This window comes from Triticum urartu, chromosome 7A, assembly GCF_056163025.1.
Source record: "Triticum urartu cultivar PI428250 chromosome 7A, HENAU_Tu73, whole genome shotgun sequence".
Lineage (NCBI taxonomy): Eukaryota > Viridiplantae > Streptophyta > Magnoliopsida > Poales > Poaceae > Triticum > Triticum urartu.
In genome coordinates this window covers 444,847,248-444,919,336 of record NC_141879.1, presented here as the reverse complement: position 1 = coordinate 444,919,336, position 72,089 = coordinate 444,847,248, and the positions used below count along the sequence as shown (strand labels likewise).

The following is a 72,089-nucleotide window of genomic DNA, read 5'->3' as shown; positions in this document are numbered from 1 at the left end:
GAGACCCGGATACAATGTTCATGCTCAAAACTAGTACTAAATAACAATTATTGAGGTTTAAAACTAATCCCATAGGTAAATGTAGAGGTAGCGTGCCGACGGCAATCACATCGACCTTGTAACCATTCCCGACGCGCATCATCACCTCGTCCTTCGTCGGTCTCCGCTTATTCCGCAGCTCCTGTTTTGAGTTACAAATATGAGCAACTGCACCGGTATCAAATACCCAGGAGCTACTACGAGCGCTAGTTAGGTACACATCAATCACATGTATATCACATATACCTTTGGCATTGCCGACCTTCTTATCCGCAAGTACTTGGGGCAGTTCCTCTTTCAGTGACCATTTCCCTTGAAATAAAAGCACTCAGTCTCCGGCTTGGGTCCATTCTTTGGCTTCTTCCTGGTAGCTTGCTTACCGGACGCGGCAACTCCCTTGCCGTCCTTCTTGAAGTTCTTTTTACCCTTGCCTTTCTTGAACTTAGTGGTTTTATTCACCATCAACACTTGATGTTCCTTTTTGATTTCCACCTCCGCTGATTTCAGCATTGAATATACCTCAGGAATGGTCTTTTCCATCCCCTGCATATTGAAGTTCATCACAAAGCTCTTGTAGCTAGGCGGGAGCGACTGAAGGATTCGGTCAACGACCGCATCATCCGGAAGATTAACTCCCAGCTGAGACAAGCGGTTGTGCAACCCATACATTTTGAGTATGTGCTCGCTGACGGAACTATTCTCCTCCATCTTACAACTATAGAACTTGTCGGAGACTTCATATCTCTCGACCCGGGCATGAGCTTGGAAAACCATTTTTAGCTCTTGGAACATCTCATATGCTCTGTGTTGCTCAAAACGCTTTTGGAGCCCAGTTCTAAGCTGTAAAGCATGTCGCACTGAACCAGGGAGTAATCATCACTACGCGTCTGTCAGGCGTTCATAACGTCTTGATCTGCTGGGAAAACAGGTGCTTCACCTAGCGGTGCATCAAGGACATATGCTTTCTTGGCAGCTATGAGGATAATCCTCAGGTTACGGACCCAGTCCGTGTAGTTGCTGCCATCGTCTTTCAGCTTGGTTTTCTCTAGGAACACGTTGAAGTTGAGGGCAACATTAGCGTGAGCCATTTGATCTACAAGACATATTGCAAAGATTTTTAGACTATGTTCATGATAATTAAGTTCATCTAATCAAATTATTTAATGAACTCCCACTCAGATAGACATCCCTCTAGTCATCTAAGTGATACATGATCCGAGTCAACTAGGCCGTGTCTGATCATCACGTGAGACGGACTAGTCATCATCGGTGAACATCTTCATGTTGATCGTATCTTCTATACGACTCATGTTCGACCTTTTGGTCTTCCCTATTCCGAGGCCATGTCTGTACATGCTAGGCTTGTCAAGTCAACCTAAGTGTATTGCGTGTGTAACTCTGGCTTACACCCGTTGTATGCGAACGTTAGAACCTATCACACCCGATCATCACGTGGTGCTTCGGAACAACGGACCTTAGCAACAGTGCACAGTTAGGGGGAACACTTCCTTGAAATTATTGCGAGGGATCATCTGATTTATGCTACCGTCGTTCTAAGCAAATAAGATGTAAAACATGATAAACATCACATGCAATCAAATAGTGACATGATATGACCAATATCATTTTGCTCCTTTTGATCTCCATCTTCGAGGCGCCATGATCATCATTGTCACTGGCATGACACCATGACCTCCATCATCATGATCTCCATCATCGTGTCTTCATGAAGTTGTCTCGCGAACTATTACTTCTACTACTATGGCTAATGGTTAGCGATAAAGTAAAGTAATTACATGACGTTTATGTTGACATGCAGGTCATAAATAAATTAAGACAACTCCTATGGCTCCTGCCGGTTGTCATACTCATCGACATGCAAGTCATGATTCCTATTACAAGAACATGATCAATCTCATACATCACATACATCATTCATCACATCCTTTTGGCCATATCACATCACACAACATATGCTGCAAGAACAAGTTAGACGTCCTCTAATTGTTGTTGCAAGTTTTTTACGTGGCTGCTATAGGTTTCTAGCAAGAACGTTTCTTACCTACGCCAAAACCACAATGTGATATGCCAATTTCTATTTACCCTTCATAAGGACCCTTTTCATCGAATCCGATCCGGCTAAAGTGGGAGAGACAGACACCCGCTAGCCACCTTATGCAACTAGTGCATGTCAGTCGGTGGAACCAGTCTCACGTAAGCATACGTGTAAGGTCGATCCGGGCCGCTTCATCCCATGAAGCCACCGAATCAAGATAATACTAGTAACGGCAAGTAAATTGACAAAATCGACGCTCACAACAACTTGTGTTCTACTCGTGCATAGAAACTACGCATAGACCTAGCTCTGATACCACTGTTGGGGATCGTAGCAGAAATTTAAAATTTTCTATGCATCACCAAGATCAATCTATGGAGTCATCTAGCAACGAGAGAGAGAGGAGTGCATCTACATACCCTTGTAGATCGCAAGCGGAAGCGTTCAAGAGAACGGGGTTGATGGAGTCATACTCGTCGTGATCCAAATCACCGATGATCCTAGCGCCGAACGGACGGCACCTCTGCGTTCAACACACGTACAGAGCAGAGACGTCTCCTCCTTCTTGATCCAGCAAGGGGGGAGGAGAAGTTGATGGAGATCTAGCAGCACGACGACGTGGTGGTGAAAGCGGCGGGATTCCAGCAGGGCTTCGCCAAGCGCTACTGGAGGAGGAAGAGGTGTCACGGGAGAGAGAGGGAGGCGTCAGGGCTTAGGGTGCGGCTGCCCTCCCTCCCCTCCACTATATATAGGGGCTAGGGGGCGCATGCCCCCTTGGAGATCCCATCTAGAGGGGGGGCGGCGGCCCCCGGGGCGGCGGCCCCTCGGGGGGGTAACGGCCCCCTAGGGTTTCCAACCCTAGGCGCCTTGGGCCCTTGGGAGGGGCGCACCAGCCCACCAGGGGCTAGTTCCCATGCCACTTCATCCCATGGGGCCCTCCGGGATAGGTGGCCCCACCCGGTGGACCCCCGGGACCCTTCCGGTGGTCCCGGTACAATACCAGTGACCCCCGAAACTCTCCCGGTGGCCGAAACTGGACTTCCTATATATAAATTTTTACCTCCGGACCATTCCGAAACTCCTCGTGACATCCAGGATCTCATCCGGGACACCGAACAACTTTTGGTTAACCTCATACTAATATCTCTACAACTCTAGCATCACCGAACCTTAAGTGTGTAGACCCTACGGGTTCGGGAGACACGTAGACATGACCGAGACAACTCTCCGGTCAATAACCAACATCGGGATCTAGATACCCATGTTGGCTCCCACATGCTCCACGATATCTCATCGGATGAACCACGATGTCGAGGATTCAATCAATCCCATATACAATTCCCTTTGTCAATCGGTATGTTACTTGCCCGAGATTCGATCGTCGGTATCCCAATACCTCGTTCAATCTCGTTACCGGCAAGTCACTTTACTCGTTCCGTAACACATCATCCCGTGACCAACCCTTAGTCGCATTGAGCTCATTACGATGATGTCTTACCGAGTGGGCCCAGAGATACCTCTCCGTCATACGGAGTGACAAATCCTAGTCTCGATTCGTGCCAACCCAACAGACACTTTCGGAGATACCCGTAGTGAACCTTTATAGCCACCCAGTTACTAGTGACGTTTGGCACACCCAAATTATTACTACAGTATCCAGGAGTTGCACAATCTCATGGTCTAAGGAAAAGATACTTGACATTAGAAAAGCTTTAGCAGACGAACTACACGATCTTGCGCTATGCTTAGGATTGGGTCTTGTCCATCACATCATTCTCCTAATGATGTGGTCCCGTTATCAATGACATCCAATGTCCATGGTCAGGAAACTGTAACCATCTATTGATCAACGAGCTAGTCAACTAGAGGCTCACTAGGGACATGTTGTGGTCTATGTATTCACACATGTATTACGATTTCCGGATAACACAATTATAGCATGAACAATAGACAATTATCATGAACAAGGAAATATAATAATAATCATTTTATTATTGCCTCTAGGGCATATTTCCAACATGGACTTCGTTTGGTATTGATTTTCCGCGAAACAAAATAATAGGCAAAAGGAGGAACTAGCACTGAGTTAATAGGTTAGTTCCCGAAAGCGATATAAAATTGCATATAGAGTATCTAAGATTGATAATATAATAGCATGAAATAATCAAAAATTATAGATACGTTGGAGACGTATTAGTACCGTCAAGATTAAACTTTTTATGACGGTGCTTAGGTGACGGTGGGGGCCAGGGTATTCCATGACGAAAAATGGTTATACGTGACACAACTGAAAGGTGGCAAAATAGAGCACATTTTCTAGTGAAGGGCTCCAGATGGGCTCTCGTCGGAACAGAGGCTTGCCTCAGTGGAAGAATTGTTTCAGGACTCGCACCGAGGGTTTTAGAAATATGTGAATTTATAGGCTAGAGATTGATACGTCTCCAACGTATCTATAATTTTTGATTGTTCCATGCTATTATATTATCTGTTTTGGATGTTTAATGGGCTTTAATATACCTTTTTATATTATTTTTGGGACTAGCCTACTAACCAAAGGCCCAGTGCAAATTGCTGTTTTTTTGCCTATTTCAATGTTTCGCAGAAAAGGAATATCAAACAGAATCTAAACGAAATGAAACCTTCGGGAGAGTTATTTTTGGAACAAACGTGATCCAAGAGACTAGGAGTGGACGTCAAGAAAGAAGCAAGGAGGCCACGAGGCAGGTGGGCACGCCCAGGGGGGTAGGCGCGCCCCCCACCCTCGTGGGCCCCTCGCAGCTCCACCGACCTACTTCTTCCTCCTATATATACCCATATACCCTGAAAACATCTAGGAGCACCACGAAACCCTATTTCCACTGCCGCACCCTTCTGTACCCGTGAGATCCCATCTTGGGGCCTTTTCCGGTGCTCTGCCGGAGGGGGAATTGATCATGGAGGGCTCCTACATCAACACCATAGCCTCTCCGATGATGTGTGAGTAGTTTACCGCAGACCTTCGGGTCCATAGTTATTAGCTAGATGGCTTCCTCTCTCTTTTGGATCTCAATACAAAGTTCTCCTTGATTCTCTTGGAGATCTATTCGATGTAATTCTTTTTGCGGTGTGTTTGTCGAGATCCGATGAATTGTGGGTTTATGATCAAGATTATCTATGAACAATATTTGATTTTCTCTGAAATCTTTTATGCATGATTTAATATCTTTGCAAGTCTCTTTGAATTATCAGTTTGGTTTGGCCTTCTATATTGATCTTTCTTGCAATGGGAGAAGTGCTTAGCTTTGGGTTCAATCTTGCGGTGTCCTTTCCCAGTGACAGCTTTGGCAGCAAGGCACGTATTGTATTGCTTCCATCGAGGATAAAAAGATGGGGTTTATATCATATTGATTGAGTTTATCCCTCTATATCATGTCATCTTGCCTAATGCGTTACTCTGTTCTTATGAACTTAGTACTCTAGATGCATGCTGGATAGCGGTTGATGTGTGGAGTAATAGTAGTAGATGCAGAATCGTTTCGGTCTGCTTGTCGCGGGCGTGATGCCTATATACATGATCATGCCTAGATATTCTCATAACTATGCGCTTTTCTATCAATTTCTCGACAGTAATTTGTTCACCCACCGTAGAATTTGCTATCTTGAGAGAAGCCACCAGTGAAACCTATGTCCCCCGGGTCTATCTTACATTATATTATTCTTCCGTCAACAAGCCATTTATGTCGTCATTTATTTTGCAATATACACAACAAAAATACCAAAAATATTTATCTTATTATCTCTATCAGATCTCACTTTCGTAAGTGACCGTGAAGGGATTGACAACCCCTTTATCGCATTGGTTGTGAGGTTCTTGTTTGTTTGTGCAGGTACGAGGGACTTGCGTGTAATCTCCTACTGGATTGATACCTTGGTTCTCAAAAACTGAGGGAAATACTTACGCTACTTTGCTGCAACACCCTTTCCTCTTCAAGGGAAAACCAACGCATGCTCAAGAGGTAGCAAAAAGGATTTCTGGCACCGTTGCCGGGGAGATCTACGCACATGTAAAGACATACCAAGTACCCATCACAAACTCTTATCCCTCGCATTACATTATTTGCCATTTTCCTCTCGTTTTCCTCTCACCCACTTCACCCTTGCCGTTTTATTCGCCCTCTTTTCCGTTTGCCCTTTCCGTCCATATCTTTTCGCTTACTTCTTGTTTTCTTGTGTGTTGGATTTTTTGTCACGATGTCTCTTCCAAAAAGTATTGATATTCACCATAGAAGGTTGGAAGAAATCAAAAACAACGTTATAAGTTTTATGTCCTTGCAATTTGAGCATAATAATTTCTTCAGAAATGAGCTTAAATAGAAAAAAGGTTTTACGGAATACATGAATAAAGAGCTCGATGATATGTCTAAGGAATTTTATGGTTTGAAATCTGAGTTTGCTCATCTTGAAAAATTAATAGCCCAAATTTCGGATAAGCAGGCCACCTTAGTTAATAAGATGGCTGCCAAACCGGAAGAGATAGATGATAATAAGGATGAAGATCTAAAAGTGACCGATGTGTCTCCTATTAAATCTTTGTTTTGCAATATGAATCTTGATAATGATGGGACTGGAGATGAGTCAACCTTAGTTAAAAGGCGTCCCAATGATCCGGAGTTTTTAGATCTTGATGCAAAAATTGGTAAAAGTGGGATTGAAGAGGTCAAAACTTTACATAGAAATGAACCCACTATTTTGGATTTCAAGGAATTTAATTATTATAATTGCTCTTTGATAGATTGTATTTCCTTGTTGCAATCCGTGCTAAATTCTCCTCGTGCTTATGATCAAAATAAAGCTTTTACCAAACATATTGTTGATGCCTTAATGCAATCCTATGAAGAAAATCTTGAATTAGAAGTTTCTATCCCTAGAAAACTTTATGATGAGTGGGAAACTACTATTAAAATTAAAATTAGAGATCATGAATGCTATGCTTTATGTGATTTGGGTGCTAGTGTTTCCATGATTCCAAAAACTTTGTGTGATGTGTTAGGTTTCCGTGAATTTGATGATTGTTCTTTAAATTTGCATCTTGCAGATTCCACCATTAAAAAACCTATGGGAAGGATTAATGATGTTCTTATTGTTGAAAATAGGAATTATGTGCCCGTAGATTTCATTGTTCTTGATTTAGATTGCAATCCCACTTGTGTTATTATTCTGGTTAGACCTTTCCTTAGAACGATTTGTGCAATTATTGATATGAAAGAAGGAAGTATTAGATTCCAATTTCCGTTAAGGAAAGGCATGGAACACTTTCCTAGGAAGAAAATTAAATTACCTTATGAATCTATTATGAGAGCCACTTATGGATTGCATATCAAAGATGATACTACCTAGATCTATTCTTGTTTTTATGCCTAGCTAGGGGCGTTAAACGATAGCGCTTGTTGGGAGGCAACCCAATTTTATTTTTGTTTCTTGTTTTTTTCCTGTTTGGTAATAAATAATTCATCTAGCTTATGTTTATATGTGGTTTTATGTTTTTAATTAGTGTTTTTGCCAAGTAGAATCTTTGGGAAGACTTGGGGGAAGTCTTTGTGATCTTGCTGTAAAAAACAGAAACTTTAGCGCTCACGAGATTTGCTGCCATTTTTTACTGGAGAGTGAGATTAGGTTGATTCTTTCTGCAGATGATTAATAGACAAATTCCTCAGGTCCACCAATCTATTTAAGAATTTTTGGGGTTACAGAAGTATCCGAAACTTACAGATTACTACAGATTGTTCTGTTTTTGACAGATTCTGTTTTTCGTGTGTTGTTTGCTGATTTTGATGAATCTGTGGCTAGTATCGGAGGGTATGAACCATGGATAAGTTGTAATACAGTAGGTTTAATACCAATATAAATAAAGAATGAGTTCATTACAGTACCTTGAAGTGGTGGTTTGTTTTCTTATACTAACGGAGCTCATGAGATTTTCTGTTGAGTTTTGTGTTGTGAAGCTTTCAAGTTTTGGGGACACAATGGACACGACTTACCCACTGACTATCAGCAATAGGATAAATTATACCTGCCTCAAGGAGCTTTAGTATTTCATTTCTTACCACTTCTTTCATCTTAGGATTCAGCCGTCGTTGGTGATCACGAACTGGTTTGGCATCTTTTTCCAAATGTATTTTGTGTTGACATAGAGTGAGACTAATGCCCTTAAGATCATCAAGAGTATATCCAATAGCAGCACGGTGCTTCTTCAGGGTTTTCAATAATCTCTCTTCTTCATGCTCTGAAAGGTTAGCACTAATAATAACAGGATATATCTTTTTCTCATCAAGATAAGCATATTTAAGAGTATCAGGTAACGGTTTGAGTTCAAACACGGGATCACCCTTGGGTGGAGGAGGATCCCTTAGGATTTCGACAGGCAAATTGTGTTTCAGGATGGGTTCCTGTTTAAAGAATAGTTCATCTATTTCCCTTCTTTCATTCATAAACATATCATTTTCATGGTCTAGCAAATATTGTTCTAAAGGATCACTAGGAGGCACGACAATAGAAGCAAGACCAATAATTTCATCTTTACTAGGCAATTCCTCTTCACGGTGTTGTCTACGAAATTTAGAGAAATTAAATTCATGAGACATATCACCTAAACCAATAGTAATAACATCCTTTTCTCAATCTATCTTAGCATTAACTATGTTCAAGAAGGGTCTACCAAATATAATGGGACAAAAGCTATCTTGTGGGGAGCTGAGAACAAGAAAATCAGCAGGATATTTAGTTTTCCCACACAAGACTTCAACATCTCTAACAATCCCAATTGGTGAAATAGTATCTCTATTGGCAAGTTTAATTGTGACATCAATATCTTCTAACTCGGCAGGTGCAATACCATGCATAATTTCTTTGTATAAGTCAATAGGTATTGCACTAGCACTAGCACCCATATCACACAAGCCATGATAACAATGATCTCCTATTTTAACAGAAATAACAGGCATGCCTACCATAGGTCTATGTTTATCTTTAGCACAAGGTTTAGCAATTCTAGTAGTTTCATCATAGAAATAAATAACATGCCCATCAATATTATCAGCCAAGATATCCTTAACAATAGCAGTATTAGGTTCAACTTTAACTTGTTTAGGAGGTGTGTAGGTTCTAATATTGCTTTTATGAACCACAGTTGAAGCTTTAGCATGATCTTTTATCCTAACAGGAAAAGGTGGTTTCTCAACATAAGCAGTAGGAACAATAGGATCATTATAAGTGACAGTCTTTTCTTCAACTTTAATAGGTGTAGCTACTTTTACTTCTATGGGAGGATGATATTTAAACCACTTCTCTTTAGGGAGATCAATATGAGTAGCAAAAGATTCACAGAAAGAAGCTACTATTTCAGAGTCAAGTCCATATTTGGTGCTAAATTTACGGAAAACATCAATATCCATAAAAGATTTAACACAATCAAACTTAGTTGTCATACCTGACTTCTTACCTTCATCGAGGTCCCAATCTTCAGAGTTGCGTTTAATTCTTTCCAATAAATCCCATTTGAATTCAATAGTCTTCATCACAAAAGAGCCAGCACAAGAAGTATCGAGCATGGTGCGGTTGTTATTAGAAAGCCGAGCATAAAAATTTTGAATAATCATTTCTCTTGAGAGCTCATGATTGGGGCATGAATATCACATTGACTTAAGCCTCCCCCAAGCTTGAGCGATGCTTTCTCCTTCGCGAGGCCAAAATTTATATATATAATTACGATCACGATGAACAAGATGCATAGGATAAAACTTCTGATGAAATTCCAATTTCAATCGTTTGTAGTTCCATGATCCCATATCATCGCATAGGCTATACCATGTCAATGCGTCTCCCTCCAAGATAAAGGGAAGACCTTCTTCTTAATAACGTCATCGGGCACACCTGCAAGCTTAAATAATCCACAAACTTCATCCACATATATTAGGTGCTCATCGGGATGTAATGTTCCATCTCCTGCAAAAGGTTTAGCTAGCAGTTTTTCTATCATACCCGAAGGAATTTCAAAGTAGACATTTTCATTTTCAGTAGGTTCAGTAGGTTGAGGAGCAACTCTTTGCTCTACTGGTCGAGGTGAAGATACCCCGAACAAGCCCCTCAGAGGATTACTTTCCATAGTAACAAGTGACAGTAAATTTTAGCACACTATATAAATTTTTCCTTACCAAATTCCACCTACCAAAGGTGCTTCACTCCCCAGCAATGGCGCCAAAAAAGATTCTTGATGACCCAAAAGTATAGGGGATCTATTGTAGTCCTTTCGATAAGTAAGAGTGCGAACCCAACGAGGAGCAGAAGGAAATGATAAGCGGTTTTCAGCAAGGTATTCTCTGCAAGCACTGAAATTATAGGTGACAAATAGTTTTATGATAAGATAATTTGTAACGAGCAACAAGTAACAAAAGTAAATAAAGTGCTGCAAGGTGGCCCAATCCTTTTTGTAGCAAAGGACAAGCCTGGACAAATTCTTATATAGAGAAAAGCGCGCCTGAGGACACATGGGAATTATCGTCAAGCTAGTTTTCATCACGTTCATATGATTCGTGTTCGGTACTTTGATAATTTGGTATGTGGGTGGACCGGTGCTTGGGTACTGCCCTTACTTGGACAAGCATCCCACTTATGATTAACCTCTATTACAAGCATCCGCAACTACAACAAAAGTATTAAGGTAAACCTAACCATAGCATGAAACATATGGATCCAAATCAGCCCCTTACGAAGCAACGCATAAACTAGGGTTTAAGCTTTTGTCACTCTAGCAACCCATCATCTACTTATTACTTCCCAATGCCTTCCTCTAGGCCCAAATAATGGTGAAGTGTCATGTAGTCGACGTTCACACAACACCACTAGAGGAGAGACAACATACATCTCATCAAAATATCAAACGAATACCAAATTCACATGACTACTAATAGCAAGACTTCTCCCATGTCCTTAGGAACAAACGTAACTACTCACAAAGCATATTCATGTTCATAATCAGAGGAGTATTAATATGCATATAGGATCTGAACATATGATCTTCCACCAAATAAACCAACTAGTATCAACTACAAGGAGTAATCAACACTACTAGCAACCTACAGGTACCAATCCCTGGCTTAGAGGCAAGAATTGGATACAAGAGATGAACTAGGGTTTGAGAGAAGATGGTGCTGGTGAAGATGTTGATGGAGATTGACCCTCTCCCGATGAGAGGATCATTGACAATGACAATGGCGATGATTTCCCCCTCCCGGAGGGAAGTTTCCCCGGCAGAACAGCTCCGCCAGAACCCTAGATTGGTTCCGCCAAGGTTTCTCCTCGTGGCAGCGGAGTCTCATCCCGAAAGCTGGCTTATGATTTTTTCCTCATCGAAATACTCCATATAGCAAAAGATGGGCATCGGAGGGCCACCAGGGGGCCCACGAGGTAGGGGGTGCGCCTAGGGGGTAGGGCGCGCCCCCACCCTCGTGGGCAGGGTGTGTCCCCCCTCCAGAACTTCTTGCGCTCAGTATTTTTTATATATTCTGAAAATGACTTCTGAAGTTTCAGGACTTTTGGAGCTGTGCAGAATAGGTCTCTAATATTTGCTCCTTTTCCAGCCCAGAATCCCAGCTGCCGGCATTCTCCCTCTTTATGTAAACCTTGTAAAATAAGAGAGAATAGGCATAAGTATTGTGACATAATGTGTAATAACAGCCCATAATGTAATAAATATCGATATAAAAGCATGATGCAAAATGGACGTATCAAGTCATATGTTGTTCTAGTATCGAGTTGTAATTTTTGAGTTGTAAGTAAATAAAAGTGTGATGATCATCATTATTAGAGCATTGTCCCAAGTGAGGAAAGGATGATGGAGACTATGATTCCCCCATAAGTCGGGATGAGACTCCGGACGAAAAAATAAAAAAAAGAGAAAAAATAGGCCATAAAAAAGAGAAGGCCCAAATAAAAAAAGGAAAAAAAGAAAATATGAGAGAAAAAGAGAGAAGGGACAATGTTACTATCCTTTTACCACACTTGTGCTTCAAAGTAGCACCATGATCTTCATGATAGAGAGTGTCCTATGTTGTCACTTTCATATACTAGTGGGAATTTTACATTATAGAACTTGGCTTGTATATTCCAATGACGGGCTTCCTCAAAATGCCCTAGGTCTTCGTGAGCAAGCTAGTTGGATGCACACCCACTTAGTTTCTTTTGTTGAGCTTTCATACACGTATAGCTCTAGTGCATCCATTGCATGGCAATCCCTACTCACTCACATTGATATCTATTGATGGGCATCTCCATAGCCCGTTGATATGCCTAGTTGATGTGAGACTATCTTCTCCTTTTTTGTCTTCTCCACAACCACCATTCTATTCCACATATAGTGTTATGTCCATGGCTCACGCTCATATATTGCGTGAAGATTGAAAAAGTTTGAGAACATCAAAAGTATGAAACAATTGCTTGGCTTGTTATCGGGGTTGTGCATGATTAAATACTTTGTGTGATGAAGATAGAGCATATTCGGACTATATGATTTTGTACGGATAACTTTCTTTGGCCATGTTATTTTGAGAAGACATGATTGCTTTGTTAATATGCTTGAAGTATTATTATTTTTATGTCAATATTAAACTTTTATCTTGAGTCTTTCGGATATGAACATTCATGCCACAATAAAGAAAATTACATTGAGAATTATGCTAGGTAGCATTCCACATCAAAAATTCTGTTTTTATCATTTACCTACTCGAGGACGAGCAGGAATTAAGCTTGGGGATGCTTGATACGTCTCCAACGTATCTATAATTTTTGATTGTTCCATGCTATTATATTATCTGTTTTGGATGTTTAATGGGATTTAATATAACTTTTTATATTATTTTTGGGACTAACCTACTAACCAAAGGCCCAGTGCAAATTGTTGTTTTTTGCCTATTTCAGTGTTCCGCAGAAAAGCAATATCGAACGGAATCCAAATGGAACGAAACCTTCAGGGGAGTTATTTTTGGAACAAACGTGATCCAGGAGACTTGGAGTCGACGTCAAGAAAGAAGCGAGGAGGCCACGAGGCAGGAGGGCGCGCCCAAGGGGTAGGCATGCGCCCACCCTCGTGGGCCCCTCGCAGCTCCACCGACCTACTTCTTCCTCCTATATATAGCCATATACCCTGAAAACATCTAGGAGCACCACGAAACCCTATTTCCACTGCCGCAACCTTCTGTACCCGTGAGATCCCATCTTGGGGCCTTTTTCGGCGCTCCGCCAAAGGGGGAATCGATCACGGAGGGCTTCTACATCAACACCATAGCCTCTCCGATGATGTGTGAGTAGTTTACCGCAGACCTTCGGGTCCATAGTTATTAGCTAGATGGCTTTTTCTCTCTCTTTGGATCTCAATACAAAGTTCTCCTCGATTCTCTTGGAGATCTATTCGATGTAATTATTTTTGCGGTGTGTTTATCGAGATCCAATGAATTGTGGGTTTATGATCAAGATTATCTATGAACAATATTTGATTCTTCTCTTAAATCTTTTATGCATTATTTAATATCTTTGCAAGTCTCTTCAAATTGTCAGTTTGGTTTGGCCTACTAGATTGATCTTTCTTGCAATGGGAGAAATGCTTAGCTTTGGGTTCAATCTTGTGGTGTCCTTTCCCAGTGACAGCAGGGGCAGCAAGGCACATATTGTATTGTTGCCATCGAGGATAAAAAGATGGGATTTATATCATATTGCTTGAGTTTATCCCTCTACATCATGTCATCTTGCCTAATGTGTTACTCTGTTCTTATGAACTTAATACTCTAGATGCATGCTGGACAGCGGTCGATGTGTGGAGTAATAGTAGTAGATGCAGAATCGTTTCGGTATACTTGTCGCGGACATGATGCCTATATACATGATCATGCCTAGATATTCTCATAACTATGCGCTTTTCTATCAACTGCTCGACAGTAATTTGTTCACCCACCATAGAATTTGCTATCTTGAGAGAAGCCACTAGTGAAACCTATGGCCCGCGGGTCTATCTTCCATTATATTATTCTTCCGTCAACAAGCCATTTCTATCGCCGTTTATTTTGCAATCTTTATTTTCCAATCTACACAACAAAAATACCAAAAACATTTATCTTATTATCTCTATCAGATCTCACTTTCGTAAAGTGACCGTGAAGGGATCGACAACCCCTTTTATCGCGTTGGTTGCGAGGTTCTTGTTTGTTTGTGCAGGTACGAGGGACTTGCATGTAATCTCCTACTGGATTGATACCTTGGTTCTCAAAAACTGAGGGAAATACTTACGCTACTTTGCCGCATCACCCTTTCCTCTTCAAGGGAAAACCAACACATGCTCAAGAGGTAGCAGAGATTAGGGAAGACGGAGCAACAAGGTGCCCACAAGTCATGGGAGCGCGCCTACCCCTGGGCGCGCCAACCTAGCTTGCAGGCCCCTTGTGGGTCTTCTAGTCCTCCCTCGAGGCTTCTAGGGTCTGTTATGTCCTAGAAAAAGTCACAGAAAAGTTTCATCGTGTTTGTACTTCAGTGGGTATGGTTTTTCTATGAAACACAATACATACAAAAAACAGGAACTAGCACTGGGCACTAAGTTAATAGGTTAGTCTATAAAATAATATAAATGACATGTAAAGCATACAAAAGTGATAATATAATAGTATAGAATAATAAAAAAACTATAGATATTGGAGACGTATCATTGCCCGACGCTCATATTTTCTCGAAGCTCATATTTGCCTGATCTTCTTCTCTAGCCAACCAAACTTATTGATTTGCTAGCGATTGAGGGCGGAGACCTAGATCTACACTTCCAACAAAGGAAATTTACACCCCCATACTTTCTCTTGTGGATCTTGTTACTCTTGGGTGTTTGGGCACCCTAGAGGAAGAGGTCACCTCGGAGAAAAATTCCATTGTGGAGAAGCTCCATAGTGGTGTTGAGAGCCTCCAATTAAGTTGTGGAGAGAGCCCCAACCATGTTTGTAAAGGTCCCAGTTGTCGCCTTCAAGGGCACCACTAGTGGAATCGCAGCACCTTGCATTGTGCGAGTGCGTGAGGAGAATAGGGTGAGCCCTTGGGACGTTTGGGGAGCATTGTGCCCCCACACACCTCGCAAATGGACACATACCTCCCACAAAGGAGGAAACTTCAAAAACACATCCTCGTCTTCATCATCTACACATGTAGTTATTTTAGTTCTTTACTTTGTGAAAGTTCATATCTTGTGCTTACTCTTGCTTGCACTTTGTTACTTGCGTTGCCTGTCATATAGGTTGTCCATCTAGTTGCATATCTAGACAACCTACTTTATTTGTTGAGCCTAAATTTGTAAAAGAGATTAAACTTTTTTAGTCGCCTAATCACCCCCTCTAGTCGACCTTATCGATCCTTTCACCAAGCATCTAGAATCAATTCCAAAATTCGAGCAACACTCAACTTCTGCTAGTCAAGCTAAAGCAAATTATCAAGCTTTTGTACTTCGCCGGGCTGGTGATGGAGGCCCCCTTCAGGTTTCTATGGCAAAAGGAGGTCGTGTCAATCAGCTTCTCTGACCTAGAAGCGCATCTCCAGTTTACCTCACCAAGGATTGCTGAGTGAAAGAACTCGACCACCAGGGAGCGGGGCCGACAAGCATGGGATATGTTCAAGTCACATTATCCTGACATCAACTTAGATCCTATAGTTTCCCATGATCCCAAAGGTCCAACAGCAAAATGGTGAAGACGGAGTCCTCCTTCCAGGTCATCCTCCATGGCTTGGGCTTCCTTGTCTTGGACAACAAGACTTTCCAAAGTATTCCTTCTACAAGCCCATGGGCCGGCATGATGGCCTAGGGCAGAAACTAACCTTGTGGGCCTTGGGCCGGCAACTAGAGGGATCGGGAACCCTTGGGCCGTAACACCATCAGATTTTGAAGTGTTCAATCATGCTATGATCGCAAAATCATGATAGAGGTTGATTACGACGTCATAATTATTTTGTGCAAGTATTTTCATGATAATGATTTTACGTCAGCCAAGAATAGGCGAGGATCATCAAATAGTTGGGAGGCCATTCTACATGGTATAGAGGCACTAAAATTGGGGTTGGTTTCAAGGGTAGGAGATGGATCTTCTATTTGGCCTTGGTTGGTCCATGGATTCCTTCTAACCATGGGTACAAGCATGTTGTGAAGCTTCCAAGTGCAGCTGTCAACCGAGTGGAAGAACTGATATATGAAGACAATGGGGAATGGAACATTAATATGATTAACTTGCACTTTTGTTGAACCTGTTGTGAGTGTAATATGCAGAATCCTCCTCTGTTGTTCGCTGAGGACTTGTAGGCGTGGAATCTATAAATACATGGTAATTTCACGATAAGGTTTGTACATAGAGACTTGAGATCAAGCAAATGTTTACTCGAGCTCAGCATCAGCCAAGAAAATGCCCACAAGAAAAGGTGGAGACTTGAGGTCCCTCCTAACTTTTGGTGGAACATAATTCCTAACTTCATTCCTTGCCATGCAGTATTGAAACGAAAGCATATGGAGGTGATATATTTTTGTGAGAGTCATGGAAAGTATGAAACCACAATGCATGCAATTTAATTGTACTTGGGCTTGACCTTTTCAGGAAGAGATAAAAACTCTAACTAGGATTACAATTCCCAATCTCCACTTGTAGTCATGTTTCTTTGATTTAGTCGACGGAACTAAGGTCTTCTAGATGGATGCTTGCATTTGTCATTTTATGTGGTGCGTGGGCCATATGGACTGAGCGAAAGGCAAGAAGACATGGGGAGGCTAGGTGTACCATAGTACAAGCTCTCAAATGGGTTATTGATACGACGATGGACTTAGCCATGATAGGAAAAGAAAGTAAAATGAAGGCTCCGAAGAAAGCTAAATGGCCACCTCCTCATAATGGAATGATAAAGGTGAATGTCGATGCCTCACCCATGATAACACCAATCAGGGATGTACTGGGTTGATGATCCATGAAAAATTTGGTACTCTACTATGTGCACAAGCCCTTTGGTATGCATATGCAGCAAACCCTATGGCAATGGAAGGACAGACGATTCGGGATGGGATGGTGTGACCCTTGTGAGAGGCTTCCACGGAGTTGTTGTTGAGAGCAATGCACAAGTAATCATAAAGCTGTTGAAGACAAAAAAAATTGATTGTACCGAGATCGCTGGTCTCTTCATGAGATTAGAGAGCTAAGTGGACACTTTGAGAAAGTTAGGCTGATTTTCGTATGAAGAGGCACTAATGAGGCGGCTTAATTATTGCAAAGCAAGCAACAAGTTTTAGGAGGAACATTCATGGTTTAATTACATTCTTGTATTCCTCACTAACACGTTGCATCATGATGTATGCCCAATTAAGTAAGCAATAAAGCTCTTTTACTTGGAAAAAAGATCCATGTCCACGTCCACTCTCACCAGTGGTCAACGAATCCGGAATTAAATGAGGACGATTAGGCGATCTGTCAATTATCGAAGCATGTTCTTCTTTTGACCAGTAATCTTATGGATCGGTACTTGCTTGAACCATCTAAACGGAAATTTTTGTTTTTCTGTAAGAAAAGAAACTTGGCTGGTTTTCTCCTGATGTGAGGTGGTAGGAGACTGCTAAATAGATGGTGAGGGTGGGTCAATAAGTCAAAATAGACAACATAGGAGGCTCCAAACTACAAGCGAGCATGAAGAAGCATAGAGCATTAAGCTAAGCAAGGCTCTTTCATGATCACCAAACATTGGTACAGATTGATGATGGCAGCGTCACGGACAAATGCTACCTCGGATATGGTGAGCGGTGGAGTCTCATGCTTGAGCTTCCAGGAAGCAACCGCCTAAACTAAGGAAATGCACACAACTACACCCATACTACTCGCCTAATGATCTCATGGCCAATATGGCACATGGGCCAATGACCCCATCCTGCCACATCACCCTAGCATGTGACCTGTTCACGTTGTTAAGTTGTAAATTGAAACATTAATTAATGCTCCCAAACTTAGTAAATAAATTATGGAATAAAGCATATGACACTTATAGAAAGAGAATAACAAAATGATAATGACAAAGGAAAATTATATGTATGCATTGTATGATCATCTCGATAGCTTTATTATGACATCTTGACCATATAGGTTGTTAGAGCATCTACAACACAACGCCTAAAAAGGGGCGCTAGGAATCCTGGTCTCTCTTGTTGCGTCGACGCAAAAAGTTGAGTTGAGCGCCCCTTAGTTTTTTTGCCTTATGCAATGCAAAGGGAAGGTTGTAGTTAGCGTCTTCGTTATGACCTTTCTTTTTTTGGGGGAGGGGCAGAGGTAGCTCATTTCTAGTTTATTTGGATGTCTATCTTGTTTGCATGTTTCCTACTTAAGTGTTGAGCATTGTAAATCAGTGACGGAGTCAAGACACGGTCCCCTTGGGCACAACCCGAGCTGCGAAACCCTCGCACAAAGTATATTTTACATCATAGCGCATTGCAGATGACTGTAGCATTGAAGCGGACACATGGCCTAGTGCTATCCTCGCTCCTCCTCTATTGTAAATGTCGGTATGTGAGCAGTGTGCGACACGTTTGCTATGCTCTTAATTTTAGTAAGCCAAAAATTGTGATGGGTGACGTTTCTTCACTGTTCAATTCATCCATGGCAACTACTAAGTATAAAAAAAATGTTGTCCCATAACATGGGACAAAAGAGATTGCCTTATCCGCCGAACACCAGTATGTTCTTTTTTGTTCTCAACCATATGTAGAATTAAAGAAAAGGAAACCTTTTCTATCAATGAACGGTTGCCTCATATCTCAACAAAATTGGACGGTTCCTTTTGTATGAAACCTTCCTCCACTCATCATGACTCCAATAACATGTTGCCTTACCGCCCATAAAATATGAAAAACATGTGCGTCCATGTCCAAACTAAGACACATTATCTTTCGTGACAAGTGGTGCCTAGCAGCCACCTTGATTCACAAGGAGTCAATTAGAATCATCAATGCCATTTGGGTGTAACCTCATGGTCCTTGATTTGCATGATTTCCAAAACAATGTAATATCATGCCATTCTGAGTACTACATGTTTTAAAATTATGTTTCATTGATCGAAGAAAATCTGAACAAATATTTCCATAAGGGAGACGTCATAATATTTTGTATCAAATGTAAGGGGGGGGGGGGATCTACTACAAATAAAACAACCCATATATAGCCCTTTCACTGAGAAGTATCCTCAAACTTTATTATTTACATGGCTAAAACTTATTAATATTCACGTTCACGGAAACCATCAATCAATAGTCTGGTTAAATGGTGGTTATAGCTTAGGCATTTCACCTAATAAATGGGCCATCAATCTTGTACCCATTAATTTAAGGGGTTTTACTGTGCAAAGTAAATAGACAAATGCAAAAAGTCCATATAATATACTCCATATTAATATTATATTATGACATTTTGATTCCTATACAAATTAAAATTATATTTGATTGCTTAAAGAAAAAAAATACAATGTTCACAAAAGGGTAGAGTCGAATGTTGTGTACCTAATGTAGGGATAGAAAATGCTCCTACAAATAAACGCTCTAGCTCTCATCCTTTCAACGAGAAATCAACTCAAAATTTAAAATCTAGGTAGCTAATCTTATCAATATTCTGGTCAAGGAACCGATGAGTAGACTACCTAAATGATGGTAACTAAATAGGTGATCCGAGTTAATCTATACCTTTTAATATGAGAACAATGCCAACTTAGCATGCAATCTTGTATGAAAAATACCATCTCTTCTTTTTTTTTTGCGGGGGAAGAAAAAGACCATTTCAATATGCAACTATACATGGAAAAAATGCTAGTTTTATTCAAAAATATTTTACAACTATATAGTAATGTAATGCAGTATTTTATATGTATTTTTAGTTATGGTTCTCGTATCATTAATACAAATATCATGTTACCAAAGCAAGTTGAAATATATTGCAACCGATTCCCGCAGTGGAGTACTCCCTCCGTTCCTACATATATGTCTTTCTATAGATTTCAACAAGTGACTACATACGAAACAAAATGAGTGAATCTATACTCTAAAATATGTTTACATACATTCATATGTTGCAATCCATTTGAAATGTCTAAAAAGACTTATATTTAGGAACGGAGGGAATACATTCTAATTTTGCCTAATAAATGGACCACCAATCTCATATATACATTAGTGTAAGAGATCTTATTGTAGTAATAAAAGAAATCAACGGATACAAAGAATCCACATCATATACTCCATATCACTGGACTATTCAATCTTATACAGATACGCATCCATACCAGTAGTATTTATTTTGAAAATCATCCATATTAATATGAACAATCTGTATTTAACCACCAAATAAAATCCAGGCTGTACAATATCTTCTTTTTTTTAGGGGTAGGCTGTACAATATCTGGTGGCATGTCTTGACTGCGAAGGTGAAGACTTCCAGCAAAATCCAAATATCACCGCCAGCACATAAAAGGTTGTTTTTTTTTGTACAGATAAGGAAAATCCAGGAAAATTCCCAGCTCATCTCTCGCCGTATACTGCTTACACGCTTGCCTCTCCCTCGCGGACGATAAATACACGACGCACCACCAGAGGAGAAAAAGAAAAAGACGGATCAAATCAATCAACCAGATATAATAGATTAAAAAATAAAAATCCACATCCCTAGCCTGCCTGCCATGACGCGGGACGGCGTGCCACCGGCGGCGCCTGCCGGCGGCGGTGCGGGGGACGGGCCGAGGCGGTGCTCGCAGTGCGGGCACCACGGGCACAACTCCCGCACATGCACGGCGCGCCCCGTGAAGCTCTTCGGCGTGCGCATCGGCGACAAGCCAATCAGGAAGAGCGTCAGCATGGGCAACCTCGCGCAGCTCGCGGAGGGTAGCGGCGGTGCCAGGGCCGAGGGGTACGGCTCCGAGGGCGACGACGACAAACCCCACAGGAAGCGAGGTGGGCTTTTTATTTTCCTTCTCTCCCCTGTTTTAGCCTACGGGGAGATGAGATTCTTTGTTTTGTTGCATGTGTATGGAGGTTTAGTCTCTGTTCTGTAAAAAAAATGTGTTCTGATCACCCCTGTGATGTTCTTTACGTAGTTAAGATGATTGTTTGTTGTAGTGTGCAAATATGTGGTTTTGTTGTGAAGGTGCAGTTTTGCTGTTGGCTTTTAAGATGGCAAGTGAGAAAGTTTTGATTTTACTGTGCCGATCGAAGTAGTTTTCTGAAACTTTGCGGAAAGTACTGCTTTTAATCTGGTAGGTTCGGTGTTAGTTGGGATTTTTGTTCGGTTTACGATGCCTAGTGGTGTGCAAAATTAGCAAACTACTCCAACTTAATACTTGGTTGAGACCTGTTTTAGTGTTTAGTTCATCACTTTGTCCCATTACTGACAGATTTGGGGGTTTACTGGTGGTGAGCGGTCCTTGTGACTGCTTCTTGTCATCAGAATTTACTCCCTCCGTCCCACAATATAAGATCGTTTTTCAAGCTATGTTAGATGGAGGGGGTACTTTTTTTTTTGAAACGAATCTGAAGTTGTGCTTCTATTCCGCTGTTACCATTCAAGCTTGTGGCCTTGTCACTTAATTGGCTAAATGATTTTATTGCAACCCAGAAATAATATTCATTACAGTCACCAATATCATTAACTGGGTTACACTCACACTCCATATTTTGTACATGGTTTGCATTCTTTTAATGTGTAATGGTATACAGTACTGTTATAAATTTCCATGCAACTTCATGCTTGTTCTTTATTATGATTTAAAAATTTGAATGAATATGTCGAATTTGCATTGAAGAATGCCATTTATTTTGTTGGGTGACAGGTGAGTCATGGTCAGAAGAGGAGCACAAAAATTTTCTACTTGGATTGAACAAATTAGGAAAAGGTGATTGGCGTGGCATATCCCGTAATTATGTTGTCTCGAGGACACCTACTCAAGTTGCTAGCCATGCTCAGAAGTATTTCATTCGCCAAACAAATGTTAATAGGAGAAAGAGAAGATCAAGCCTCTTCGATATGGTTATTGAGGATGTGAGCATCTCTCCCTACCTTTCTATTTCTCTGCATGTAGTGTTGAGGTGCAACCAGGTTTAGCTGATTGCACTTAGGCAAACATGTCGCGATGCATTCTTAAGATTGGTGCTTATTCTTTTCCTCTTTGTTCCTGTTGCCTTAGTAAGTTCTCGTATACTCCGTTCCGAATTACTTGTCGCATGTATGGTTGTATCTAGATGTATTTTAGTTCTAGATACATCCATTTCTGCGACAAGTAATTTGGAACGGAGGGAGTAGCTGTTAGCATAGAATCACCCTGTTATATGAAGTGAATAAGACATCTCAAACATAATTGTTTTTTAAATATTTATTGCTTGTCCCCCTGTGTACCAATTGCTTATGATTGTTTTATGGTTTTTAATCAGCCTGGTGACCAGCCACTCTCCCGTTCATCGTCACAAGAGATGCCGCTCTCCCGTTCATCTTCACAAGATGTAGAAGAGTTCGTAGATGATCTACGGCCTGTTACTGCTCCTGTGACACCACCCGCTCCTATGCCCGTGATAACATCTGTTTCTGTCCCACCACCAGTGCCAGTAATGGCACCACCTGCTCCTGTGCCTATGCTAACATATGCATCAGCCCCATCGCCAGTTCTAGCAATGGCACATCAACCTCAGGGCAATGAATCGGCTGGTTCAAGTTCAATTGCTGGAGAAGCAGGGATGGTGATGCCACAAGTGATGCCCCCATATGGTTATCCTCCTCCAATGATGATTCCTGCACCTCACTATGTCCAAGCAGTTTTTCCGTATCCATACTATGGCTATGCTCCAATGTTCTATGGGCCACCAGTCTCTATGCAAGCATCATCACCAGTTACAGTACAAGCATCACATGAGCCTGTCAGGCCTGTTGCTGTCCACTCAGCTCCCCCGGTAAATGTTGAAGACCTGTACAACATGTCCAAACTCAACCTGAAGGGTGACTCAAGTACCAGCGGTGTTGCGCCTAACTTGGCGTTGCCTCCAAATCCAAACGGGAGACCAGAGAGGCAATCTGCTTTCCATGGAAAAGGGGCTGAGAATGGCTCATCGAACGGACTAATCCCGACAAAATGATTCTGTGGCTAGACCTTTAATGTGTATGTAACCCTTAGCTATTTATTATAGTAAAATCATGATATAGCTTTCTTGGTCATGTTCCGTGAGTAAATTTACTGTTAGTCTGTGCATTTGTGTTTTGCCCTATTGATTTTCCCAAATTCACATCGATTCTCATACAGGACAGAGTTGGATAGTTGCACTTACGTTTCTGCACATAATTTTTGCGCCTTCCTGAGTATAATAAATCTCACAGGTTACCTCTACAACAGAAGTAGTATCAGGACCACTCTTTCATGTGGTTGAGGTAGGATTGAGCTATCTTGATCAGAGAAAAGATCATGTTATGTATTGTTTCTTCAGAGTTCAGAGTGCATTCAGTACAACCTGTTAGAGTGTATGTATTTCCCTGTAATACAGCGTATGGAGCACGACCCATGGTCAGTGCACGCGCGTGAGTCAGTGGGCATGTAGCCAGCCCACGTCCCTGCATGTAGTGGCACACGATAATGCAAGCGTGTGTTGAATCCCATAGCAAACCTCTCCTCTTCATGGTATAGATACCGCCGACCGGATCAATCCCCTTGCTCCGGCCACCGATCCCGCTTCCGCTGCTATGGGCGACCCCGATTCCCCCCTATCTACTACCTCTGATGGCCCCGGCGCTTCTGACGTTGTTGGGCCGCCTCCACCACCTCCTGCTCTCCTTCCGGCCGCCCCTGTCTCCATTGTCGCGGCTGGCTCTGTTGCTGCCCGGCCTGCGGCCCTGCCGCCCGTGGTCACCGTTGCTTCGTGACCATTGACATTCGCCGTCATGTTGCTGTCACCCTTGACTTGCTCGCCGGCAACTATGCACAGTGGTGCCGCCACTTCGACACTGCAATCGGGATGTTCGGCCTCCGCGATCATGTGGACGCCGCTGCCGTCCCGCGCTTCGACGACCCTAACTGGGCGATGGCGGACCACGCCGTTGTCCATTGGCTCAACACCACTGCCGCGCCTGATCTATTGGACGCCGTGATGGCGTAGGAGGACACCGCCCTCACCGTCTGGACGGCCATCAGCGACATCTTCCGGGACAACCAACTTGCCCGGGCCGTCTACATCGACGCTGAGTACCACGCCGTGGTGCAAGGCGATCTGACGATCATGCAGTACTGCACCAAGTTGAAGGCGTACGCTGATCAGCTCCGCGATCTCGGCCAGCCGGTGTCGGAGTCGCGGCAGGTCTTCCACCTCCTGCGCGGGCTCAACCGCCAGTACCACGACGCCATCCCGCACATCACGTCGCAGTCGCCGCTGCCCTCGCTTCTCCGTACGCGCTCCTTTCTTCTTCTCTAAGAGCACCGGGCCGAGCAGACAGCGCGCCTCCAGGGCGCGCACGTGCTCTTCGTCGGGTGTGGCGCCACGCCGCCCTCTCCCTCACCACCTGCCGTGCCTGATGTCACCGGCGGCGGGCGTGCGCGCGGTGGGCGTGGACGTCGTCGCGGCCGCGGCAACGGTAGCGCACCACCACCGTCCGCCCCTCCCCGCATTCCTGGCCTGCCTGCTCCTGCGCCTGGCACCAACTCGTGGACCGGTCTTGTCCAGGCGTGGCCGATGCCATGGCGCGCTCCGGGCTCTGGTGTTCTTGGGCCTCGCCCTGGGACTCCGCCTCAACAGGTGATGTACGATGCTCCGTCTCCAGCTGCTCCTGGCGCGTACGGCTACGGCAACGTACCCCCGTACGGCTACGGGTCGCCACCAGCCTACGCCACCCCTCCCAGAGCGCCGCCGCATCAACAGCCCCTGGACATGACTTCCCTTCAGGCCGCGCTTCACAGCGCCATCGCAGGGCCGTCGTCCTCTGGGAGCGCTCCCGAGTGGTACATGGACTCCGGCGCGGCATCGCACATGACCAACTCCCCCGGTACTCTGCACACTCTTCTCCCGTCTACTCCCTCCTCTCACATTATAGTTTGTAGCGGCGAGCATCTTCCCATCACACACACAGGCACCGGCTTACTCATCTCCGGTACCTCGCCCATCCAACTATGCAACATACTTGTCTCTCCCTCCTTGATCAAAAATCTCCTTTCCATTCGTCAAATCTGTTGTGACAATCCCGTTTCGGTTGAATTTGACTTATTTGGCTTCTCTGCCAAATTTTCACAATTTAGGCATTGTACGCATATGATAAATCCAAATGAAAAGAAACCTTGCACATAGATTATTACCAAATAAGTCACATAGTTTTTACATCACAATAAATAAATATCTCATAGTTTACAATTAAATGTATTTAAAATTGTACTAACTAGGAGACCACATATAGTCAACCAAATTATTTTGAAGTTGAATGTGAGTCGTCCAATCACGCATTTCTTGATTAAATTGGGTAAACTGTGCAAACGTTGTCACTCCATGCCCAGGCTCAACATTTTCACGCTGAAAATTCCCACCCTTGGTCGAGGAGGCTGTCATCACGCGCATCCTCTACGATCATGTTGTACATGACAACCCAAGCAATCATCACCTTCCACATCTTCCGGGTGCTCCATGTTCTAGCAGGGTGTCGAACAATAGCCCATCAAGATTGGAGCACACCAAAAGCAGGCTCTCTTGTTCTTGGGCAAACCTAGCCCTCTTCTCTCCTACCGGCTCAGAAATTGTCTTCACAATAGTCGACCACTAAGGATAGATGACATCAGCTAGGTAGTATCCCTTGTTGTATTGGTGGCCATTGACCTCAAAGTTGACATCTGGGAAGTTCCCTTCAGAAAGCCTTGCGAACACCGAAGACCGCTGAAGCACGTCGATGTCATTGTGAGAGCCTGACATGCTTCAAGTATGACCGTGCAAGCTTTAACATGCCCCTTATATTGCCCTTGTCAAGCAAATGGACGGTTCTACCACTCCCAGTGCATACAGTCTATGCTACCAATCATTCACGGAAAGCTCCTCGATTCATTGACCGCCAACAAACTAGGCAGTATCTGTGACACCCCCGATTTGACCGTACACTAATCATACACGCAAATGTGTACGATCAAGATCAAGGTCTCACAGGAAGATATCACAACACAACTCTAGACACAAATTAAAATAATACAAGCTTTATATTACAAGCCAGGGGCCTCGAGGGCTCAAATACATAAGCTCGAAAACAAAAGAGTCAGCGGAAACAACATTATCTGAGTACAGACATGAGCTAAACAAGTTTGCCTTAAGAAGGCTAGCACAAAAGCAACAACGATCGAAAAGGCAAGGCCTCCTACCTTGGAGCCTCCTAACTATTCCACGTCGTCAGCGGCCTTCATGTAGTAGTTGGCACCCTCTGGGTAGTAGTAATCATCAGTGGTGTCGTCTGGCTCCTGGGATCCGTCATCTGGTCGCAACAATCGGGTATGGGGGAAAAAGAGGTAGCAAAGCAACCGTGAGTACTCATCCAAAGTACTCGCAAGACTTACATCAGATCTAAACTAAGTATGCATCTGTATCAAACGAATGGGTTGTATCTGTGGACTAAACTGCAGAATGCCAGAAGAGAAGGGGAAAGCCTAGCCTATCGAATAATAGCATCTTCAAGCATCTTGCATCATATAGAAGAGTACAGATCAACATAATGTAAAGTAGTAGTAGTGTTATCAACCTCGGCCAGAGATCCTTTCTCGACTCCCTGCGAGAAAGCAATCCCAGAGCCATACTATCCATTTCTCATAACCATTTCTCATCTCAAGTATCCAGTTCTAGTTGTATCGATCGGGATACAACTCCAAGTGTCCGTTACCGCAGGACAGGCTATTGATAGATGTTTTCTTCCCTGCAGGGGTGCACCAACTTACCCACCACGCTCGATTAACTCCGTCTGGACACACTTTCCTGGGTCATGCCCGGTGACGGTGTCCTGGACTAGGGGGTACTCAACACGTCATCTCCCGATCTGATAGATTGGGCCGAGGACCCCCGTGGCCGTATACTCATGGGCCAGTTCGGACAACTGTCGCATACAAGGAAGATTCCACAAGACTTGGCGATCAAGACAAGGACTTCTCCCCACCAGCGTATTCGGCTAGGACTCTTGTTAACCTAGGCCTCTGGTGCATTATATAAACCAGGGCCACGCTAGTCGATAGATCATATATACATACAATCATACCGTAGGCTAGCTTCTAGGGTTTAGCCTCCTTGATCTCGTGGTAGATCTACTCTTATACTACCCATATCATCAATATTAATCAAGCAGGACGTAGGGTTTTACCTCCCTCAAGAGGGCCCGAACCTGGGTAAAACTTCGTGTCCCCTGCCTCCTGTTACCATCGATCCAAGACGCACAGTTCGGGACCCCCTACCCGAGATCTGTCGGTTTTGACACCGACATTGGTACTTTCATTGAGAGTTCCACTGTGTGATCGACAAAAGGATCGATGGCTCGCCTGCAGATCAACTGCGACTTCGGCATCTTCGTCACCAGCTCGACTGGTCACCTTGGTTCGACCAAGAACTGCGCCCCGTGTTCAGATCACCATATCCAGACGGGGGCTTTCATCGAACATCAACTCTGATCTCTATCAAGATCATGGAGGAATCATCCATGGAGCTCGGGGGCTCAATGTCAACATTGCCCTCAAGTGACCGTGCTGTTTTTCTGGACAGCAAACTCGTATCTGCCGCCACCACCTCCTTGAGTATCACTTTGACGATTGCTTTGGTGGAATTGTGCGGAATTGAGTCTACAACAACCCTGGAAAATTTCATCGAGTTCCGATGGAGGAATCTCTGGCAATCCACGATATACCGGAGCCCTGTCAAATCTGGACGGGAATTTGGATGAGTTTAGAGCGTGGTGTCCAGCTTCTAGATCGGACGTCCTTTGGAAGATCCAACCGTTGATCGGCTGCAGAATTCCAATATCTACCACCTCTCAAAATTTCAGCTTGATCCGACCGTCCAAACTTCGGGAACCTTCCGATTAGTGCATCACTTTTCGGATCTGTTTTCTGTGCGAAAACGAATCCGACCCGAGTTCATCTTTTTTATGAACAGGATTTCAGACATCCCTTTTGAAGGAGGTTTTGTATGGGGTATTGTGTTTTATTGCCTAACACATCCCACTAACTTTAAGATCTTTTGAACATGATCTTCAACATCATGCTGGTGTCAAACTAGTCCGGCAATATTACTCCACGGCTGCCGATCTGCGCTAGACACGGCGTCACTTTGTTGAGCCGAGCTCAACTTCTTCGAATCATCATCTCGGCAAGCCGAACAAGAGTCCGGCATCGCGAAGGATAAATCATCACCAACATCGCCGTCCCACGGATTACATGGAGCGGGCATACCGGCATCTCCGCACGGTCGCTTCATCAAGCCGGCATCGACCACGTCACGACCTGCATCGACAGGGCCGCACTATTGCTTCTTCAAGCTGGTGTCCATCACACCGACCTACTTCGACATTTCGGCTGGACCGGGGGCTTCGCCATCTCTTTATCAACCTACTCCGGACGCTTCGGCGTCACTAGCCGACCAGCTCCGTCACATTAGCTGGGCCGAGGGCTTTGCTTCGGCGAGTCAACCTTTACCAGCATTGCCATGCCGTCGTTTTATCGCCCATCAGGCAATGGGTGTGCGGAGCGAGTCCCAATTTTGGGAATCATCTTCCTTCGGATTGCTACAACAAATAAACCAGGTGCTATTAATCCCAGTATTTTTTGCTTGTTTGGGTTCATTTTTCCCAAGGAATTATTACTCTGGTTTGTCCATGATATGTACACAGGTCTATCAAATAGTGACCGCATTAACGATGGTCGCGTGGTGGTTCGATCAATTTCCATACATAGTCCGGCGAACGCCGCATCCGGAGCTCGGACCGACCTGTGAATTTAGGCTTTGCCACGCCTTTACTACATCACGCCGACGCCCTGCATCGACATTGACTTCGGCGCCAGGCCATATTTCTTTTATTACTCACTTTGCATAAATTATTTATTATGCAACGTTTTTTAATTATCATTATTACTATTATCTCCGGTTGGCACTATTTTTTGTGCATAGGAAAATGATCCGGGGACTTCGGCGTCACTCTGCCGGTCTGCATTGACCGTGCTATGTCACCACTTCGGCGTGTCGAGCTCTCCACTCCGCCACCTCGGGACCAGCTTGGGGGATGGAACCTTGCCCCGCATCAAGCTCGGACCGCGTCATCAATACCGAACACATTAACCAGCTAAGTCGCTTTCATGCTCAAAGCTTTAATTTCTAACTTGTGCCCGGTTCGACCAAGCATTATACTTTTTTGGAAAAATGTTGCCTGTAAAAATTTTCCTTGTCCAAACTTTGTTTGTGACGCATAAATTCAAATACCCCGTTTACTTGGGGGCTTCCTTTATGAAGCTTTTCCTGTTGCATATGATTATACTTGTACGGCTTCGTTCCTTGTTCGTGTATTACGCCACAATATGCACCATATTGACTTAAGCGATTTGCAAGCTGGGTTGCCTCGCTCCTGTGTTTACCCCTACGTTCCCGATTGTTCGGCTAGGGAGTAAACGGAGCACCTCTGCGATTGTCACGATCGGGTCAACCGAGCCGGACCTTAGACTGGGTGAAGCCGAAAGCTAGCGCTCTTATAGTTTTCAATAATGGTCGGCACACAACGGAACTCATGAGTACAAAAAATCTATTGCACAAGTCTCATAATAACAATGAGCACCGAAGAAAGGTATCAGTGGGGGTACTATTTTCTTTGAAGATGCTTCTTACACTTTGCAGTAATATAGCATAAGTTCCCTGAGCGCGCTTTGTCTGTTACAGCCTTATGGCCTGATTGCCTGGTTATTGGAAACACCGTCGATATTCTTGACAGATGGAGTACATAACACTTTTCGGTCCTTGACCGAAGAGGGAGAAGCCGACGGTCGGTTAAGACGCGTTTAAAGTTCGGTTGAACATAGATATGATATAAGTACTTCTGTACATGGAATCATTCTTTTACCCAAGTCACTTGGGGGCTCTTAAATTTATATGAGCCGTTTTATGATAAGTGTTCTTCTTCTTAGTCGTTGCAAAGTTTTATTATTATTATTATTATTATTATTATTATTATTTATCACTCCTTTTTTCGACGCGAGTGTGCGGTCACTAGTCGGGGAGCCTAATTTCTCTCTCAAAGCCGCTAGAGTTTAGTTTGCTAAACTGGCCTGATGAGAAGTACTCCGCCCTCGGGATAAGAGGTTGAAGCCGTAGGCTGACCCGCTCGAAGTCTTGAGATAGGATGTATCATGTTAAAGCACGACAGAAGCACTTCTTTTTTCTAAGACCAACTTTCGGATTGGCACCGAACACTTGATATTGTTCGGACGTCATGTTTTTACTGACGTTTCTTGGTTTTCCAAGCTTTTTGGCACTTTTAAACTATTTGTGTTTTTCCAGCATTAGTATCGCAGTGCAACGCCGGACACCTTTAGGTTCGGCAAAAACATTCTCGGATATTGCTATATATGCATCGGTTTCGAATTGTGTCTTCGGTCAATAGTTGGGTTGCCCGGCTCTTGTGCTTTCCTCCTACGTTCCTCTTTGTTCGGCTAGGTGTGCAAAGGGAGAACCACTGCGATTGTGCTTCCAGCTCGCATGGTCAAGCACCTCAGTGGATAAAGCCGAAAACTGATTGTCACAATAAGCGTAAACTGGTCAGCGATCCGATGACTATGTTAAATGATGGGCCGTTCATAACATTGGCCGAAGTGTTTACGGCTTGACCTCGACTATCGCCGAACACTACCGGGGGCTATTAGCTGGCCTCCCAAACTAAATCCTCGATATTTTTCTCTTACATTCGAGCCGAGGTTTCATGGTCATGCTTAGCATGACAACCCAAAGAAAGGAACCGATAGCGGGACTATTTTCTTTGGAAGACATTTCTTCTGTTAAACAGTAATATAACATATCTCTCTGCGTACCTTTGTTCATAAAACCGTATGGCCAGATTGCCTTGTTTGTCGTAAATCTTGGCCCTCATAAAGGCTTTATAAAGTAGGACAAACACTCCTCGGCTACTAGCCGAGGAGGTGGAAGCTGATGGTCGGTCAACAAAGTTTTGTACAATGCGGATCCAAGCATTAATGACGTAAAGTACTTGGATACATAGAGTCATTACACATAATTTGTGATTTTACTATGGATATCGATCCTTAATTCGGCCACCCGTGCCCGCATTAAGGCTCAGGGGCTACTGGGCTTCGGCCTTATTATTTACAAATATTAAAGGGGCACATCGATCCCCTGATCTGGTGTTGCCACCCGACCAGTGTCTCGGGGGCTACTGCATTGCCTGTTCAATGCAGAAAATTTTAAGTGCAATACAGTTTCCGAGGAGATTTTGATCCTCAGTTTGGTCGGCCGCACCCAACCTGAGTCTCGAGGACTAAGCACGCCGCTTTTCGTGTCCCGAAGTATTCTGCCGAGCTAGGACTTGATCCTCAGGACGATTTTGCAAATCAACTTGAGTCTCAGCGGCTACTGGGATCAGCGGTATTACGTCATCCTTCAGGTGCATCTCGGGTTTTAGACCGATACACACCTTGAGGGCTACTGGATATATCTCGGCAGAGAATAAATTGCACCAATAAAAAATATTGACGAAAAATCGGCCCACAGTCGGGGTGGTGCACCACCTCGGAAGCAGTCCGGCATAAAGCTCGGGCGCTAGTGGCTGGCTCCATAGAGGGCATTTCCGGCATTGAGCTTGGCTAAACTCCTTCAACTTTTTTGAACCAAGGTGATATGACACCTCGGATATAGTCCGGCGTTGGAGCTCGGGTACAGTCCAGCGTTGGAGCTTGGACATAGTCCGGCGTTGGAGCTTGGATACATTCCGGCGTTGGAGCTCGGAAGTGGTCCGGCATTGGTGCTCGGCCGCAAAAGATACCTCGAATGCAGTCCGGCGTTAGAGCTCGGACGCAAGAGGACACTGCCTCCCGGGAACAACTTCAAACCCGAGGTGTGGCATAAAAACAACAAGGCATTGATAAAGGCCGGAAACTTAAAGGGGCTCCTCGGATACTCGACGTATAAACTTGTCGAATTCATTTCGGCGATCCTCAAGATCGAAGATGAGAAGATTTGTTGAACCAGTTTTCAAGACCGTCGACCGAAGATGAAGAACAGTTCGGAAGAATCGAGGAGCGTCCCTGAAAGTGCAACTATCCCTAGGTGGTTTTGATAATTCATAACAACATATAGCTCATTGAGCTAATGCTATTCCAAGATGATTATTTCAGGAAAGCTCAATGATTGGCATGGCATGGATGGTGAAAGTGGAACCCTCAAAATGCTAAGGACAAAGGATTGGCTCAAGCTCAAAAGCTCAAGACTCTTCATTTTATATTTTAGTGATCCAAGATCACATTGAGTCTTTAGGAAAAGCCAATACTATCAAGAATGGATGAGGTGTTGCTTAATGAGCCTCTTGCTTCATGTGCTTAGTGATATGCTCCAAAACCCTCAACTACTTTCCCATATCCACATATGACCTAAACCCTAAGCCAAACTCGGTCATACCGATTCTTTCTATTCGGCGCCACCGAGTTTCACTTGTCATAAGCCACTGCCAAACCCTAGCAATTCGGTTCTACCGATAGGGATCTAGGTCTCACCGAGATGGGATTGCAAACTCTCTGTTTCCCTTTCGTAACTTTTCGGTCTCACCGAAAGAGCGAATCGGTCCCACCGAGATTGCAATGTAAATTCAATGTTTCCTTTCTGTAACTTTTCGGTCTCACCGAAAGAGCGAATCGGTCCCACCGAGATTGCAATGTAAATTCAGTGTTTCCTTTTTGTAACTTTTCGGTCTCACCGAAAGAGCAAATCGGTCCCACCGAGTTTGCCTGACCAACTCTCTGGTTAGCTAATTACCAAATTCGGTCTCACCGAGTTTGTGTAATCGGTCTCACCGAGATTACGTGATGCCCAAACCCTAACCATATCGGTCCTACCGAGTTGCATGTCAGTCCCACCAAAAATCTCTAACGGTCACTAGGTTTACCTTTTTGGTCCGACCGAGTTTGTTGATTCGGTCCCACCGAGATTGGAAAACTGTGTGTAACGGTTGGATTTTGTGTGGAGGCTATATATACCCCTCCACCTCCTCTTTATTCGTGGAGAGAGCCATCAGAACACATACACAATTCCAACTCATATGTTCTGAGAGAGAACCACCTACTCATGTGTTGAGACCAAGATATTCCATTCCTACCATATGAATCTTGATCTCTAGCCTTCCCCAAGTTGCTTTCCACTCAAATCTTCTTTCCACAAAATCCAAATCCTATGAGAGAGAGTTGAGTGTTGGGGAGACTATCATTTGAAGCACAAGAGCAAGGAGTTCATTACCTACACACCACTTGTTACTTCTTGGAGAGTGGTGTCTCCTAGATTGGCTAGGTGTTACTTGGGAGCCTCCGACAAGATTGTGGAGTTGAACCAAGGAGTTTGTAAGGGCAAGGAGATCGCCTACTTCGTGAAGATCTACCGCTAGTGAGGCAAGTCCTTCGTGGGCGATGGCCATGGTGGGATAGACAAGGTTGCTTCTTCGTGGACCCTTTGTGGGTGGTTGCTTCTTCGTGGACCCTTCGTGGGTGGAGCCCTCCGTGGACTCGCGCAACCGTTACCCTTTGTGGGTGGAGCCCTCCGTGGACTCGCGCAACCGTTACCCTTCGTGGGTTGAAGTCTCCATCAACGTGGATGTAGGATAGCACCACTTATCGGAACCACGGGAAAAACATCCGTGTCTCCAATTGCGTTTGAATTCTCCAAACCCTTCCCTTTACATTCTTGCAAGTTGCATGCTTTACTTTCCGCTGCCAATATACTCTTTGCATGCTTGCTTGAATTGTGTGATGATTGCTTGACTTGTCCTACAATAGCTAAAATCTGCCAAGAACTAAAATTGGGAAAAGGTTAAGTTTTTATTTGGTCAAGTAGTCTAATCACCCCCCTCTAGACATACTTTCGATCCTACAGTACCTAACTTGAAGACCGGTTCAGGGGGCTACTGACGGTGTCCTGGACTAGGGGGTACTCAACACGTCATCTCCCGATCTGATAGATTGGGCCGAGGACCCCCGTGGCCATATACTCATGGGCCAGTTCGGACAACTACCGCATACAAGGAAGATTCCACAAGACTTGGCGATCAAGACAAGGACTTCTCCCCACCAGCGTATTCGGCTAGGACTCTTGTTAACCTAGGCCTCTGGTGCATTATATAAACCAGGGCCAGGCTAGTCGATAGATCATATATACATACAATCATACCATAGGCTAGCTTCTAGGGTTTAGCCTCCTTGATCTCGTGATAGATCTAGTCTTGTACTACCCATATCATCAATATTAATCAAGCAGGACGTAGGGTTTTACCTCCCTCAAGAGGGCCCGAACCTGGGTAAAACTTCGTGTCCCCTGCCTCCTGTTACCATCGATCCAAGACGCACAGTTCGGGACCCCCTACCCGAGATCCGCCGGTTTTGACACGACACCCGACCTCGGCCAAACAATACGCCGCAACCTGACCTAGGCTTAATAGAGAGGTCAGCACGCCGGACTAAACCTATGCCCCCAGAGGTCATGGTCCATCTCCTTGGGAACTCCTTCATGTTGCGTACGTGGCCGGTGAGCAGACCTAGCTACCTCCTTCAAAAAGGCAGGTGCTTACCAGTCCAACCCGGCGCGCGCCGCTCAGTCGCTGACGTCTATTAAGCTTCGGCTGATGCATACGACGCAGAACGCCCATACTATGCCCACATGATGGTTAGTGCTATCAGGCCAGAGGCCCCTCGGATCAAATATCCAAATCGTAGTGGATTAGGAGCACAAGGTAACGAGCAGAGACTCACGATCGATGTGACCCCGTCACCCCGTCTCGAGTACTTGCGGCAAGGGCTAAGAATGCCCGGCCACGCCTCATAAGTATCTCGCGGGCACCTTCCAGGTAAACCCGACTCCACATCACTCGCTATTAAGATCGCACGGGTACCCCTCAGGGCCGACCCATCTTTAGTAACATGGTTCAGTGTAAAGTCATAGTAACCATAGTAACTGTGTGTCTAACACCAAGGGGAAAACCCGAGGAATCACCCCCGGTGAATTCCACTCGATGTTATCATCAAGGTGAACGTAAGAGGATCCACCCTCGAGGTTCACACTTGAGGGGTTGCACGACAGAGCCGTAACGGAAGTGGTTAAGGAGGAAATCACCCTCGATGACCTCGACCATATAGCTACACTACAGAGATCTCATTAGGAGTGATATAAGAGGTTCCACCCTCGGCACTCAATGGTAACTCTGTAGAGTCGTACAACCAGGGGGTGATGTGCGGTGTCGGGGCCTGGACGTCGATCACGTTGATCGAGTCATCGAACATAAAGCGAGGCAACTGGGACAAGGTGGGGTCACTGATGGATCTCTAACCAACCTATACTAAGCAGTTTAGGATAAGCAGGTAAGGTATGAAAGCAGGTAACCAAAACAGGCTATGCATCAGAGTAGGATCATACATAAAGCAGTAGCAGTTCTAATGCAAGCATGAGAGGGAAAGAAATGGGCGATATCGGAATGCTCAAGGGGGGTTTGCTTGCTTGGAAGCTCTGCTGAAAAGGAAGAAGTGTCGTCGTCGACGTAGTCGATCACAGGGGCGACATCGGTCTCGGGGTCTACCGGAGAGAAGAGGGGGAAGAACAATAAATATAAAGCAAACACAGCATCACAAAGCATAACATGACAATATGATGTGCCGGGTGTGACCTAACGTATGGCTACACGATATAGGTGAAGGGGGAATTCAACCGGGAAGGTATTCCCGGTTCCGGACCTGTGTCAGACAGATGAACGGAGGGGGAATGTTCCATGTTCAGCATGCTAGGGGCATGTGACAGATGAACGGGCCGCATATTCGGATTCGTTGGATTTTTCTGAGCAACTTTCATGTATAAAACTTTTTCATCCGAGTTACGGATTATTTTATATGATTTTCAAAGTTTTAAACAATATTCTGGAATCATTAAAATTAACAAAAATGGAATATGACGTCAGCATGACATGTTGATGATGTCAGCGGTCAACAGAGCGGCTGACCAGGTCAAACCTGACCAGTGGGGCCACTTGGACCCACATGTCAGCCTCTGTTAGCTTAACGGTGGATTAAACTAATGTAGCAGGGTTAATTAGGGGTGTGGGCCCCGGGTGTCAGTGAGTGTTTAGGTTAATCTAATTACTTATATATATAAAACGTTTATTAGACTAATTAACAAAGGGGGGCACACTTCTCAGGGTCAACTGTGCACAGTCAGTGCCGGGGAACGTAGTAATTTCAAAATTTTCCTACGCACACGGAAGATCATGGTGATGCATAGCAACGAGAGGGGAGAGTGTTGTCCACGTACCCTCGTAGACCGAAAGTGGAAGCGTTAGCACAACACGGTTGATGTAGTCGTACGTCTTCATGGCCCGACCGATCAAGCACCAAAACTACGACACCTCCGAGTTCTAGCACACGTTCAGCTCGATGACGATCCCCGGACTCCGATCCAGCAGAATGTCGGGGAAGAGTTCCGTCAGCACGACGGCGTGGTGATGATCTTGATGTTATGTTCTACCATCGCAGGGCTTCGCCTAAGCACCGCTACAATATTATCGAAGATTATGGTGGAGGGGGGCACCGCACACGGCTAAGATATCAATGATCAATCGTTGTCTATGGGGTGCCCCCTGCCCCCGTATATAAAGGAGCAAGGGGGAGGAGGTGCGGCCAGGCAAGGGGCACGCCAGGAGGAGTCCTACTCCCACCAGGAGTAGGACTCCCCCTGTTTTCCATTTTGGACTAGGACTTGGGGGGGGGGAAGGAGAGAGAGGGGGGAAAGGAAAGGGGGGGCGCCCCCTCCTTGTCCAATTCAGACTTGGGAGGGGGGGGAGGGGCGTGCGGCTGCCCCTTGGCCTCCTCTCTACTTCCTCCACTAGGCCCATTAAGTCCCATTAGGTTACCGGGGGGTTCCGGTAACCTCCCGGTACTCCGGTAAAATGCCGATTTCACCCGGAACACTTCCGATGTCCAAACATAGGCTTCCAATATATCAATCTTCATGTATCGACCATTTCGAGACTCCTCGTCATGTCCTTGATCACATCCGGGACTCCGAACAACCTTTGGTACATCAAAACATATAAACTCATAATGAAACTGTCATCGTAACGTTAAGCGTGCGGACCCTACGGGTTCGAGAACAATGTAGAAATGACCGAGACACGTCTCCGGTCAATAACCAATAGCGGAAACTGGATGCTCGTATTAGCTCCTACATATTCTACGAAGATCTTTATCGGTCAGACCGCATAACAACATACGTTGTTCCCTTTGTCATCGGTATGTTACTTGCCCGAGATTCGATCGTCGGCATCTTAATACCTAGTTCAATCTCATTACCGGTAAGTCTCTTTACTCGTTTTGTAATACATCATCCCGCAACTAACTCATTAGCTGCAATGCTTGCAAGGCTTAAGTGATGTGCATTACCGAGAGGGCCCAGAGATACCTCTCCGACAATTAGAGTGACAAATCCTAATCTCGAAATACGCCAACCCAACATGTACCTTTGGAGATACCTATAGAGCACCTTTATAATCACCTAGTTACGTTGTGATGTTTGGTAGCACACAAAGTGTTCCTCTGGTAAACGGGAGTTGCATAATCTCATAGTCATAGGAACATGTATAAGTCATGAAGAAAGCAATAGCAACATACTAAACGATCATGTGCTAAGCTAACGGAATGGGTCAAGTCAATCACATCATTCTCCTAATGATGTGATCCCGTTAATCAAATGACAACTCATGTCTATGGCTAGGAAACATAACCATCTTTGATCAACGAGCTAGTCAAGTAAAGGCATACTAGTGACACTCTGTTTGTCTATGTATTCACACAAGTATTATGTTTCTGGTTAATACAATTCTAGCATGAATAATAAACATTTATCATGATATAAGGAAATAAACAATAACTTTATTATTGCCTCTAGGGCATATTTCCTTCAGTCTCCCATTTTCACTAGAGTCAATAATCTAGATTACACAGTAATGATTCTAACACCCATGGAGCCTTGGTGCTGATCATGTTTTGCTCGTGGAAGAGGTTTAGTCAGCGGGTCTGCAACATTCAGATCCGTATGTATCTTGCAAATTTCTATCTCTCCCACTTGGACTAAATCCTGAATGGAATTGAAGCGTCTCTTGATGTGCTTGGTTCTCTTGTGAAATCTGGATTCCTTTGCCAAGGCAATTGCACCAGTATTGTCACAAAAGATTTTCATTGGACCCGATGCACTAGGTATGACACCTAGATCGGATATGAACTCCTTCATCCAGACTCCTTCATTTGCTGCTTCTGAATCAGCTATGTACTCCGCTTCACATGTAGATCCCACCACGACGCTTTGTTTAGAACTGCACCAACTGACAGCTCCACCGTTTATTGTAAACACGTATCCGGTTTGCGATTTAGAATCGTCCGGATCAGTGTCAAAGCTTGCATCAATGTAACCATTTACTATGAGCTCTTTGTCACCTCCATATACGAGAAACATATCCTTAGTCCTTTTCAGGTACTTCAGGATGTTCTTGACCGCTGTCCAGTGATCCACTCCTGGATTACTTCGGTACCTCCCTGCTAGACTTATAGCAAGGCACACATCAGGTCTGGTACACAGCATTGCATACATGATAGAGCCTATGGCTGAAGCATAGGGAACATCTTTCATTTTCTCTCTATCTTCTGCGGTGGTCGGACATTGAGTCTTACTCAACTTCACACCTTGTAACACAGGCAAGAACCCTTTCTTTGCTTGATCCATTTTGAACTTCTTCAAAACTTTGTCAAGGTATGTGCTTTGTGAAAGTCCAATTAAGCGTCTTGATCTATCTCTATAGATCTTAATGCCCAATATGTAAGCAGCTTCACCGAGGTCTTTCATTGAAAAACTCTTATTCAAGTATCCCTTTATGCTATCCAGAAATTCTATATCATTTCCAATCAGTAATATGTCATCCACATATAATATCAGAAATGCTACAGAACTCCCACTCACTTTCTTGTAAATACAGGCTTCTCCAAAAATCTGTATAAAACCAAATGCTTTGATCACTGTCGGTGTCAAAACCGGCGGATCTCGGGTAGGGGGTCCCGAACTGTGCGTCTAGGCCGGATGGTAACAGGAGACAAGGGACACAATGTTTTACCCAGGTTCGGGCCCTCTTGATGGAGGTAAAACCCTACGTCCTGCTTGATTAATATTGATGATATGGGTAGTACAAGAGTAGATCTACCACGAGATCAAGGAGGCTAAACCCTAAAAGCTAGCCTATGGTATGGTTGTTGTATGATGAAGTTGGCCTACGGACTAAAACCCTCCGGTTTATATAGACACCGGAGAGGGTTAGGGTTACACAAAGTCGGTTACAATGGTAGGAGATCTTGAATATCCGCATCGCCAAGCTTGCCTTCCACGCCAAGGAAAGCTCCATCCGGACACGGGACGGAGTCTTCAATCTTGTATCTTCATAGTCCTGGAGTTCGGCTGAAGGTATAGTCCGGCTACCCGAACACCCCCTAATCCAGGACTCCCTCAGTAGCCCCAGAACCAGGCTTCAATGACGATGAGTCCGGCGCGCAAATTGTCTTCGGCATTGCAAGGCGGGTTCCTCCTCCAAATTCTTCATAAAAGTTTGTAAACACCAAGAGTAGTGTCCGGCTCTGCAAAATAAGCTTCCACGTATTGCCATAGAGAGAATAATATTAACACAAATCTAATCTACTGACGTATTCCGCATCGTGACATCACACTACGTCCAAGCCTTTATTCAAATCGTTTTCACTTTTCCACCTTAGCGTGTTTTGCGAGGCGGTTTCCTTGGCACGTCTTGTCAAAGCAGAGATCGTGTCCCCTTTATTTACGGGATTCTCATCAATACGGACGTGGGTAACCCAATCATGCCCGTTAGCATGTTTTCTCGATTAAAGGCGAGTCCCAAACGGTTACAGGGAGGGCTCCTAGTATTCAACCTATTATAAAGAGACCAAGGCCTTACTCCTTTTCTCCAATCTAAAAACGAGTTCGCCTGTCGCCTCGAGTTCCAACACCCTAGGCTCCAGATTCCAGGCGCTTCGGACCTTCGACAATGTCCGGTTCTGACCTTCAAGGCCGATGGATGCCCTCCTCCGTCACGGAGGAGGACGTGCTAAGGTTGAGAGAGGCTAAGTTTTTGACCGCTGAAATTTCGCATAGGTTGCCTGCTCAAAGGCAGGCTATTCCCAGTCCCCAGCCTGGTGAGAGCGTAGTGTTCATGTCTCACTTCCTTCGGGGTTTAGGCTTCCTGATGGATCCCTTCGTGAGGGGGCTGATGTTCTATTATGGGCTGGAATTTCATGACCTAGCTCCGGAGTCCATCCTCCACATTTCCTCATTCATCGTTGTGTGCGAAGCGTTCCTCCGTGTTACTCCTCACTTCGGATTATGGCTCAAGAATTTTGGAGTGGAGCCGAAGATGATCTAGGGACGGCACGCAGAGTGCGGAGGTGTTGTCGTAAGTAAGAATGCCGATGCTCCATGGACCGAGGGCTCCCTTCAAGAGGAGCTCGACTTGTGGCAACGAGAGTGGTTTTATATCACCGATCCCAGGAGCGCCAAGTGGGTGACGCCTCCTGCCTTTCGCTCAGGTCCCCCACCACGGCTAGCGTCATGGGTCAACAAAGGATTAGATTGGGGGTTATCCAAAGACGTGCCCCTGTTGCAGGGCCGCATTAGGGATCTCTTAGAAAGAGACCTCAACCTGGTCAAGGTGACGCAGGTCATGCTGATTCGCCGAACATTGCCCGGCAAACGTCGCTCCCTTCGTCTGTGGGAGTTTAAACCGGAGGGACCACGAGCTCTCCAGCATTTTATGGGCGCAACGCCCGTGGATATGTATAAAATGTTCTTCGGATCACAAGCAATGTGCCCGGATTTGACCGAGGACGCAGGTTTAAGCTGCAATCGCCCGGATACTCAAGTAAGTAACCTTGTGCCCGGACTCACTATCCGTAAAATTGTCATAAACTCGTCCCTGAAAGAGCTGTCCTTTTAAACAGGAGTGGGTAGCGAAGGCGAAGCTGATCAGGTGTCCGGCTCCCCTTCCTGAGACTAGGACGGATCCCGTGCTAGTCAGGATGTTGAAGACCGTGCCTTTGGAGGGAAGTGAGGGGGGGACAAGGAAACTATGGCCTCCTCGAAGGAGGCTGCTCCGAAGGGAGGAACCGACAATTCCTCTCCTAGGGGGAAGAAGAGGGCCGCCTCTGACGACCCGGAGACCATGGCCTCAAAGCGGGGGAAGAAGTCCTCGTCAGAGGGTCCAGTGCCGGGGAGATCCTCGGCCGAACTACGCCCCCAAAGGGGTCAGCCCTCCAGCGAGCCGTAAGTAGAGAAATATTTTCCTTTAGAGGGATGAGAGAAATCCTTACTTTTTATCTGAGAAGATTAACTGAAATTTTACCTTGTAGCTCGGACCTCAGCCCTTCTCAGCAGAGCTCGTCTTCGGGGGATCTTCTTCCAGAGATGATGGAGAGTGGAACGCCTCCCCCTGCCGTACTGCCTAGCGAGGCGGGCGACCCTGAGGTGTCGTCGTGGAGGGTTTCTCCGAATCCGGCAGGGGTGGAAGGTAGCCATATGGCCCCCCAAGGTTCTCCGCGTCCTGCCGTCGATGGAGGTCATAGGACGAGTCCGACACCATCTGGTGCGCGGTCGGAGGAGCTGATGATTCTGCTGGGGCGAGCTTCTATCTCAGAGGAGCACCGTGCATTGATGGGTACGGTGATTGGAAGGATTTCGTCCGCGGAAAGCGGATTGCACGAGGCCGTCAGAAGTTTGCTGATGGGTTTTGAGGTACGTTTGATAATGTACTTCTTTGTTAGTTGCACATAAACAAGATGCGCCCTGTGTAGATAGTAGCCCCTGAGACTCTGTGCGTTGTCAAAATTGACGGCGCGCAGAGGATCATAATCCCAGGTCTAATTTTCGCCTTTGTATATAGGTGGCAAAGTGTTCGGAATCGAGCCGAACTGATGATTTTGCCGAACTAAAGTGGCAACTTGACGTGGAAGATGCCGACCTCGTGCTCGTCAACGAGCGACTTGATGATGCTCAAGGTATGCAATTCCTCGGGCGGCATCTGGTAAGAGGAGCTTTTATGGCAGTATCTTACAATGTGTGTGCTTGACGCAGATGGTGCGGCCGCCGTGGAGAGTCTCCGGGCGGAACTTGCCCGAGCTAAGGAACAAGCTAGGACAAGTGATGCGGCTTCCGAGAAGGCACGTGAAGAGCTGAGAGCCGAACAGGCTACTCACTGCCGAAGCAAGAAGGAGATGGCCGAGATGGCCGTGAAGTTAAAAAGCGCTGCTGACCGTTGCAAGTCTCTTGAGAAATAAGACCGGGCGAGACAAACGGATTTAGAGAAGGCCGTTGTTGATGCCAAGGACACTCGCTCTACGATGAGAGCTGCGAAGGAGGAGCTGCGTCAGGCCGGACAGATTGCGGCTGGAAAGCCCTTTATGCTGCGGAGGAAGTTTGGCGATCCAAAGTTTGCTCCGTTGGACCGGATGTGGAGTGCGAAGGACACCTATTTGGATTTGGCAGTGAGTGCTGCTGATGCGACCGAACACTTCGAGATCAAGAAGATCACGAAGTGGAAAGGCTTTTCTGGTCACAGTTCCACAATCCAGAGCGTCCACTGGCAGTGGACGATCGTCTGGCTCAATGGGCCGAACTGAATAGATTGTCTGGACTCGCCATGAAGTACGTCATGGGTTATCTGTGGTCGGGAAGATCGGAGCCGAAGAGTTATTTCGGCTTGGTGCAGCAATTCCTTGGCGCGGTGCCGCGTATCGATGCGATGAAGAGGTCAGCATGCATAGAGGGCGCACAGATGGCTCTTGCCCGTGTCAAGACATACTGGGCAGAGATGGAGACCACTGTTGTTGCATCCCGAGATTCAGACCAAAGCCGAGTACCCTCCGAGCACTATTTTCAGGAAGTCCTTGAAGGCGCTCGTGTAATAGAAACGCAGTGCTCGAAGGATGCTATGTTCTGATAGCATATGTAATTATGAAGCAATATTTTGATGAATTGTAGTAGCCTTTTATACTTGTGCCTGCAAGTATGTGGAACACCTCCTGTGCGGCCGTTTTAAGATATACATACAAAATCTGAAAGATGGCGGTCGTTGGCTTCAGCCCCCACGCACATAGTGCGGGGGTGCTTGCAGAAGGCGCATTTTCACACTTAATCCAACGTCTTGGTCGTACAAAGGAGGTGATAGTGCAGCGGGCTAGGCAACCAGACTATAATGCTTTAACACTTTCACTTAGCCATAGGAGCTTGAAAATGGGACTATTTAGGTAGCCCCTGGTGGCGACTGCGCTCGCCCGAATTCGGGGCGCGTATGTGCCTGGCTGGGAAGCGGCCCTTCGTTAATGCGGGGGAATCCTATAGATTCCGGAGAGTCATCGAGTGGTTGACCAGTCTCACGCCATATCATGATAGTCGGTTTTCGGCTTTCTCTACTAAGGTGCTCGCCTGGCCGAACCAGGGCACAATCGCAGTAGTTCTCCTGGTGCCGCCTTAGCCGATAGAGCGGAACGTAAGGCGGCCGAACACAGGAGCCGGGCAACCCAACATTTGACCAAAATCATGACTCGGAGCTGATGCATATAAGGCCAAACTCGCGACGCCGAACACTCCCTAAGGTATTCGGTCTTTATGAGAGCAGGCTAAGTAACGCTCTAAGGTATAAGTCCCTAGTGTCCAGGTACGCGCAAGAACTCTGACGTGGCCACATGCCAAGATGCCAGCCTCCTCCTTGGTCATAGAACCAGGGGATGTGTATCAACAAGAGACAGTAAAAAAGGTTTACGCAGGGTCTTAATCTGAAAAGAATCCTTGGAACGGGTCCCTACTGCACGTCTGCGCCTGTGTCTCCATTGTGCCGTATCCTGGACGGGTGCAGCATGACGTTCATCTGTAAAAAAAAGAGCAACTAAGTTGAAAAAGGGGCGTGCCGAACAAAGGTTATATGAAATAAACAAAGTGTAAAGTAAAATATGGAAAATTGAGCTTTATTATCTCTCATTTTATACGTGTGAAGCCCCTAGTGCAGGGGTATATGGCCACTAAGCCTTTATCAATGATACTTTTGTGCCGGACTCGTCTATCCGTGTCCGTGGTCTTAATGACCTGTTCGTGGTCTTAATGACCTGTTCCGATGTTCTGGCTGGTGAAGCCATTGTATTGTGGGGCTGTTAAAGCAGCCGCACAATCCTCCGCTTGGGGGAGGCGCCCTTACTGCTTCCCCATTAAGGAGATGATGCCGCGTGGACCGGGCATCTTAAGCGTAAGAGATGCATAATGCGGTATTGCGTTAAAGCGGGCGAAAGCTTCGCGTCCCAGCAGTGCTTGATAGCGACTTGAGAATGGGACGATGTGGAAAGTCAGCTTTTCGCGACGGAAGTTATCAGCAGAGCCGAAAATAACCTCGAGCCGGAGAAAACCCATGCAATGGGTGTCCAGACCTGGCGTTACTCCTTGAAAGGAGGTTTTGCTGTGTCGAATTCTTTTTGGGTCGATCCCCATGTGGCGGATTGAGTCCTGATATATCAGGTTGAGTCCGCTGCCACCATCCATAAGGACATTTGAAAACTGGAGTCCGCCAATTATTGGATCGAGTACCAGGGCAGTCCAGCCTGGGTTCCTGATACTTCTAGAATAATCCAGATGATCGAAGATGATTGGTTTTGACAACCAGTGGCGGGAATCCTTTGGGATAGACCGTGGGGCGCGTACCTTTATGGGCGCTGCACGTTTTGTTATGTGGAGTAAGTTTACTGTTTTTACTTCTTGTGGGAAATTCTTTTGTTTCCCGGTACTCTGCTTTTGGGGTTCGTCCTCGTCTTCGCTTGGTGTATCGAGCCCCTTGTGTTCGGCGTTGAGTCTGCCGGATTGTTTGAAAACCCAACAATCTCTGTGGGTATGGTTAGCAGGCTTTCCGGGAGTACTGTGTATTTGACATATCCTATCCAGGATTTTGTTTAGGTTGGATAGGTCGCCCCTGTTATCTTGGAGGGGCGGCTTTTTCTGATTCTGTCGCGAGCTTTTGAATCCGGCGTTAACTGCCGTGCTCTTTGGACTTTTTTCCTTAGTCCGGCGATGGTCCTTATTGCGTCGCGGTTTTCCGTTTCCATCCCTAGTTTCGGATGTACTTGGGTCGCTGGTGCTGCATCTTGCCAACCAGCTGTCCTCTCCTGCGCAAAAGCGGGTCATGATGCTTGTTAGTGCGGCCATTGTTCTTGGCTTTTCTTGGCTGAGGTGTCTGGCGAGCCATTCGTCTCGGACATTATGCCTGAAAGCTGTTAAGGCTTCAGCGTCCAGACAGTCGACTATCTGATTCTTTTTAGTAAGAAATCTATTCCAGAATTGCCGAGCTGACTCTCCGGGCTGTTGAGTTATGTGACTAAGATCGTCTGCATCCGGAGGGCGGACATAGGTCCCTTGAAAATTTGCTCGGAAAGCGTCCTCGAGCTCTTCCCAACTTCCGATTGTGTTTTCAGGAAGGCTTTTAAGCCAATGCCGGGCTGGCCCTTTAAGCTTGAGGGGTAAGTATTTTATGGCATGGAGGTCATCTCCTCGAGCCATATGTATGTGGAGGATATAATCCTCGATCCAGACTCCGGGGTCTGTTGTTCCATCATATGCCTCTATGTTTACGGGTTTGAATCCCGCTGGAAATTCATAATCCAGGACCTCAACGGTGAAACATAGGGGGTGTGCGGCGCCCCTGTATTTGGGTGTGCCGTATTCTGATAATGGCTTTATTGCATTGCTTACAAGAACTTGCTTTCTTGGCCCGTAAATGGACCTGGCTAGGCCATGATGCGAATCCTTAAGTGGGTCGCATACCGGCTTAAGTGCGGCGCTGCTTGCCGCTTTAAGATGGCCCTAGGGTCATCTATCCGACCGTGTGGCTTTCTTACTTTTTGAATGCGAGGGCAATAACGCCTCCTCGTCGAATTAAGGCAGTAGTTTTCTCCTCGGATAGCTTTTAGTGCGGCGACTGCCACCGTATTTGTCTGCGGTATTGATTACTTTACTCCATCTGATCCTGAGTGCATCTTCCACAGTCTTTAGCTTCTGCTTCTGCTTTTTCAGGCTGCGTGCGGTTGCAACGAGCCGTTTGTGGAGGTTCTTCTGCTTCGTGGGCTTGTCCGGCGTAGGGTCGTCTAGAATGCCATTTTCACCGGGGGAGGAATGTTCGGTTTCTCTATCCGGGTTGTCTTGTTGGGACGGTTGCTCTAAGGCATGCTCGTCGTCTACCGGCTCATCCTGCTCTATGGCTGGGTCTTTATCGAGGCGGGGCTTAGGTCGGCGTTTACGCCGACGCTTTGATTGTTCTTCGAGAGATCGATCCCCCTCCCCGTTTTCCTCGTTGTTGCTTCCTTTAGGGGTATCCACCATGTACACATCGTGAGATGAGGTGGCTGTCCAATGCCCTATAGGCATTGGTTCTTGGTTGTCTCCTGCATCGTCGTCCATACTGTCGATGTCTTCGGAGTCGAAGTCGAGCATGTCGGTTAAGTCATCGACAGTGGCTACGAAGTGGGTGGTGGGTGGGTTTTGAATTTCTTCATCATCCATATCCCAACCTTGCTGACCGTAGTCCGGCCAGGGCTCTCCTGATAAAGAGAGAGACTTTAGAGAATTCAGGATGTCGCCGAAGGGCGAGTGCTGAAAGATGTCCGCGGCGGTGAACTCCATTATCGGCGCCCAATCGGATTCGATCGGCGGGGGCGCGGGGGGCACGGAGTTCGGAGAGGAATCCGGCTCTTCGGAGTCACGGGCCATGCGGAGTGCGGGGCTGGAGTTCGGCTCGATCGCCTCTGAGATCGCAGCCCCTGAGGCAGCGTCTAACCGCTGATCCTCGATCGGCGCAGTAGGCTCCGAATCAATGGTCGGAACCGATGCGTGTGCGGCCTCCCAAGCGCTGCTCGGCGGCAGAGCTATATCATGCCCATCGAGATAGTGCGGCGCGCTTGGCTGTGGCTCGAATCCGTCGAAGATCAAGTCCCCGCGGATGTCATCCGTGTAGTTTAGGCTTCTAAACCTGACCTGATGGCCAGGGGCGTAGCTTTCGATCTGCTCAAGGTGGCCAAGCGAGTTGGCCCGCAGTGCGAAGCCGCCGAAGATGAAGATCTGTCCGGGGAGAAAAGTCTCACCCTGGACTGCATCGTTGTTGATGATCGAAGGAGCCATCGGGCCTAAAAGCGACGACACAGAGGAACTCTCAATGAAAGCACCAATGTCGGTGTCAAAACCGGCGGATCTCGGGTAGGGGATCCCGAACTATGCGTCTAGGCCGGATGGTAACAGGAGACAAGGGACACAATGTTTTACCCAGGTTCGGGCCCTCTTGATGGAGGTAAAACCCTACGTCCTTCTTGATTAATATTGATGATATGGGTAGTACAAGAGTAGATCTACCACGAGATCAAGGAGGCTAAACCCTAAAAGCTAGCCTATGGTATGGTTGTTGTATGATGAAGTTGGCCTACGGACTAAGACCCTCCGGTTTATATAGACACCGGAGAGGGTTAGGGTTACACAAAGTCGGTTACAATGGTAGGAGATCTTGAATATCCGCATCGCCAAGCTTGCCTTCCACGCCAAGGAAAGCTCCATCTAGACACGGGACGGAGTCATCAATCTTGTATCTTCATAGTCCTGGAGTTCGGCTGAAGGTATAGTCCGGCTACCCGAACACCCCCTAATCCAGGACTCCCTCAATCACACTATCAAAGCGTTTATTCCAACTCCGAGAGGCTTGCACCAGTCCATAAATGGATCACTGGAGCTTGCACACTTTGTTAGCTTCCTTTGGATCGACAAAACCTTCCAGTTGTATCATATACAACTCTTATTCCAGAAATCCATTCAGGAATGCAGTTTTGACATCCATCTGCCAAATTTCATAATCATAAAATGCGGCAATTGCTAACATGATTCGGACAGACTTAAGCATCGCTACGGGTGAGAAGGTCTCATCGTAGTCAATCCCTTGAACTTGTCGAAAACCTTTCGCAACAAGTCGAGCTTTGTAGACAGTAACATTACCGTCAGCTTCAGTCTTCTTCTTGAAGATCCATTTATTCTCAATTGCTTGCCGGTCAATAGGCAAGTCAACCAAAGTCCACACTTTGTTCTCATACATGGATCCCATCTCAGATTTCATGGCTTCTAGCCATTTTGCGGAATCTGGGCTCACCATAGCTTCTTCATAGTTCGTAGGTTCATCATGATCTAGTAGCATGACTTCCAGAACAGGATTACCGTACAACTCTGGTGCGAATCTTACTCTGGTTGATCTACGAGGTTCGGTAGTAACTTGATCTGAAGTTTCATGATCATTATCATTAGCTTCCTCACTAATTGGTGTAGGTGTCACAGAATCCGGTTTCTGTGATGTACTACTTTCCAATAAGGGAGCAGGTACAGTTACCTCATCAATTTCTACTTTCCTCCCATTCAGTTCTTTTGAGAGAAACTCCTTCTCTAGAAAGGATCCATTCTTAGCAACGAATGTCTTGCCTTCGGATCTGTGATAGAAGGTGTACCCAACAGTCTCCTTTGGGTAACCTATGAAGACACATTTCTCCGATTTGGGTTTGAGCTTATCAGGTTGAAGCTTTTTCACATAAGCATCGCAGCTCCAAACTTTCAGAAACGAAAACTTTGGTTTCTTGCCAAACCACAGTTCATAAGGCGTCGTCTCAACGGATTTTGATGGTGCCCTATTTAACGTGAATGCGGCCGTCTCTAAAGCATAACCCCAAAACGATAGCGGTAAATCTGTAAGAGACATCATAGATCGCACCATATCTAGTAAAGTACGATTACGACGTTCAGACACACCATTACGCTGTGGTGTTCCGGGTGGCGTGAGTTGCGAAACTATTCCGCATTGTTTCAAATGTAGACCAAACTGTAACTCAAATATTCTCCTCCACGATCAGATTGTAGAAACTTTATTTTCTTGTTACGATGATTTTCAACTTCACTCTGAAATTCTTTGAACTTTTCAAATGTTTCAGACTTATGCTTCATTAAGTAGATATACCCATATCTGCTTAAATCATCTGTGAAGGTGAGAAAATAACGATATCCGCCACGAGCCTCAACATTCATCGGACCACATAAATCTGTATGTATGATTTCCAACAAATATGTTGCTCTCTCCATAGTACCGGAGAATGGTGTTTTAGTCATCTTGCCCATGAGGCACGGTTCGCAAGTACCAAGTGATTCATAATCAAGTGGTTCCAAAAGTCCATCAGTATGGAGTTTCTTCATGCGCTTTACACCGATATGACCTAAACGGCAGTGCCACAAATAAGTTGCACTATCATTATCAACTCCGCATCTTTTGGTTTCAACATTATGAATATATGTATCACTACTATCGAGATTCATCAAAAATAGACCACTCTTCAAGGGTGCATGACCATCAAAGATATTACTCATATAAATAGAACAACCATTATTCTCTAATTTAAATGAATAACCGTTTCGCATCAAACAAGATCCAGACATAATGTTCATGCTTAATGCTGGCACCAAATAACAATTATTTAGGTCTAATACTAATCCCGAAGGTAGATGTAGAGGTAGCGTGCCGACCGCGATCACATCGACTTTGGAACCATTTCCCACACGCATCGTCACCTCATCCTTCGCCAGTGTTCGCTTAATCCGTAGTCCCTGTTTCGAGTTGCAAATGTTAGCAACGGAACCAGTATCAAATACCCAGGTGCTACTACGAGCTCTAGTAAGGTACACATCAATAACATGTATATCACATATACCTTTGTTCACCTTGCCATCCTTCTTATCCGCCAAATACTTGGGGCAGTTCCGCTTCCAGTGACCAGTCTGCTTGCAGTAGAAGCACTCAGTTTCAGGCTTAGGTCCAGATTTGGGTTTCTTCTCCTGAGTAGCAACTTGCTTGCTGTTCTTCTTGAAGTTCCCCTTCTTCTTCCCTTTGCCCCTTTTCTTGAAACTAGTGGTCTTGTTGACCATCAACACTTGATGCTCCTTCTTGATTTCTACCTCCGCAGCCTTTAGCATTGCGAAGAGCTCAGGAATTGTCTTGTTCATCCCTTGCATATTATAGTTCATCACGAAGCTCTTGTAGCTTGGTGGCAGTGATTGGAGAATTCTATCAATGACGCTATCATCCGGAAGATTAACTCCCAATTGAATCAAGTGATTATGATACCCAGACATTTTGAGTATATGCTCACTGATAGAACTGTTCTCCTCCATCTTGCAGCTATAGAACTTATTGGAGACTTCATATCTCTCAATCCGGGCATTTGCTTGAAATATTAACTTCAACTCCTGGAACATCTCATATGCTCCATGATGTTCAAAACGTCGCTGAAGACCCGGTTCTAAGTCGTAAAGCATGGCACACTGAACTATCGAGTAGTCATCAGCTTTGCTCTGCCAGACGTTCATAACATCTGGTGTTGCTCCAGCAGCAGGCCTGGCACCCATCGATGCTTCCAGGACATAATTCTTGTGTGCAGCAATGAGGATAATCCTCAAGTTACGGACCCAGTCCGTGTAATTGCTACCATCATCTTTCAACTTTGCTTTCTCAAGGAACGCATTAAAATTCACCGGAACAACAGGACAGGCCATCTATCTACAATCAAACATAAACAAGCAAGATACTATCAGGTACTAAGTTCATGATAAATTTAAGTTCAATTAATCATATTACTTAAGAACTCCCACTTAGAAAGACATCCCTCCAATCCTCTAAGCGATCACGTGATCCAAATCAACTAAACCATAACCGATCATCACGTGAAATGGAGTAGTTTTCAATGGTGAACATCACTATGTTGATCATATCTACTATATGATTCACGCTCGAACTTTCGGTCTCAGTGTTCCGAGGCCATATCTGCATATGCTAGGCTCGTCAAGTTTAACCTGAGTATTCTGCGTGTGCAAAACTGGCTTGCACCCGTTGTAGATGGACGTAGAGCTTATCACACCCAATCATCACGTGGTGTCTGGGCACGACGAACTTTGGCAACGATGCATACTTAGGGAGAACACTTTTTATCTTGAAATTTAGTGAGAGATCATCTTATAATGCTACCGTCAATCAAAGCAAGATAAGATTCATAAAAGATAAACATCACATGCAATCAATATAAGTGATATGATATGGCCATCATCATCTTGTGCTTGTGATCTCCATCTCCGAAGCACCGTTATGATCACCATCATCACCGGCGCGACACCTTGATCTCCATCGTAGCATCGTTGTCATCTCGCCAGTCTTATGCTTCTACGACTATCGCTACCGCTTAGTGATAAAGTAAAGCATTACAGGGCGATTGCATTGCATACAATAAAGCGACAACCATATGGCTCCTGCCAGTTGCCGATAACTCGGTTACAAAACATGATCATCTCATACAATAAAATTTAGCATCATGTCTTGACCATATCACATCACAACATGCCCTGCAAAAACAAGTTAGACGTCCTCTACTTTGTTGTTGCAAGTTTTACATGGCTGCTATGGGCTTAGTAAGAATCGTTCTTACCTATGCATCAAAACCACAACGATAGTTTGTCAAGTTGGTGCTGTTTTAACCTTTGCAAGGACCGGGCGTAGCCACACTCGGTTCAACTAAAGTTGGAGAAACTGACACCCGCCAGCCACCTGTGTGCAAAGCACGTCGGTAGAACCAGTCTCGCGTAAGCGTACGCGTAATGTCGGTCCGGGCCGCTTCATCCAACAATACCGCTGAACCAAAGTATGACATGCTGGTAAGCAGTATGACTTATATAGCCCACAACTCACTTGTGTTCTACTCGTGCATATAACATCAACGCATAAAACCAGGCTCGGATGCCACTGTTGGGGAACGTAGTAATTTCAAAATTTTCCTACGCACACGCAAGATCATGGTGATGCATAGCAATGAGAGGGGAGAGTGTTGTCCACGTACCCTCGTAGACCGAAAGCGGAAGCGTTAGCACAACACGGTTGATGTAGTTGTACGTCTTCACGGCCCGACCGATCAAGCACCGAAACTACGGCACCTCCGAGTTCTAGCACACGTTCAACTCGATGACGATCCCCGGACTCCGATCCAGCAAAATGTCGGGGAAGAGTTCCGTCAGCACGACGGCATGGTGACGATCTTGATGTTCTACCGTCACAGGGCTTCGCCTAAGCACCGCTACAATATTATCGAGGATTATGGTGGAGGGGGGCACCGCACACGGCTAAGAGATCAATGATCAATCGTTGTCTATGGGGTGCCCCCTGCCCCCGTATATAAAGGAGCAAGGGGGAGGAGGTGCGGCCAGGAAAGGGGCGCGCCAGGAGGAGTCCTACTCCCATCGGGAGTAGGACTCCCCCCTTTTCCATGTTGGACTAGGACTTGGGGGGAAGGAGAGAGAGGGGAAAGGAAAGGGGGGGCGCCGCCCCCCTCCTTGTCCAATTCGGACTTGGGGGGGGGGGAGGGGCGCGCGGCTGCCCCTTGGCCTCCTCTCTACTTCCTCCACTAGGCCCATTAAGGCCCATTAGGTTAGCGGGGGGTTCCGGTAACCTCTCGGTACTCCGGTAAAATGCCGATTTCACCTGGAACACTTCTGATGTCCAAACATAGGCTTCCAATATATCAATCTTCATTTCTCGACCATTTCGAGACTCCTCGTCATGTCCATGTTCACATCCGGGACTCCGAACAACCTTCGGTACATCAAAACATATAAACTCATAACGAAACCGTCATCGTAAAGTTAAGCGTGCGGACCCTACGGGTTCAAGAACAATGTAGAAATGACCGAGACACGTCTCCGGTCAATAACCAATAGCAGAACCTGGATGCTCATATTGGCTCCTACATATTCTACGAAGATCTTTATCGGTCAGACCGCATAACAACATACGTTGTTCCCTTTGTCATCGGTATGTTACTTGCTCGAGATTCGATCGTCGGTATCTTAATACCTAGTTCAATCTCGTTACCGGCAAGTCTCTTTACTCGTTCTGTAATACATCATCCTGCAACTAACTCATTAGCTGCAATGCTTGCAAGGCTTAAGTGATGTGCATTACCGAGAGGGCCCAGAGATACCTCTCTGACAATCGGAGTGACAAATCCTAATCTCGAAATACGCCAACCCAACATGTACCTTTGGAGACACCTGTATAGCACCTTTATAATCACCTAGTTACGTTGTGACATTTGGTAGCACAAAAAGTGTTCCTCTGGTAAACAGGAGTTGCATAATCTCATAGTCATAGGAACATGTATAAGTCATGAAGAAAGCAATAGCAACATACTAAACGATCAAGTGCTAAGCTAATGGAATGGGTCAAGTCAATCACATCATTCTCCTAATGATGTGATCCCGTTAATCAAATGACAACTCATGTCTATGGCTAGGAAACATAACCATCTTTGATCAACGAGCTAGTCAAGTAGAGGCATACTAGTGACACTCTGTTTGTCTATGTATTCACACAAGTATTATGTTTCCGGTTAATACAATTCTAGCATGAATAATAAACATATATCATGATATAAGGAAATAAATAATAACTTTATTATTGCCTCTAGGGCATATTTCCTTCAGTCAGCACAGTTGGCCAGGTCAATTGGTTAACAGGGCCCGCGGGACCCAGTTGCCAGTGACCCAGACGCAGCCACGTGGGCGCCACGTTGGCGCCGACGTCGGAACAGCTCCAGCGAGGCTTTTTGCGGCGGCCGAACACCGGCGAGCCTCAGATTCGCGCTACGGTGGGTCTCCGGACCCGTGGCTAGGCGCGTTCGACGCGGCTTGACGTCGCGCGCGCGATGGCGTTACCAGTTGGACTCGGGGATGGCCGGAACATCGCCGGTGACGAGCGCGGCGTAGGACAGTTCGGGCGCGGACGGGGACTGCGCTACGGGGCTCCAAATCGACCGTGGCTGGTCGCGTTCGAACGGCCACTAGACTGCGCGTTGAATGGTGGTGGCGGGAGCGACTGGTGCGGCCGGAGCTGGGAGCTGCGGCGTCGCTGGCGGCGACGCGTTCGGGCGAGCTACGACGAAGATGATGCGGTGCGTTCGTGAATGAGTTGAGAGGCTGGGCAAGTCGTATGCGATGTGGCAAGGCCAACGGTCACGAGCCCGTGACCATTTGGTCACCGGAAGCACGACGGCGGCGAGCGGAGGCGGCGACGCGTTCAGGCGCCCGTCGAGGTAGGTGCTAAGGGGCACAGTAGGATGCGTGCGTGCGTGTGTTGCGTTCCTGGAAGCACCAGGAGCACGGCGGAGGCCTCAGGCGAGCGTGACAAGGCCATGGCCATGGCCACGGGCTCGTTGGCGGTGAATAGAGCTCGGGCGCGGCAGCAGCTGGCCACGGCGTGTGACGAGGCTAATAGGAGGGGAGCAGGGGACGGAGGAGCTCACCTAGCGGCACACACAGTGGCCCTTGGAAGGTTAGGAGCAGTAGGAGCGTCGGAGAGGAGGAAGATTGCCGGTGACCGAGGTGCAAGGGGGCGGCTCGATCCGTGGCCTGTGGTGCTCCTCGAGCTCAATGACGAGGCGTAGTCGAGGTAGAGGTTGACGACGCGTCTTGTGGACGTGCTGGCAAGGCGCGGGGTGGGCGGTGGCCGCGGCTATGGAACCGCCATGGCGACGACGGCATTCGGTTGAGGTGGGGAACAAGGTGGAGTGCAAGGAGGGGTCCGGTGGGAGAGGGAGAGGCGGAGTGGGCGACAGTGGAGAGCGGGGGAGAGGACCGAGGCGGCGGGGGATCCTTATCCCCTCGGGGCGTCACCGGTGAAGTGATCCGGCGGGGACAAGCCCCTGTAGTGGCTCGGTCGGGGGAACAGAGAGGAGGGAGGCGACCAGGGGGAGGTGGGCCGGCTTGCTGGGGGGCTAAAGCCCAGTGGGTAGGGGGGCCTCTCTTTTCCTTTACCCTTTTTCTTTTTCTTTTCTGTTTTGAATTTTAGCTACTATTTTTTATTAATTTATAAAACTAAATGAGTTTTGTTATGAAGGAGACTTGCCAAATAAATCAAGCACATTATTTCTAGGAGTCACAAAAAGTTCGAGGCCAAAGGAGTTGTCTAACCATTTTTAGAAATAGATAAAGCTAGATTTAAAAGTTGTTGGACCATTAAATGAAATTTCAGGGGCACTTCGGGAATCCAAAAGAGGTTGGTTCCAACATGACAATTGCTCAGTGATTATTTGCCACACTTTGAACATTTTAGTTTTCATGTTTGGAAAATTTGAATTTTTGACTTTGAATTTGAGTTTGAATATGAACAGTTATTTGGATCAAGTGAGGATTAGCAACAGTAGTGTGATGACATGGCACCATCAACAGGGGATTACTGTAGCATGACACTGGGGGTGTTACAAATCTCCTCCACTACAAGAAATCTTGTCCCGAGATTTAAGTGGGGAATTAAAGAGTAACTTCGGGAGAACTGACTCTTATAGGGTTAATTATCTGATGAACAATTCAGGGAATGAGGCAGAAGTATCTCTCCAGTTGAAACTTAATAAAACATCGAGAGCAAAGTATGAAGGTACAATAGGAAGTTTCAAGCGGATGGACAAACGATTGATACCTGAACCGAGTGTGAGAAAGGAGTTCAGAGCATCAGGAATAGATCATCTCTCGGAAGGTGGCTCGTGACATGATACGAAGCCAAGCATGAGGAATAACCTTAGAAACAGGGGTACATGAGAGTCAGGTTTCGATCCTGTGGAACTGTGGGTTATGGGCCCACCATGTGGGTTAAAAGTAGGAAGGGTGATGGCATCTTGCACGGTTATGATAGCAAGGCATGTCAGAGGGTAGCCTGTCAGTTATGTCGGCAACAACGTTGGTACCAAGGGCGAGGGACGAAAAGAACCATTATCCTGCTCGTTGAACGAGGCAAGCCATTAGGCAAAGTTCTCGTCCATCGGTGGCTACCAGAATGTCATCAACAATAGTAACAGGGTCTTACTGACACAGTGATACAACGAGGTGTTTACATAAGCAGGGAAATATTACTCCTTATATAATATAGATCACAATAAGGTTTAAACAAACCAATGGAAAGGAAAATGTATTTGTCAGATTAAACAGAACGATGGAAAGGAAAATGTGTTTAAACACATATTCCAGGGGTATATCCTTCCCAAGGACAAGAAGAGCATGATATCCATGACAAGATAGAAGTATAAAACCATTTAGGTAAGGGGAAAGAAATTTCATGATATTACCCATACAACGGTGTTTGGATAATTGATAAAGAAAGTTTAGTATCGTGCTTCAAATGTTCTTATTGGAGATCGGATTACCACAAACATGCTTTGAGATAGCACTGACATGGTTTCAAGCAAAGGTCAAACTTTTGATACACCAAGGATCCATCGGAAACAACTTAGAAAATAAGTCATACAATTTTAGCAGGGAAAAGATGAGGGTGTGGCCGATGGGCTCAACCACAATCCATCGACATGCCAAAAAGGATGTAATTCCAAAATTATATGAACAAGTTTGTGTTGGGGAAGGCAAGAATGTTATGACGATAACATAAATCATCAAGGGGGGATTGTATTTCTCACCATGAATTCGATTGATATCCTGGAAAAGCTCAGAATGTTGATGATGATCACGACACATTTGTCGAGAGATTTCATGAAGATGTCACTGAGCAGAAAAGGATGGAAGATGTGAAAGGCTATGAGAACCACAGATTCGACACAAGCTCAAAGTCAAGCTTGTTGTTCGAGGTGAAATGATAAGATGAGGAAGATCGACGTAAGCTTAGCTCATCGTCGGAAGTTGCTCCGGGCATAAGGACCAGGTAGCACAGTTAAAAAGTTGACATGATAAAAATATACCGATCAGGATAGGAATGATGTGATGGGGTATAAAGCTCCCAGTATCAAGTACTAGGTGTAATGCCAGAAGGTAAATCAGAGTAGAGGTTGGATGGGGGAATGATTTGTAGAGGATACGTAATTGTAACTTACCCAGTAAATGGGATCAAGGAGGAAATATGGTAGGGACCATAACTGCAAGGGATCCAATTTACGATACCGGAAGAATATTCAAATGATTAATATCCTTGCAAGAAGGTTTCATGATAAGTCCCACACCGTGTCCGTGGGCATGAACATAAGGTTCATGGTCGACTCCCACTTCTACAATGCATAACCTTTCATTTTACTTATCACTCTTGATGAACCTGTAGTATTGAAATTTTATCTGACGAAAATCCAGTAGAGTATAACCCGCATAACTTTCGAGTTCACACAGATTAGGGAAGGCATAGGTTCAGCCCATCGGGGCATCTTAGGAACATATAACATAAATTTCGAGAGTAAATAACACAAGCTCGGTAGTAGAGCATGCTTGAGAAAGCGTAGGATAAAATTTACCAAAAGCATTATGTATCTGAGGAAAGGTTCACAAGCTTATTGAATATGAAGGATGTTGTCGGATAAAATCCGAAAAAGGGGTCTGGTGGTCCACAAGGGATCTGATGTGAGCATCAATATTCAACCAGAGGAAGAAAGAATGCAAGGAGATAAGATTATAGAAACAACTGACTAACTCAAAGCTCAATTGCTAAGGAATTATGAATTCCATGACAAGGGATCAGAAGCAATGCTCTGATTAGGGATGGATAGGTAGAACATCCTTAAGGGTACAATCGATGGCGATTTGATTGATCGAGATTCAGTACATGTTAAAATGACATCTGAGCCGGAAGGATGAATTCTAGGATCTGATTCAGGATTGCGAGCATTCGTAACATATTGTATCAACGGACTCAAAATGATAATGACCAAGGCTGAAAATAAGATTACTAGACTTATGGTATTAACCATAATGCAAGCAAGCAAGAAATTCAAGAACAATAGGCTGTTGAGGATTTTCACCAGAACGAATGGTATTACGAAGACTTTTGTGAAGTACATGAATAAACTGAGGATGAGCGGATACTCCATAGGTGCACAAACTTATCCGCAGGGGCATTCAGGTGACAAGGAACTGCAAGGCAGTAAGCTCAAAGGATTCTCGGAACAACGGAGAGCAGTTTCGGGCATCTTGTAATAATAAGATCAATGGGATAGAATGTAAGATTGGCAAGTGTGTGTAGTTATCCATAAGGATATTTCAGTGGTAGGGAATTGCAAAGGCAACGGGCACAAAGTCTCGAGAGAATATCGTAGAGTATCTTCGGAATCTTCTGATGCAGCAGGCGATCATCTGAAATAAGGGGCTCTCCAGGCGGATGTGATCACGAGATCCTAATGTTCAAGTTAGTAAAACCATTTAACCCGAATAGAAGAGAGATCAGAGTCCCAGAGTATAGACGAGGAATAAAAGATCCTAATACCACCCAGTTGGCAACATGGGCCCATAAGCGACACATCCAAGTTAGTAAAATAGTTTTGGATGACTAGACTCAACTTCAGCCAAGGAGTTGGAAGGGGGGCTACCTACATGCAGTCGGCTCTGATACCAACTTGTGACGCCCCCGATTTGACCGTACACTATTCATACACGCAAATGTGTACGATCAAGATCAAGGACTCATGGGAAGATATCACAACACAACTCTAGACACAAATTAAAATAATACAAGCTTTATATTACAAGCCAGGGGCCTCGAGGGCTCGAATACATAAGCTCAAAAACAAAAGAGTCAACGGAAGCAACATTATCTGAGTACAGACATGAGTTAAACAAGTTTGCCTTAAGAAGGCTAGCACAAAAGCAACAACGATCGAAAAGGCAAGGCCTCCTGCCTTGGAGCCTCCTAACTACTCCACGTCGTCAGCGGCTGTCACGTAGTAGTTGGCACCCCCGGGGTAGTAGTAATCATTAGTGGTGTGGTCTGGCTCCTGGGATCCGTCATCTGGTCGCAACAATTGAGTATGGGGGAAAAAGAGGTAGCAAAGCAACCGTGAGTACTCATCCAAAGTACTCACAAGACTTACATTAGATGTAAACTAAGTATGCATCTGTATCAAACGAATGGGTTGTATGTGTGGACTAAACTACAGAATGCCAGAAGAGAAGGGGAAAGCCTAGCCTATCGAAGACTAGCATCTTCAAGCATCTTCAAGCATCTTGCATCATATAGAAGAGTACAGATCAACATAATGTGAAGTAGTAGTAGTGTTATCAACCTCGGCCAGAGATCCTTTCTCGACTCCCTGCGAGAAAGCAATCCCAGAGCCATACTATCCATTTCTCATAACCATTTCTAATCTCAAGTATCCAGTTCTAGTTGTATCGATCAGGATACAACTCCAATTGTCCGTGACCGTAGGACAGGCTATCGATAGATGTTTTCTTCCCTACAGGGGTGAACCAATTTACCCAGCATGCTCGATTAACTCCGGCCGGACACACTTTCCTGGGTCATGCCCGGCCTCGGCCAAAGAATAAGCTGCAACCCGACCTAGGCTTAATAGAGAGGTTAGCACGCCGGACTAAACCTATGCCCCCAGGGGTCATGGGCCATCTCCCCGGGAACTCCTGCATGTTGCGTACGCGGCCGGTGAGCAGACCTAGCTACCTCCTTCAAAAAGGCAGGTGCTTACCAGTCCAACCCGGCGCGTGCCGCTCAGTCGCTGACGTCTATTAAGCTTCGGCTGATGCATACGACGCATAACGCCCATACTATGCCCACGTGATGGTTAGTGCTATCAGGCCAGAGGCCCCTCGGATCAAATATCCAAATTGTAGTGGATTAGGAGCACGCGGTAACGAGCAGAGACTCATGATCGATGTGAGCCCGTCGCCCCGTCTCGAGTACTTGCAGCAAGGGCTAAGAATGCCCGGCCATGCCTCGTAAGTATCTCGCGGGCACCTTCCAGGTCAACCCGACTCCACATCACTCGCTATTAAGCTTGCGCGGGTACCCCTCAGGGCCGACCCGTCTTTAGTAACATGGTTCAGTGTAAAGTCATAGTAACCATAGTAACTGTGTGTCTAACACCAAGGGGAAAACCCGAGGAATCACCCCTGGTGAATTCCACTCGATGTTATCATCAAGGTGAACATAAGAGGATCCACCCTCGAGGTTCACACTTGAGGGGTTGCACTACAGAGCTATAACGGAAGTGGTTAAGGAGGAAATCACCCTCGATGACCTCGACCATATAGCTACACTATAGAGATCTCATCAGGAGTGATGTAAGAGGTTCCACCCTCGGCACTCAATGGTAACTCTGTAGAGTCGTACAACCAGGGGGTGATGTGCGGTGTCGGGGCCTGGACGTCGATCACGTTGATCGAGTCATCGAACATAAAGCGAGGCAACTGGGACAAGGTGGGGTCACTGATGGATCTCTAACCAACCTATACTAAGCATTTTAGGATAAGCAGGTAAGGTATGAAAGCAGGTAAGAAAAACAGGCTATGCATCAGAGTAGGATCATACATAAAGCAGTAGCAGTTCTAATGCAAGCATGAGAGGGAAAGAGATGGGTGATATCGGAATGCTCAACGGGGGTTTGCTTGCTTGGAAGCTCTTCTGATAAGGAAGAAGTGTCGTTGTCGACGTAGTCGATCATAGGGGCAACATCGGTCTCGGGGTCTACCGGAGAGAAGAGGGGGAAGAACAATAAATATAAAGCAAACACAGCATCATAAAGCATAACATGACAATATGATGTGTCGGTTGTGACCTAACGTATGGCTACAAGATATAGGTGAAGGGGGAATTCAACCGGGAAGGTATTCCCGGTTCCGGACCTGTGTCAGACAGATGACCGAAGGGGGAATGTTCCATGTTCAGCATGCTAGGGGCATGTGACAGATGAATGGACCACATAGTTGACCCGGTCAATTGGTCAACAGGGCCCGCGGGACCCAGTTGCCAGTGACCCAGACGCAGCCACATGGGCGCCACATTGGCGCCGGCGCCAGAACAGCTCCGGTGAGGCTTTTTGCGGCGGCCGAACGCCAGTGAGCCTCAGATTCACGCTACGGTGGGTCTCCACACCCTTGGCTAGGCGCGTTCGACGCGGCTTGACGTCACGCGCGTGATGGCGTTACCAATTCGACTCGGGGATGGCCAGAACGTCGCCGGTGACGAGCGCGACGGATGGCAGTTCAGGCGCGGACGGGGACCACTCTACGTGGCTCCAAATCGACCACGGCTGGTCGTGTTCGAACGGCCACTCGACCGTGCGTCGAAGGGTGGTGGCTGGAGCGGCTGGTGCGGCCAGAGCTTGGAGCTGCGGCGTCGCCGACGGTGACGCGTTCGGGCGAGCTACGACGAAGGTGATGCGGTGCTTTCGTGAACGACTGAGAGGCTGGGCAAGGCGTATGCGATGTGGCGAGGCCAACGACCGCGAGCCCGTGACCATTTGGTCACCGGAAGCACGACAGCGGCGAGCGGAGGTGGCGACGCGGTCGGGCGCCCGTCAAGGTAGGTGCTAAGGGGCACGGTAGGATGCGTGCGTGCACGCGTTTCGTTCCTGGAAGCACCAGGAGCACGGCAGAGGCCTTAGGCGAGCGTGACAAGGCCATGGCCACGGCCACGGGCTCGTCGGCGGCGAACAGAGCTCGGACGCAGCAGCAGCTGGCTACAGCACGTGACGAGGCTCATAGGAGGGGAGCAAGGGACGGGGGAGCTCACCTAGCGGCACGCACGGTGGCCCTTGGAAGGTTAGGAGCAGCAGGAGCGTCGGAGAGGAGGAAGATTGCTGGCGACCGAGGTGGAAGCGGGCGGCTCGATCCGCGGCCTGCGGTGCTCCTCGAGCTCGATGGCGAGGCATAGTCGAGGTAGAGGTCGACGGCGCGTCTTGTGGACGTGCTGGCGAGGCGCGGGGTGGGCGGTGGCCGCAGCTACGGCACCGCCATGGCGACGGCAGCGTTTGGTTGAGGTGGGGAACAAGGGGGAGTGCAAGGAGGGGTCCGGTGGGTGAGGGAGAGGCGGAGGGGGCGACAATGGAGAGCGGGGGAGAGGACTGAGGTGGCGGGGGATCCTTATCCCCTCGGGGCGTCGCCGGCGAAGTGATCCGGCGGGGACGAGACCCTGTAGTGGCTCGGTCTGGGGAACAGAGAGGAGGGAGGCGACCGGGGGGAGGTGGGCCAGCTTGCTGGGGTGGGCTAAAGCCCAGTGGGTAGGGGGGGCCTCTCTTTTCCTCTACCATTTTTCTTTTTCTTTTTTGTTTTGAATTTTAGCTACTGTTTTCTATTAATTTATAAAACTAAATTAGTTTTTTTTAGGAAGGAGACTTGCCAAATAAATCAAGCACATTATTTCTAGGAGTCACAAAAATTTCGAGGCCAAAGGAGTTGTCTAACCATTTTTAGAAATAGAAAAGGCCAGATTTAAAAGTTGTTGGACCATTAAAAAAAATTCAGGGGCACTTTGGGAATCCAAAAGAGGCTGGTTCCAACATGACAATTACTCAGTGATTATTTGCCACACTTTGAACATTTTAGTTTTCATGTTTGGCAAATTTGAATTTTTGACTTTGAATTTGAGTTTGAACATGAACAGTGATTTGGATCAAGTGAGGATTAGCAACAGTAGTGTGATGACATGGCACCATCAACATGGGATTACTGTAGCATGACACTGGGGGTGTTACAGTATCCACAACATTTGGTTCTCTCAAGTACTCTGGGCCAAACACTGCAACCCAGTTTTGCAGAACTTGTACAATGATGCAAGGAATGTGGACTCACTCATTGGACATACTCATCCACAAGATCACCAGGAATTTCGTATGCAAGCATCCAGATAGCTGCAGTACATTTCCGATAAGAGGAGAAGCCAACCTTTCCAAGGGCATCATACTTGCATCTGAAGTAATCATCAGACTCTACCACTCCCTCCCAAATACGGTGAACACATGTCTCGCCATCCGGAAGCGTCACCAGAAAAGCTTGGCATTGAACAGTGGGGATGTGAGCTGGAAATAATCGCTATAGAGTAGGCAATGGTCGTTCTCCCATAGTAGCAATCGCAAAATCCGCATCGTCGGATGATGAATTGTACGATGAACATATGGCGTTATTGTAAAAGAACTCATCCAAGCTATCCACCATGGTACCTTGTGGGCAAAATACCGAACACCTTGCGGGAGGCACGGAGGCGGATGTGATGGAGTCGTAGCCGGTGAATGGCAGACTCCTCTTCTCGTACAGACAGCAGGCATGTCGAAGCCCATGGAGGCAGAGGCGGTGCCGATGACCTTGGGTAGGCATGCCTTCTCATGCTCCAATAGCGTCGAGGAGCGACCTCAAATGCCAACAAGAGTCAGCGCCAGTGGATTCGGTGGTTGTGGGGAAGTTAGTGGATGCGGCGATGACACCTGGGGCAGTGGCGAAGCGACCAGAACTGGGTGGCGGCGGCGAGGGTGGCGAAGCTGTGGTGTAGAGTGTGGAGGGGTAGGGGAGAATGGTCTTTGTGCCACAGATGGGTAGGCTAGGGGAGGACAACGGAAGGTGTTGCAGGCGTCCGTGACTTGTCTACGCAGACGCAAACAATAGCCCAAATTTGGGCTGGAAATGGGTTGTGGCGGACAATAAAAGGGCATCCGTCAGTTTGTGTTGTTGCGTTAGGCCGTGTTTTCTGTCTGCATGGACCCAAAAGTACGTGGCTGGACAAAATGCGTCGGCGCGTTGGAGTTGGCCTAAGGGCATATCCAAGGGTAAACCTCAAATGGACACCCTCAATTGTTCGTGGACAACTGGGTGGGCATTGACCATCCAAGCCTAGCCCTAAAAAAACCTCATTTTCTCCTCAGAACGCAAAATCTTCGATATAAATAGATGTTCGACATTACAATTGACATACAAATATATAATAACTATCTAAAGTTATTAGTAACTAATCTATTATCACCATAGCCAGAGCCATGGAAGACAACTTCTCCTTGAACACATCAAAGCTGCATCACTGATGGGAGCAACCACAACGTCCTTTTCGGCATAAAAACAAGTGTCACCACTGCTCATCCTAGCCACCTTCTTTTGCTGGATGGCCTGATTGGGGGCATCAACAGGATCTGCAGCACGCGGCCTTGGCTTGTGCCTTGTGTCGGGAAGCAAGTGTCTCCTCCATTGCACATGCAACATGATGAGTGGCTCACTCTTACGCTCTCGTTTGGAGTGAGGAGCGGTGAGCACCTCCTCCTGCTTGGTTTGGGCAGCGGCATGAGCGATGCATGACTCCTATTCCTTGACGGTGGTGGCTTCCTATACACGACGATGACACATACACTATCTAATGGGGAGGGCATGCAGCAGGGAGGAGGCGCCATGACTGGTGTGGATTGCGGTGATGGTGGCTATTAAGGGGAGGTATGACCATCTTAGGGGTCGGGGGAGGAGAGGGGCACCAAGGGTAGCGAGGGGAGGTATGCAGCACCCAGTTAGAGAGACGAGGGAAAGTGGATGCATTATACAATGGGTCGGCAGGAAGCCGAGATATCCTGTGTGAAATTGAGGTGGCCGTCGGGAAACTGAGGCATATAATGGTCAAAATGGGTGCTTCCGGGCTGTCAAAGTTTAGAGTGATGGACACGCGGACTCTCCTACTCCGCATCTCGACTTGGGGCCTAGTTAAGGGATTTCATACATCCGTACACGTCTGACGCAAAGTAGGTGTCCACATTAGAGGCCTAAACGTTTCCAAAGTGGATATTTGAGACCAGTGTAAGTATGTGTACTAGAGATGCCCTAATAGAGTTTACTAAAAAGTTGACGTACCATGTAAGTCCCTTATCAGAGTTGCCATATCTGACGTCGCCATATTGCATATGGCGGAGGGCAGAGGCTAGCCAGGAGACGTGCAAACTCAGTTGCCATATCTTAGCCTCACTTTTATTTTATTTTGGTTTCCTCATTCAAACACTTTGATTGCCCCGAAATTTAAACATATCATACCTTTCCCCCCCTCTAGGGTGTGTGGTTTCCCCTTCTCCGATGCGTGTACCTTCCTTTGCTTTAGCAGACCTAAAATGTATTATTACCATTCATGTTTCCTCCCAAAATTCTTGCACCCAATGGTGTTCGGATACAACATGGTGAACTGATTCTCCTCATCTGTTCGTTCGATTGTCGTCCAGCGCTCCTCAATTTTGAGCCTACTCCTCAATCTCTTCCTTATGCAGTCTACTCTCTTGCATAGTATCCCATCTCGCCCTCTTCTCTTGGATCTTCTTCTCCAACATCTCTATGTTTTGTTTCTTCCTCTTCTCCTCTTACTCATTCCTTGTCCTAATCAACTCATTGATCTTTTTTATCACCTCCACCTCTCCTTCTCACTTGAGCTTCTCCTTTCCTATTTCCTCCCATCAGGTCGACCCATGATATATGCCGGAGTGGGACTTCAAGACACCCTTTCCTCAACACCGTCATCGTCAGGAACTTAGTAGCATTGACAAAGAAGAAGAGATGGTGAAAAAAAAGAAATCTAGAATTTCCAATAGTGAGACCAGATCTTCATTGTTGTCCCTCTCCAGAGAGGATTTCTTGCACTTCCCATTTTTGGAATGCCATCAACATTCCTCATCTTTCACTTCTTGTCATCATTGATCATCATTCACTTCTCATTGCCTTCCAACAAATTTTAACATGTTTGGAGGCCCAATGATTCACCCTTAGACTTGGCCATTTGTTGATATCTCTGTTGGGCCAAGAATGCTGGAAGTAATGCAAATGTGGCAATAAAAAACAACAAGTTTCCTTACATGTTGGTCAATGGTGACACTACTAGGACGAGCATGCTTCACTTGCTCCGAAAAATCCACTCAACAATCACTCTCGTGAATCGTACCCCATCGATTTGTGAGAGATTTGAGGTTATGATTCGTTACACCCATGATGATGTTTGAAATGCTCCTCGATGCACTTCCAATACATTGTGCTAGTTTGATCATTCCCAATGACCAGATTGAGAGATATATCTTTCCTTTTGCCTCACACGAGTAATATCCTCATCTGTGTTTTAGTTTGCATCCCAAATTATTTTCTTCCTCCACAAGCCAGGATGTTGGAATTGATCAAGTTCCATATCTCGATCGTCCACTTAGAATGGCTCAAAATACGACAACAATGCACCCTCAAGATCGAGATCATGTTACCCAACGATATCACCTATCATACCGTTGATAAATGATTTTTCATTGACCGTTGGTCCCCAAAAATAACATAATCATCACTAAATCACAAACATTGAACATTTGTCAACATTTTTCCAATGTCACCTCATATCCAATCGAACAAAAACTAGATACAAGGATAAGAATGAATTTTGTTACCTCATCATCGTCTATAGGCTGACATAGGACTGGGAAGGCACCCTAGTTTGTCCCACCACCGCTATGAAGGGATGAGGGCAACGATGCGGCCCATTGTCTTATTCTTCAGTCTCTTCACTAAGGGCGATCGCGGTGTGATACGTCTCCAACGTATCTATAATTTTTGATTGTTTCATGCTATCATATTATCAATTTTAGATACTTTATGTGCAATTTTATATCATTTTTGTGGACTAACCTATTAACCTAGTGCCTAGTGCCAGTTGTTGTTTTCTGCATGTTTTTTTTACAGAAAATCAATACCAAACGAAGTACAAACACGATGAAATTTTACGGAGATTTTTTCCGGACCAGTAGGGACCCTAGAAGGTTCAAGAGGAGGCTAGAAGACTCACGGGAGAGCCACAAGCTCATACGACACGTCCCAGGGGGGCGCCACATGAGCTTGTGGGTCCCACACAGCGCCGTTTGACCTAATTCCACTTCTTTAAATTCTCATAAATCCCCAAACCAACAAAGAGCCACCCAAATAATTTTTCGGCCGCTGCAAGCTTTTGTTCTTCCGCGAACCCATTTGGAGGCCTTTTTTGTACTCTAAGAGAGGGGGAATTGATCACGGAGGACTCCTACATCATCCTTGCCACACCTCCAATGATGTGTGAGTACTTTACCACGGACCTATGGGTCCATAGTGATTAGCTAGATGGCTTATTCTTTCTCTCCGATTTGCAATACAATGTTCTCCTCGAAGATCTATTCAATGTAATCTTATTTCGCGGTGTGTTTGTTGGGATCTGATGAATTGTGGATTTACGATCAAATTGTTCATTGAAAGTAATTGAGTCTTTTTTGAAATTTATTATGCCTGATTATTATAGCTTTGTATTTCTCTCTGATCCATCAGTTTGGTTTGGCCAACTAAATTGATTTATCTTCAGTGGGAGAGGTGCTTTGTAGTGGGTTCAATCTTGTGGTGTCCTCACCTTGTGACAGAAGGGGTAGTGAGGCACGTATTTGTATTGTTGCCATTAAGGGAAAACGACAAGGTTTAATGATATTGCTTGGTTTTATTCCATCTACATTATGTCATCATACTTCATGCATTACTCTGTTTGTTATGAACTTAATATGTAGAGAGTCAAGCATAGAAGCACTCTTGAGGTGGAGTAATAGTAGTAGATGCAAAATTGTTTTGGTCTACTTGTCACGGACGTAATGCCTATATACATGATCATTGCCATGAATAACATCATAACTATGCGCTTTTCTATCAATCACCCAATAGTAATTTGTCTACCCACCATATGTTATCTTTACGAGAGAGAAGCCTCTAGTGAAAACTATGGCCCCCGGTCTACCTTTATCATAATACAAAAACCAAAAATACCTTGCTGCAATTTATTTACTTTTATTTTACTTTTCAATTTATCTATATACCACTACCAGATTTGATCCTTGCAAGTAATGACTTCAAGGGGATTGGCAACCCTCTTGCCCGCGTTGGGTGCAAGTATTTCCTCTTCTGTGTGTAGGTACTGCTCACTAGGAATTTGCGTGGTTCTCCTATTGGTTCTATAACCTTGGTTCTCACTGAGGGAAATACTATTCGCTACTATATTGCTTCACCCTTCCTCTTTGGGGAAAATCCCAACGCATGTCGCAAGTCGCACGACGCCACCGAGCGAATGAAGGTCAACACCTACATGTGGTAGCACAGGGTTTGCCACCATTGTTCCAGACTCGTCACCAGTAGGCTGGACGAGGTGCTGGCCTAGGCGGTGCAGTCAATAGTCAAAGCAGCAACTGTTGAAGTCACATGATTCATCTCCAAATAAATGGAATGGGGTAAGTGTTGGGGAACGTAGCATGCAATTTCAAAAATTTCCTACCATCACACAAGATCTATCTATGAGATGCATAGCAACGAGAGGGGGCGAGTGTGTCCACGTACCCTCGTAGACCGAAAGCGGAAGCATTAGCTTAACGCGGTTGATGTAGTCGAACGCCTTCTCGATTCAACCGATCAAGCACCGAACATACAACACCTCTGAGTTCTGCACATGTTCAGCTCGATGACTTCCCTCGAACTCTTGATCCAGCAAAGTGTCGAGGGAGAGTTTCGTCAGCACGATGGCGTGGTGACGGTGATGGTGAAGTGATTTGCGCAGGGATTCACCTAAGCACTACGACAATATGACCGGAGGAGTAAACGGTGGAGGGGGGCACCGCACATGGCTAAGAACAATTGATGTGTCTTAGAGGTGCCCCCCGCCCTCGTATATAAAGGAGGGAGAGGGGAGGAGGCCGGCCTAGGGCGCGCCAAGTGGGATGAGTCCCACTTGGACCCCTAGTCCAATTTGGACCCTCCCTTTCCTTTTACCAGAAGCGGAAAGGGGGAAGGAGAGGGAGGAGGAGAAGGAAAGGGGGCGCCGCCCCTCCCCTTGTCCAATTTGGGCTCCTTCCTTGGGGGGGGGGCTGTCGGTGTCAAAACCGGCGGATGTCGGGTAGGGGGTCCCAAACCGTGCGTCTAGGATCGATGGTAACAGGAGACGGGGGACACGATGTTTTACCCAGGTTCGGGCCCTCTCTATGAAGGTAATACCCTACGTCCTGCTTGATTGATCTTGATGAATATGAGTATTACAAGAGTTGATCTACCACGAGATCGTAATGGCTAAACCCTAAGAGTCTAACCTGGCTATGATTATTCGAGACTCGGCCTATCTACGTACCTAGCCCTCTGGTTTATATAGACATGGGAGGGATCTAGGGTTACACAAGGTCGGTTATAGAGAAAGGAATCTTCATAGTTGGTCGCCAAGCTTGCCCTCCATGCCAAGGAGAGTCCTATCTGGACACAGGTGGAGTCTTTGGTCTTTGTATCCTTACGGCCCCTCAGTCCGGCCCATATTCAATAGATCGAACACCCGAGGACCCCTTAGTCCAGGACTCCCTCAGTAGCCCCTGAACCAGGCTTCAATGACGATGTGTCCGGCGCGCAGATTGTCTTCGGCATTGCAAGGCGGGTTCTACTTTCCGAATACTCCAGGATAGTCTTCGAATGAAACAAAGGTGTCCTGATATGCAACACAAGTACCACACACAACCGCAAGGAATATAATATTTCACGAGTCCCATCTGCTGACAACTTTTTGCAAGATGACATCGCATCTGTTCGGTCACTATATCAAACTGTTTTTGTCCGCTGTTCCGTGCTTCGAGATGTGGTTTCCATTGGCACATCTTGTCAAAGCAGAGATCGTGTCCCCTTATTGCGGGATTTTCATCAACGCGGGCGTGGGTAACCCAACCGTGCCGTTTTACATAGCCCTTGCGAATAGGCGAGTTTTAGGGCGAGTGGGGAGGCGTTCGATGTTCACTTCCTTTATAAGGGGACAAGGATTCCCCCTTCTTCTCCCACGCCCTCTCTCTTCCACTGCCCTTCCACTCTTGAGCTCCAGTGCCCAAGTTCCCATCTTCTTCCCACTCAAGCTAGCACTCAACCATGTCCGGATCCGGAGGTCAAGGCAAGTGGATGGTCTCCTCCATCAAGGAGAAGGACATTATTGAGCTTCGGGCGGCCGGGTACCTGGCGAAGGAAATCGCCCACCGTCTTCCAGCCCAGGGTCAAGTCATCCCCACACCGAAGCCCAATGAGAGTGTGGTATTCACCCCTCATTTCCTCCGTGGGCTAGGGTTTCCACTCCACCCTTTCGTTCGTGGGATGATGTACTATTACTGGATAGACTTCCATGATCTATCCCCGAACTCTTTCCTCAACATCTCGGCGTTCACCGTCACGTGTGAGGCCTTCCTTCGCATTCACCCCCACTTCGGGCTGTGGCTCAAGGTCTTCAACATGAAGCCGAAGGTGGTGGATGGCCAGCACGCGGAGTTCGGAGGCGCCATGGTGAGTAAGCTGACCAACGTCTCCTGGCCAAAGGGCACTTTTATAGAGACGATCAAAGAATGGCAGAAACTGTGGTTCTACATCACAGAACCCCGCGAGGCCACATGGACCGCGGCTGCCAAATTCAATCCCGGTGCTCCGATGTGGCTCACCTCCTGGGTTGAGAAGAGCCCAAACTGGTGTTCGCCGGATGAGCTGATAGCGCTGCAGATGCGCATTTAAAGCATGGTGGACAAGGATGTCAAACTTGTCGATATAATCCAGGTGATGCTAGTTCGCCGGATTCTCCCGTGCCAAAGCCGAAGCCTCCCTCTATGGGAGTTCAATCTGAAGAAGCACCATACCCTGAAGAGGCTCTTCGAAACCACTCATGAAGACGCATGGAAGTTGCTCTTCAAGGGCAACGAGACACCGCCGGCCACAGACTCGGACCGCGGGCATGACATTAACCACCTCGCCAATGAGGTATGTTAATTTTAACGCATCCCCTACTTGCTTGTTTCAAGGATGATATCTAAGCTTTTATTATCATTGCTTCTTTAGGACTGGATGGAGATGACGAAGTGGATCCAGTGTCCGGCTCCACTGCCTAAAGAACTAGTCATCCCGCGTTTAGCGAAGATGCTGGTGCCGGCGCCCTATACGGCGCCGGCGAAGAAGGCCACGGGGAATGCCAAGGGGGTCCGGAGTGGCCCCCGCCGCAAGGGTGCTTCGGACGCGACGTACGAAGACAAGACCCGCTCCTCCGTTGCCGAAGACGATGACGATGAGGAGGAGGAGAGAGATTCTCCCCCTGATGGGGGGAGGAAGAAGAGGGCGGCCTCCACAATTCTGGAAGCAGAGGCTCCCAAGAAAGAGAAAGGCCCGCTCGTGGGCAGCTCCGCATGGGACGTCGATAGTAGTCCGGAGCAATGCCCCTACACTAAGCCTCGGGCCGCATCGTAAGCGCTAAGACTCATACATGCCAATAAATCTAACCTCTCCTCTTTGTTGTATTGACATGATTAATTGTGCTATTGTAGTCCAGCCCACGACAGCTCCCAGCGATCCTCATCAAGAGGCTCGTTGGACTCAAAGGAGATGGCCAACGAGACACCGCCGGCCGCTTACTCTCCCAAGGCCAAGGGAGACGTCGAGGTGCTGTCCCGAAGGACCTTCCCAGGCCAGGGAGAGGTTCGGGAGGACGTCAAGGCGGCACCGGAGGGCGATACCTAGGCCGCCGAACACATGGGGGAACAAACCCCCATGGAGACTGACGATGGGGGCCATACTCAATTCGGCCCCCCTCTGAGCACGGATCCGAAGACCCATACGGCCCTGCAGTCCGACAAGCAGCCTCCATCAAGAGAAGGAGGCGCGCCCGTCCCACCGGCGACCTTTGTCCAACCAGAGGCGCCGGATAATATATTGGAAGCGCTACGAGGTGCTTTCATTGTGGAAGAACACCATATCCTTCTGGGTACGGTGATTGAGAAGGTTCAGTCCATT

At 46.3% G+C, this 72,089-nt stretch overlaps 1 protein-coding gene and 1 pseudogene across 1 annotated transcript; both read left to right on the top strand.

Moving 5' to 3' along the window:
* The first annotated feature begins 20,740 nt into the window (after positions 1-20,740).
* LOC147959890 (transcription factor MYBS3-like) lies at positions 20,741-23,352 on the top strand. Its single transcript, XM_087536027.1, has 3 exons — positions 20,741-21,104; positions 21,980-22,188; positions 22,578-23,352. The coding sequence occupies exons 1-3, from the start codon at positions 20,834-20,836 to the stop codon at positions 23,271-23,273; spliced, it is 1,176 nt and encodes a 391-aa protein (XP_087392153.1). The 5' UTR covers positions 20,741-20,833; the 3' UTR covers positions 23,274-23,352.
* Positions 23,353-23,678: 326 nt separating this feature from the next.
* On the top strand, positions 23,679-25,463 carry LOC147959889 (uncharacterized; annotated as a pseudogene).
* The last annotated feature ends 46,626 nt before the right edge of the window (positions 25,464-72,089 follow it).

Coding starts and splice junctions, on each gene's coding strand:
- LOC147959890 (XM_087536027.1), top strand. CDS start 20,834: ATGACGCGGGACGGCGTGCCACCGGCGGCGCCTGCCGGCGGCGGTGCG. Junction 21,105..21,979: donor CAAACCCCACAGGAAGCGAG/GTGGGCTTTTTA, acceptor GTTGGGTGACAG/GTGAGTCATGGTCAGAAGAG. Junction 22,189..22,577: donor TCGATATGGTTATTGAGGAT/GTGAGCATCTCT, acceptor GTTTTTAATCAG/CCTGGTGACCAGCCACTCTC.